Genomic DNA, 72,089 nt, shown 5'->3' on the forward strand with positions numbered 1-72,089 from the left:
TTTCAAGTAGTCATCTTCATTCATATTGATTTCCTTTAAGAATGTTTCAAAAGTCATAGATATGTCATAGTTTTCACATTGTAGAAGCTTTGATATTTTAGTAGCATTATTAGATATGGTTTCGTTGGTAGGTATAATTGGCTCAAGTATGGTTGTTTTTCTCATTGGTGGTAATGGAAAATTATATCTACATTGTGATTTTCTTATTTTTCTACAGCTTCTTATGTGGTAGTGTCAATGCATTTTGTGAAGTGTATCATTTAGTGGTTGTGTGTTGCATGTAATGACCTTGTCAACAAACTCTTATATTTCTATATTTTTTTATTTTCTATATATTGGTACATTTTGAATCCATACTAAAGCATGGTCATGTTCATTTTCTCTATTTTGAAATTTTGTAATGAAGAAGAAATTATTGATATGTCCTAGAATTGTATCATCATGAACCATTATTTTTTTTAGGTAGTTCATTTTATGTCTATAATATCATGTACAAGTGACCAGATTGTTTTGAATGATGTAGTCAATATCGAGGTCCTTTTGTTCAATCAGTTTGTTTTTGTGTTGTCTTTTCTTGTGTAGCACTAGTAAAGCTAATAATAGTGGTTGCCATATATGTTTTGTACTTGAGAAGGTCAAGAAAAATGTTGGAGGACCTAGTTGTCTTATCATTGCAAATACATTCTTCTTTGTTTGTAATAGATAATTTGGAAAAATATGTATATGCTTGAAATCCATGTATCCAATATCTGATTTCAATATCTTTTCTAGATTTGGTTTGTATTTGACATCTTTTGCAAGTAAGATTTACCCTTTTAATTGGCCTTTTCTAATTCTTATTGATATACTAGAAATTATTTTCTCAATGATGATACACATTGCTTTAAAGAACAAGTTAGTTGTATGAGTTGCAAAATCATGACTACTGTGTAGTATTTCCCATTGCGCTATTTTTTGGTAAGTGTAATTGTGGGTTATGTCAAGATCTTGTGGCTCACCAAAAAATGAAGTTAGAAAGTTTAACTCTTCTGCAAATTTATCTTTAAAAATTCCCAGTGGTTGATTTCTTTTAGCAGGTGCAATTTCAAGTATTTTATTGTGTAAGTCATATATGGTTTGAGACTTCAAGAAACCATGTACAAGTGTATCTGTGCATGTTTCTACATTTTCATAGTTTCCTTCTTCTTGAGAACTCGAATCAATATTATCATTTTCATTTTTGGTGTTTGTGTTGGCATAATAAATTTTTTTTTAATTCGTTTTCTAAGTTTTGTCTATTGTGATGTTTTCTTGTTTGTATAATTTTCTTTTGCATAATTTTTGTAATAATTTTACTATTAGTTGTGGGTTAACCATTCCAGTATGATATGAATTTTTTATATTGCAATTTCCTTTTTAAAGCAACTGCAATTGTCACTGTCTCATTTATGGAACGTGAAAGCAATGTTTAAATAATGTTCATATTTGTAGGCACATTAATTATAGAACTAGTTAGTCATATTTGAGACCTTTTGTGCCCCCATTGTCTAATTTGTGCAAAAGCAATTCATGGTGATATAAGTCGTTCCTCTAGTTCTAATATACATGAGAATATTAGAATTGATTTATTTCATCTATTGCATTGTGGTGTAGCAAAGACTAGGAGTTTCCTATTATTTATCATTCTCTTACAATGTATGCAAGCATTTGTTATGTATTTTTCTACTATTACAGTACTAAGCTTGTTATACATTTGTTGATCTTTTTTGCTAAGTGAATATATATTTTGAGAAAATTGCAATCACTTACAAATATAGCATTCATATTGAGGTATATATTGAATTGTTTTTAAATATATTTGTGTTTGATTTTTTTAAATGTCTTTATGTTTTTTATGACAATGGTTTTGTTGTTTTCTATTATTATTATACAATAGTTTTTTTAATTTATGGAGAGATTTAAATTTTAGTCCAATAGTTATGTTATTAGCTATTGTATGTTTATTTTCTGTACAATTTTTTTCTAGTTCTATATATGTGTCATTTTTTTTGTTTTTTTTGGAATATAAAGTTGTCAAACTATTTTTTGAATGATATTGTTCAATAATAGGGTAAGTGCAAGAAGTTGGGTCTCACTTTCGAGCAAAAAGTGGAAGTTTTTTTCCTAGTTTTGAAATTTATTGTCAATTGATGTCAAAATTTGAGGCATTTAGATATTGAATATAAAAAAAAATTTAGAAATAAAAAAATTTGTGTTCGAAATCTAGTTTTTGAATATGTAATTTATTTGTATACCCATATGATATATTTTGTTTTTGGTATGGATCTTTAAAAACCACTTTTTCAAAATGTTTGTTTTAGGACCATACCACACTCGTGTACAGACACCATAATTTGACACAAATAAATGAATTTTCATAAATCCTTTTAAAGGGAGTTACCTAATACACCTAATATTGATGATAATATTTTATTTTTATTTTTTATTGAATATTTTTTTTTATTAATTATTAATTGGCTATAAAAGTAAATTTTAAAACCTCTCGTGTACGGACACCATAATTTGATCAAAAATTCACTTTTTTCAAAAAAATCTTTTTTTTTTAACCTCAAAAGAATTGTATGTAGATTGATGACATGTAGATTAATTTAAGAAAAAATATAAAATAAAAAAGTTATTAAAGTTTTAGTGAACTTCACTATTTTACATTTAGGTACCACCTTTTATTAAAAAATAATGCAAAAATAGTAAATAAAATCATAGCACTATAAAATTTATATTTCTGAAATCAGGACAGTGAGAGCTCTAATGAGTTTTTGTTTCATAAAAAAAATTGATCGGGAAGACCCTTTAAAAATTATGGCAAGGCATAAATTTGTTAGTTCAATGCCTTAGCCAAATCTTGAGAGGTCAAGGCATAGGCTTGGTCTCACCAAGCCTATCCCAAACCAAAAGCCAAGGTAGGAGAAAAAAATCTTGCCCAATGTTGTAAGAAATGGGTGCCCATTATTTAAATTCAAAAAATGGGTACCTATTTTGAAAAAGTCAAATCGGCAAACAAAATTCCCCCCAAAAAATAAAATTTTAAATTTTTAGAAATGAGTACCCATTTGTTAAAAGTAAAAAACAGGTACCCATTTCTAAAAAATATAATTTTTTATGTTTTCAAAAACAGATACCCCTTTTTTGAAAATTAAAAACGAATACCCGATTTTTTTTTAAAATGGGTGCCTGTTTTTTAAATTTCGAATCGGGCGCCCGAGTCTAAAATGGGTACCCATTTTTTAAAAATGTGTACCTGTTTCTAAAAGAGCATGATCTCAATCCGCGGACTTCTGCGAAATTGAGACCCAACTCCTTGCTTCTACCCAATATTTGAATTAGTATCATGCTTTTTTTTCTTTGAAGATTGCTCATGTTGATATGTATTAGTATTACACATTTCTTTTTCAAATTTATGAAATGAGATTGTTTTCCTATCTATTTTTTTGTCAACATGTATTGTATTATAGTTTGGTGCTTGTATTCCTGTAGTTTTTTCAAGTAGTTTTGAGTTATTGGACATATATAGTGGCTCATAATGTATGTGTAGTATTTGTTTGAAACAATATTATGTTATATACTTTGTTTGATATCCCTAGATTTTTAAATATATGTACAATTTATTGAGTTGTTGAGGACCATACATAAATAGTTGCTTTAAATATTATTGCCAACCATTGTAAACAAAAAAGGCCTCCTTTGATTCAACCTTGTGAATAAGGCATTGCCATGTTGATAATATAGTCTTCCCAATTTGCAATACAGGGTATTGTTTGCAACATAGCTGTTGTTAGGTAGTGTTGTATGTAATAATTCACATTTTCAAAACTCCTCTTTTTTGCATTGCAAATTGATTGTGCAATATATAGTCTTAAAGAGTGTATATCAAACTCCCCATCCATTAAAGATGAAATCGAATGGAAGAGGCTATCACCACAATTATTTGTCGGAATTGCATTCATCATGACTCCTTGATTGCGCATTTTAGATGTAATTTGTTGCCAATTGCTTTGTAATGTAGAACAAAAGTTTGAGAGGTAAATTGATGATGTATGATTGTAAGGTATGTATATTTTTCTAGATATGAGGGGCTCATAGTGACCACCAATAGGGTTTTTGTCATGAAATAAAATACTATATGTATGTTTTGTAGTGTTATTATTGAAATGCAAATATCTTTGTTTAGTTGTTGTTGACCATATTGCAATTGTTATATTTAGCCATTTCAAGACCCATCAAATACAAAATGTATCACCCCAAAGTCCATGTTTTCCATTTTGGGTAGTTGATGTGGACAACCTCATTCTTTCTAAGTACGTAGGCACATCTCTAACAGAGTGCATTTCATTCAAAAGATCTAGATGTAGCTCGCATTTAAATGCTTGCATTGCATCTAAGTCATTCTTTGACACAGATTCCAAAAAATGATCTACTAACCCATTGTGTATTTCAATTGAAGTATAATGAAAATGTCCCAAAACTTCTAGAGAGTCAAATAAACAATCTCCTACAATGTAATGAAAAGACTCTAGTCTAAATAAGTTTTCAGTGTCTAATGCAATATCAATTGTAGGTGGAACTGGCTTACAATTTTTTTTATAACTATCGACATCAACAAAAGTATTCATTTTTTATTATCTAATAAATTTAACTTGAATTGAACTCATAATTTTTATAATAGTACAATAAATAGAAAACATATAAAAATGTTAAGATTCATGTTACATAACTGATTTTGCACGACAAAGTATCTATAGTATTGCTTCAATATGACAAGTACAAACCTAATTTTAGTTTGATGAAATAGTATATCAATATAATAATAATTAACATAAACAAACATATCAATATGACAAGTACAGACTTAATTTTAGTTTGATGTTATGAATCATTCACTATTCTTAATGGTACCAAAAAATTAAAAATTAAGTTGCATTATACTCTTCAAATAGTGAGATAGAGACTACTCTATAAATAGACTTCATTTTCATCAAGAAAATTACATTACAAGATAAGAAGATAACAAAATAAAATAATAACTAAAATAATAAATGATGATTTTTTAAAAATAGAAACAAAAATTTATATAAAAATAAAATACATATTATATTTGACACGGATTCCAAAAAATGATCTACTAACCCATTTCGTATTTCAATTGAAGCATAATGAAAATGTAGCAAAACTTCTAGAGAGTCAACTAAATAGTCTCCTAGAATGTAATGAAAATACTTTAGTCTAAATAAGTTTTCAGTGTCCAACGCAATATCAATTGTAGGTGGAATTGGCTTACAATTTCTTTTATAACTATCGACATCAACAAAAGTATTCATTTTTTATTATCTAATAAATTTTACTTGAATTGAACTTGTAATTTTTATAATAGTACAATAGATAGAAAACATATAAAAATGTTAAGATTCATGTTACATACCTAATTTTGCATGACAAGGTATCTATAGTGTTGATTCAATATGACAAGTAGAAACCTAATTTTAGTTTGATGAAATAGTATATCAGTATAATAATAATTAACATAAACAAACATATCAATATGACAAGTACATACCTAATTTTAGTTTGATGTTATGAATCATTCACTATCCTTAATGGTACCAAAAAATTAAAAAGTAAGTTATAAATAGACTTCCTTTTCATCAACAAAACTACATTACAAGATAAGAACATAACAAACTAAAATAATAAATGATGATTTTTTAAAAATAGAAACAAAAATTTATATAAAAATAAAATACATATTATCTTTTGCATATTAAAGTAATATAAAATATTACTTAAAGTAGAAGTGGATGATAAAATTATGTTAAAATTTTCATTTTCATACATGTTTGTGTAATAAATAAACATAAATAAACAATATGAAGTTAAAAAAATAATAAGTACATAAATAATTTGATTTCATTTTTTATCTATATAGTTGTTTATATTTGTATATATGAAATAATGTATAAATAATACTATTATTGAAAACATGGTATAATGATATATTAAATATAAAGAAATGTATCACAATCATTCTATTTAAACCAAATTAAATATATCTACATTTACCAATTAAAATAAAATATTCAAATACAATTAAAAAATTTAAAAAATTATATATACCTTTCACATAACTAAAATATCTAAATATATCTATATACATCTCCAACATAACTAAAATGTGAAAAAGAATTGATATCTATATATACTTATATCCATACAACATACTTAGAAAAAATACTCAAAGATAACAAAAAGATCAATTCAACATCACATCATCTTCATATCATTTCATGTATACTCTTTATCTTTTTAACATCTGTATTTAGATTCACAAATTCCATCTATAGGAATTTAACTAAGAACTCCCAACCTAATTGAAGTTGATAAAAAACAATGCCTCAGATAAACATAAGAGGAAGTAGTATTAACAAGAATAAAATTAGTTTTTAAAAGAAATATCACAAACAGATGCCACTTTCCATATTAATATAACTTCCTGAGAGTGCATATTGCTCCAATATTCAGCAAAACAACTTAAAAGCATGAGGCACCTTATACAATTAAAGAGAAAAAAGACCAAAAACAAATTTATTGAAAATAAAAAGAGTCGCATGTAGCAAGAGTCCCACCATTTGCTAAAACTGATAGAGTTTTGTCCCACCATTTGCTAAAAAATAATAGGGTTTTGCTGCTACAATTCCAAATGCCTCTTTGTTATTCATGACTACTTCTTAGGCGAGTCTAATGGAATATAATTAGTCCATTTTCTTTTCTAGTCTCTGAAAAAAATATTGAATATTTAATGCTCTGAAAATCCATATATCTATTCACTAGCATATGTATGAATACTTCTTAATTTATGAGTTGTATAGAGGTCAAGAAATTAAAATGGGATTGGACAATTTCTATGCTTGCTCTTTTCTACTACTTAATGATATTGCATGGGCATAATCTTGAAAGAAGAGGGGTCATGGGTAAACCCACGAGGGTGCATGTAGAAGGAGGTTAGTTCAGATACAAGCCGGGGGATAGGGACAGGTGGAATGAAATATATATGGATACACTCAACCAGGTTCCTGATTCCGGGTTGTGGAGCGCTATCATAGTTTTTAAATTATCTTATCTAGTAGTGCCAAAATGAGTTAAAAAAAAGTCTATTTGATGGACTATTACAAATAATCTGCCTAGAGTAAACTGAATTATGGTGTACATGGAGAGTTATACAATGAAATCAGTAAAATATGACATTTATAGATAGCAAAAAGTCCAAACATGCACACTAAAATAAGCATGCACTAATCCCAAAGCCCATAGATAAGTTGTAGCATCTTATTATTAGATTATCTCACAATCCAAAATAGTTATAACTATGTGTAAGAAACCAAAGGAGACTATGTTACCTCATGTAGATGTAAATTAAAGCAAACAAGATGAAGCATACTCATAGTAAATATATTGTAATGACATAAATATTGGCTGGGAAGTATAGTCAGTAATCTCACATTAGGGGCAAATTGAAGACCACACAAATATAATAGACAAATTAATTATGACAAAATTCAGATAGATTCACCTCTTGAGGCAAGAATAAATACTTGATCGTTAATCTTGTACTCCATTAACACAGGTAAACATTAATATAGAGTACTGAGATTATTTCTCACTAGAACGACCACATGCAACCTGACATAAGCATAAGTTACATCGAAATAAAACCGTAATAATTTTGTGGCAATAGTATTCATACATTATATAATTCATCATTAGCCAAAATATGAAAATAAAAAATAAGAAAGTGAAAAATTCACATACATTATAATGGCAGGTGTGGAAAAAAAAAGGGGGGGGGGGGGAATTCTTTAAGGTTTCTATGAAAGAATTAATGACTCCAATACAACATTTAGATTCTATGTATAAAATATTGCAAAAAGACGTCCAGAAGCGTCGCCTCTAATGTACCCCACCAGAACAAAAACAAAAATCTCAGAGTAAATGTAATCTCAATCCAAACAATTCTCAATCCCACACAATTAGAATTCCTCACAATAAAACCCTAAAACAACAATCCTCCTTAAAATCACCTTCTACAATATTTTCAAGTGAAATGAAAAACGATTACCTTCTATATGTAAAATACAGACATTAGATCTATGGTATTACTCTAATAGATAGTCTCAAGACCACTTTTAATCCTAGAGAGAATTGAAGGGAAAAAGTCATAAAAACTAATTTGAAACTATGAAAGAGTATTTGGGCTCACTACCTTCTCTCAATGTTTCATATAGTAATTTTTTATAGTGTTATAAAGATAAACCTTGATGATATCTTCAAGAAAAAAAATGAGGTTGCTAAAATTGTTTCAGAAGAAATTGAAATGGTTGCTATGTTTAGCAATTTCATTTTACTAATGGTTGCCACTTGTCAAATTGTTGAAATACGAACCTTATTTTTGGCAAATTTTACAAGCTGAAATGTAAAAAGACCACTGGGGAAAATGCTCTAAGCCAACAGGAAAAAGCATTTGGAAATAACAATGCACTAAAAAAAGACATGGTACAACAGTCGATATCGTTGGTGGAAAGAAAAATATAGTCATCGGTGAAGATCTAATTCGCGTCCTAAAAGGAGTAGAGTTTTTTAGCTCAGCCTAGCAAAGTGTAGCAATTTAAAATATTGATCTCAACACCAAATCATGCCTTAATTTATAATTATGAAATTTAAAAACAACATCTGCCTGGTGCAATCAGTGCTCCATCTCTCTTCTTGCTTGCTTTCAAAATCATTTTCCAATCTATCAGTTTGTTTCTCCAAAATCTCCTTGATCTCAAAGTCTATGTTTGCTTCTCAACCATAACCGTTATTTTATCTGTAATGCCCCACCAAGGGATCCAAAAAATTTTACTAAGTTTGCCAAACAATTTTTTTTTTTTTAAACATGAAAGATAAAACCATTCATAACATTTGCAGAAGCAATAGCAACAATTAAAATAAAAATAAACATAACATATATACATAACAGGCTACATTCTTTAAAGATCCCTTAACGTTGTATCACATCTAAATTAACTATTCATCTAACATCCCATCCTTATGAAATAACAATGATACATCCAATGTACTTAAACAATATACAAGTGTCCTTTTGTAATTATATTTTAGTTTAGCTCAATCATCCACTGTACATATCACAGGGTATGAAAAGCTTAAAAGAATAAACATCCAAGTAAATAAAGTACATCATCATCATCTAATATTAATCCATGATGCAATAACATAAATGAAACCACATAGCATACATGATACATCATCACAAAAGATAACCATATATCACAAACATAAATAACTAAGTGCACGGTTCCTCCCAACCGTAAATAGCATCATTAGACCATCGTGGATCCTAGCCATCCCTCCGTTCGTAACATTCCAAAGCACCGAAGAGATCATCGGTATTAACATAGTAGGAATGTCACTCCTAAAACATCCTACTAACATGCAAAGTAAAGCATAATAAATCATCAACTAACATATGCAAAGTAAAGCAAATCATCAATATAAGAAACATACCAAGAAATACATCCATCATAAGGTATATTATCTATCATAATGCTCCAAGAACATAATGAAGAATAAATACCAACCAAGGATACTCCAGCCACAGTATCTCAGACGAATCTCAAATGATAAGAGTGAAAATACACTACCACCCGACCGTGTGGAACCTAAGTGGTCCACTCCCACCGTGCTGAGGAGATAATCTCAAGTCCCAAACAGGCTATCCATAACACATAGCACAAATTTTTAGAAGTCTAGGAATCTTAAAAGTATACTAACTCAAAGGTTTCCATCACACACAAAACTGACATCTAATTCCCAGAGGCACACAAATACATGTAGGAAACCTACTCTGCAAGCGGGAAAGTGTCATCGCAATTATCATGTACAAGTTACCCTGGCAGTTAGTTAAACTCCACGGGTCCATACTGATCTCATGCAGCCACTAGTATCCTCTCATACTGACGAGGCATACTACAGAATGCACGGTCACAACCATGCGTTCTCACTACTCCCATCCTAGCCTGTACAAGCGCTCAAGGCATGGGCGAGAACCAAAACAATTATCTTTTTAGGTTCATTTAATCCTCATTTAGTGTGTAAATGTTATCACTTATTAACCAAACTTACAATGAGTTACCCTGGCAGCCACTTAGGGCCCCGGCCCCCATTGCAAGCCACTTTCCGACACTACAAGTAGATTACCTACCCTAAGCTCATGGAATCATAAATCTCAAAATCATAAAAGATAATCCATAATAAAATCATCAAATATGCATAAAAGCATCAAATATCCATAATAAGAATCACCAAATCTCCAAGATACGAATCATCAAATCTCCATGAGCATCTGAAAAAGCATCCATAGAAAATCATGACCACAACAGTCCTCTATTGGCAACTGAAGGCATCACTAATAATCATAATAATCATTGGTTCTCAATAACCACAATATATCTCAAGATAAATCACAATATCCATTGGTTCTCAACAAGCAACCAAGAATATCTCAAAATCATACTGATCGAAGACTCCAAAATGGTTGAGTCAAACATGTCACAATATGACATCATCAAAAAATAAATCCACATTTCAGTCCCTTCATGGCGACTAGAAAGTAATCCAAGGATAACTGATCAATGACTCAAAAATGATTAGCTCAAACATCTCAGATATATATACATCTCAGCTTCACACATGAAGGCTGAAGAACAAATACAAACATTTCATAGAGCATACGATCACATAACCATGGTTGGGCTTCTAAAGATCAAGACCAAATAAGATCAACATGCCATCACATCTCATAACCCCCGAGCCTCTGGTAACATCCTAGGACTGGTCAACATTAGTCAACCCAAAACCCAAAATAAGAAGCATATAGAATACACGATGCAAACACATGTTTTGATTTACTAAATTCACATAGTTGAATAATGTGTAGGGGTTTCCAATTTTTTGTTTGCAAGTATACTTCAAGTGTTTTAAGTTTCATCATTTGACCTACAAGTCAACCCAATTTCCCCAATAGCATTATCCTTCCATTATTAAGAAGTACATTCTAAGAATAACTTAAGGATAAATATTCACTAAACTGATCATCATTGACATTTAATTAAATTGTTTTATATTTAACCATGATTCATATTCTAATTGATTAACCTTTTAACTTTTCTAGGATCATTATTCGTTATAAATTATAAGAGAGCCAATTATCAATCTTTGAACAAGAAGATTATAACTTATTAAAATAATCAATTAACATCGATTCACAATCCTTGACCTTTTATTACTCTAATAATTCTCAATTATATATTACTAAGTCTTCACCATTAAAATATCTAAAGTCATTATTCAAGTCATCAGATTAAGACCTATCAACTTGATATCAATACTTTTAAAATCTCATTAAAAAAATTATATCAATTAAATCTCTATTACATAACTTAATTATTAATTAAATCTAATTAACTCTCATTAATTGATTTAATTAATAATTGCATAACCATAGCAACGTTCCAATTAATATCAGTTTACTAATAACTAACTAGAATTCTGTAAGATAAAAGTCAACTATAATTCAATACTCAAATGTTCATATTAATAATTCAATAATAATAACTTGTCAATATTTATTAGCAAGCTATATTGAGAATAAATCTATAATGACCTCATTCGTCTTTTTCAAAGAATATCAACATTCCCTTGACAAATTCGTATTATCATTAATCTTTTCAAATAAGACTCTATCGCACAACTGAATTATTAATATCATAGTTATAATATCAACTCAATGAATATCAATTGATTAAAAATCAATTATAATCCAACTCCAAAAATTATTATCTTTTACCAAACTTCAATCAATAAATAATCTCCACTAGATTAACTCTAATCAAATTTGTTGATATCTATTTAAACTATTATTTATTAATAGTTTGCTAGTCCTTACAAACATTAATAAATAATAAACTTCTCAAACTATACATACTCGATCTATAGAATCCTTCCATAAACTCATTAATTAATATTTGGCTAACTCTTAACTCCATTAAGGTATTCAAACGTATTAACCAATAATATAATAATTCAGTCTTAATCCAATATCATTCAGAGTTTCTAAATTTAAATTATCACCTTACAATTATTTAATCAATATTAAAATCAACCATTAGACTCATTTTCTAATTGTTCTAATAATATTTTGTCTATATAAATGTTGTTTGAAAGAGATCCCTATCACAAACCAATAAGACTCATTGCAGATTTTAACATGAATAATCTCCAAATTCTTAACATTATCATCTTCATTAAACAACTCTAAAATTGTTTAATATATATTAAATAGTATTCAATATACATTATAAAAAGTCCACTATATAAACTATATTAAAATCTCTCTCTTTTTAATTTTCTCTCATTTAAAAATTCATTTACTTAGATTGACTAATAATTAATTACACTTCTTCTACTATTAACTAATCTTAATTAAATTTGATTTAATTAGATTAGATAATAAACCATATAAAACTAATGCATTTTAATAAGATTCTAATAAAGAAAGATTTCAATAATATCTTTAATTCATTCTATGCTTTGATATATTATTTTGTGAAGTTTAAGCATAAAGAATTCTTGGTTATGGGAAATGGAGAAATATCTGTCTTCGAATAAAACAGTTTCAGTACGACGGTCATATCTCCCTAATGAACCGTTGGATCAGGCTGAAATTTAAATATGCTGGAGAGGGCCAAGTTGTGCCAATTCTGACCGGAGCGATTGAATAAATTTGATCTCGATAAAAATTTATGAATGACTGAGTTCGGGTCTATCCTAGGGGCAGCGACAGGACAATTTGTGATGAATTAAGAATTTCCTCTTAAAATAATTTTTCTCTAAATTTAACCATAAAAGGGTTTGTTCATACGCATCTAAAAATATAATTGATAGAAAGATTACATCTAATCATTCGAATTTTCACCATAAAATTTTTATTTTAATTCCAAATCTTGTCTTCCTAATTTAATATAAATTCGAACCCAAACCCGATTAAAATCTAATTTCTTTCTCATTTGGAACTAGGGTTTTTCTATTGTTTTCTTCTCAACCAAATAAAATATCTAGATTCCAATTTCAAATAGTAGATTCAATCACAGAGAGTATTCAGACACATAAAACAGATATGATGAAGACAGGAAGAGAAAGAGTGCAAAGGGAATATGAGAATATCACGAGTGCACCTGGACACTGATGCTAATTTTTCATGCCTAAAAAGTCCATAGAAAAACTCTTCTTTCTCCATCATTCGCAATTCTTCCAAGAATCCAAGCCGATCGAATTCTCCAAGTGATTAGAAATGCTATAAGGAGCATAGAAGCAAGTAGAAAATATATGAGCATATGAATCTTCTCCCATGCATGTAAGCTTTGAAGCTTCTATATTTTTTAGCTTGTAGCTCGTGGCTTCCCTTAAGCTTGTAGCTTCCATTAAGCTTTTCATTTAAGCTTCTATGAATGCCTGAATATCAAGAGCTCTCAAGAAACCTTTGGATTGCTTCTTGAAACCGCTGAAAAGTGTCACCCACTAAGCATGGGTCTTTTTCAATTCTTTTTGATGAGTCATAGAATTGTAGACACCTTGTGCTTAATTGATGCACTAACCCCCGTGTTGTTGACACATGTTAATTCCCATGCAAGCTTGTAACTCCAATTTACTTTGCTCTTTCTAATTTTATTTATTTATTTATTAAGTCTCATGCACTAACTTTAATATCTCCACTTTTCAATCTTAATATATTTATATTTTAATCATATGAGATTTAGAATCTTTTAATAATTTAAAATATATTTTCCACTTTTAAATTTCATTTTCCAAAACTTTATTGCTAAAATATTTATTAGCTTTAATAATATTATTATTTAGTCATTTATTTAAAAATGAGTTCCAAATATATTATAAATATTGTCACATTCCAAATTTAATATTATAACTTTTATCTTCTAATTTAATTATTTTATTTTCAAATTTAATTATTCTATTTAATTAATTTTTCAATTAATTAAATAAAATTAATATTAAAATATCATATTAATTTTTTTATTTAATTAAACCATTAATTAAATCTTTTGATTAGGCTTAATTAATAGAAAATACTCCAAAGACTCACAAAGGTAAAAATACGAAAAACCCATCATAGCCAAAATACATACAAAATCAAACCAAGGGTTTAAATCACGAATTACGTCATCCAACGTATTCGGAGGGTACTCAACTCAGATACTGGTCCTAATTTTTCAATTAGAACAAATGGCTTAAAGGGTTGGGATTTGGACTTGAGAATTTACCTCCCCTCTCTTATCATTGAGATAATGTGATAGGGTACGCTCATCCTGACAATTCAGGAAAGTTGATACCTGGTACCTGCAACCTACATAAAAACCATGCATGTACAAACACAATATATACTAAACTAAACAGACAATGGTAGGAAGTGGTGCATCGTGTAGATCCCGACTAGCAGGTGACTACGACTCCCTTCCTTAACCACATCAAACACGCCATACAAAAGCAAACACGCAAAACAAGCACGCACACCATACACATGCAAGTATGGGGTAAGTATCCATAAGAAAGCACATATGATAATAAATCATCTTACTAATCATCATTAATAATTGAAAGCAATGTAATAATCATCATCAATAATTGTGAACACTAAAAATAATCATCATACATACATGAAATGTAGAGTCTAAGTAATCTCATCACATAATAAACTGAATCCATAGCACAATATCTGATAATCTCAAAAGAATGCTGCTAACCAACAACATAAAACTAGTTCTAAAAGAGTTCAGCAATGATAACAAAATGTGAACTAGGGGCAGGCACTACATTATCTTTTGTTCGGTGTATAACTAACCCAATCTTATCTATTGAAACTAATTCTTTTATCAAAACAAAATGTATGTTTTAGTGTAAACTTTATTAACTACAAGTTTACCATAAAGAGATCATAAAGATTATGGTATGGACATTTAATAAACATTAAGAATTTTACAATCTATGTTAAATTCTGAAGTACTTAAATACTAATTATTCACAATCACAAAAAATAATAACCATCCTTCACTAATATGAGATAAACATGCACATGACAATAATACAAAGTGAAAGAAATTTTTTTAAAGACGTGTGAAAATGTATTATCAAAGTCAATGATAGTTGCATTTATGCCATGAAACCATTGTGATTAGAGAATTTATGACAAGGCTGTCAAATATTACATGCTCTGACCACCTCAAACAAACGAAAAAAAATTAAATTCGTGACCAAAAAATAAATTGCAATTTTAAGATTTGTTGTTGAAATTGAAAAAACCATACAGATATAGATATTATGTATAACATTGGAATCACGTTGTAGAATGACTCTCTCATATTTTTGTAAGTATTTGTTTTTCATTTGCATAATAGTTCATTAGTGTTGGTTTTGATAATTATAAACTTTAAAATGTACTAAAATGTAGGTGAGAATTACGCAATATGGAGGTTGTTTCGAGAAAAGTGTCCCTATAACACCATTTTTGGTAGGCCAATCATATTTGAAATAAATCATATTTTTATGACACAAAATTTAAAAATAAGAATTACAACTCTGGAAAACAGTATTCATTTTTAGAAAGAGAAAAATAAAGTAGTTTGATTAGTTCATGTTAATTGAAGTAGCTTGCAAACTGAATGCAATAGTATTGCCTACGACAAGTACAATAAGTGAATTCAAATATATTTATTTTACTTGTGTTTAATAATAATAATACAGATTACATCTCATATATCTTCATCTAAGATTGATTTTTTATTTCATATGATTTTAGAAAATTAATTTTTTTAATTCATCTATTAAAGTGAAAATATAAATATAAATATAATTTTAAATTATAATTATTAATTAAATATTTTATCATGTTTAAATATTTTGATTGAACATTTGAAATCATTATTTTTAAACTATTATTTCTAGAATGACATGATTTCAAGCTACAATTTACAACTTTAAGAATTACAATGCAATCAAAAGATTATTGATATTAAACTTGTCTTTTCAAAAGTATATATTAAAGTCAATAATAAGATAAAATTTCTAATAAGGAAAAATATGATACCCTCATTTTACTCACCCACACATCAATTATTCACATGATTTTGTTATCAAATTTTGAATTTAGTTTATTAATTAATGATAATTAAAAAGACATTAAATCATTTTAAAATTTAATTATTAAAATATTTATTAATTATGTTAAAATTTATATAATTTAAAAATTACGATTGTATACGATTTAATTCTACATGAAGCAATTCAAATTTTAAGTTATTAAGTTATTAGATTATTCCCCTCACACTATCCTCTACAATATTGTTTCATTTGAATTTTAATACTTTGATTTTTATATATATTTTTGCATTTGTAATTATATATTTTACACTAATAGTTATATATTCATATTATTATGTTTGTATGAAAAAATGGAAAACAATAAAAGGACATCACAAAAAATGAATGTTCCGACGAAAATCTTGTTGAAAATAATGCAATATGGAGGAAGTCCAAATAAAGCGTCCCTATAACACAAATTGGTTTGAACCAATCAAAATGCAAATAAATAGTTTTTTTATTTCATATATATATATATATATATATCTATTGTAAAAACTATTGTTATTTAAAAAGTAAAAAATAAAAATAAAGTGTTGTGATTGGTTAAACTTAATTGAACTTTATCAAATTAATGCAATAGTATTGTCTATGACAAGTTAAATTAAACATGTTTATTCAATACATTATATTATATAGTTTTAGAAATCAAGATTTCCATACAATCAAGAGAACATTCAGTTACAACTATAAAAAAATAAAAAATAAAGTATTTCTGTACTTGTCTCATTTAATAAACTGTGCAGCATATGCTACTATCAGCGTACACACTGAAATGCAAGTGCTAGTATTTATTAATATAAAAGCTGGTTCAAGAATTCTATGGAGAAAGAAAGAGCTAAAAGAAAGAACTAGGAGGAAGAAGATCCCAATCTTCCAAAGTCTTAAGAGTTCAGATTTTGGCTTCTTCATCGCTTAAAAAGGGCAAAATGATGAGTAAAAACTCTTCATTCAGAGCACTTAAAATAAAATCTGTGAGTATAAACCCCATCCGTGAAGATTGGCCACACGGGGGTTTCCCGCAGCTGCTCTGGGATCCACATGAAAAGCTTCCAGAATATGCAACATGTCAATTGCTTCCATGAACTAACATTGACATCTGCATCATGATGTGCCATACTTGAAATTGCTGGTTTGTCCAAAAATCGTGCTTCCCATATAGCAACTGATCCAAAGGCATAACATGGAATGAGACATTGGCTCCAGAGGACTGCACTTCAGATCCACGACACTACCTTTGTGACTGAAATCATGCAAGGAAGCCTAGCTTACAGTTTGCTTAGACTTTCAAGTTATATGAGGCTCAGACAGGATGTGCTAGTTTCTTGGAAATATTTTAAAGGCATAACGACCTTTAATCGAGGGAGTTCCACCGTATAAAGGTACTTTACGTTGAGTTCGTTTATGGGCAACATAAGTCCTGCTCGGCAGTCTCCACAGCTTAAATGGAAATTTAACAAAGATGCTTGAATATCTTATTACTTCTTCTGTGGTTTTTTATTACCTCATCAAACATAAGGTCTACAGAAAAATGGAGTATTATAGTAGTAAGATTTTGTAAAAGCATTTTGTCCATCTGAATTTTTATCAATGTTTTAGATAATTCTTAACGTCATGATCAAGAGATACAGAGTGTGATTCAAATTAGAAGTACACAAGTTTTCCTAGAAGCTGAGTACTCTAACTCGTGGACCGTGATAACCGAATGTGAATTGATAAAGTAAGGGTTAAAGGACTTCCGTTACCCGCAGCCATTTTCCAACATTATATTTGAAGAGTTATTTACCTAGCTTAGGACAGGATGTTTTATTGAACACCAAGCCCTTAGTTACAGAATTCACCATCTTCTTGTAAAAGATGACAGTTTCTAGTAATTTCAACATCTATGATTTTCATCACCTCTATTATACAATTAAACGTTCCATCCCGTGTGGTAAAGCCCTTGTAGGAATTTTTCCTTTGACAGGAAGGCCAAAAATATATATAGTGCACACAAACTTTTTCACAAAGTGGCTAATGAAATTGTAATTGCTTGAAATGCAATGGTTGTTAAATATGCATATATTTGTTGCAGCCGCGCATACAACCTCAAGAGTAAAACCCTGTTGTCGGGAAACTTGGTTCTTGGAGTTTCAACCTTAGTTCCCTTGCTCCCGATGTAAATCGTGTCGATGACTACTTTGCCTTTTGTAATTTGCAGGTACTTCAAAAGAAACAATTTAAGATTTGTTAATTTCTTTTAATAGAGATCCTCCATAATCATTTTGTTTATAGTTTTAATCATTCAAAAATTGAAAAAATTATAAATTTTTAGTGGCAATACAAGAATTAAACAAAAGTTTCAATGGCTTTTGAATATTTTAGTTGAGTTCAAGTAAGTTTAGTGGTGGACATTGACTTTGAACTTTGAAGTACTTAAATGAATTTCTGATTTCTAATTAGATAGACACTTATATAAGAAATAATATTTCCATTGTAAAATATAGTGATTATGATATTGCTATTACGTTAATAATGTAGTATTCAAGTCAAATTCATTGATCCTTGTTTCATGTTTAGTGTTTCACAAGAATCTTTTTCTTATGAGAATGAATGGTATATGTACCAATCATTGCATCTATGTGAAGCTCACAGAGATAGTATTCAAGTCAAATTCATTGATCCTTGTTTCATGTTTAGTGTTTCACAAGAATCTTTTTCTTATGAGAATGAATGGTATATGTACCAATCATTGCATCTATGTGATGCTCACAGAGATGAGACGGACCTTCAGCTCCAAAACACTTAACCTAGCTTGCCACTCCATTAAAGATAGCTTAACAATCGATAAATAGGAGATGTTTTCCACAGCAATTCATCTTATGATAATGCTATATTCTGATGAGTATTATAATTTGACTTACTGTGAAAAATATTATAGTATGATTTAGTATGAAAAATATCTCTAATATAAATGCTTACTTTTATTTTATTTTATTTCTTTTTACTAAAAGAGGGGTAAAATTTTTATTGAATATCAAAGAGAGTCGAACAACACAAGAAACAAAAAGAACTACATAGCTTTATTCTGGTCCACAAATTGATCTAGTATTTGAGATAAATCAAGGGGAAGCATCCTAGGATCAAGAATGTTCCAAGTCAGCCCCTACTCAAAGGCCCATTTAGCCAGGCAATCAACCAAACCGTTCCACTCACGAGGGATATGCATAAAGGACACAGAATCCAGAGAATTGCATAACTGAATGATCTGCTGAATAACCAGAGCCAAATGCCAATCCACATGCACAAGGTTCCTATTATGCAATAAGTTCACAACCACCTGCGAGTCAGTCTCACAGATGATTCTTTTCCAGCCACGTAGACAACACTGTTCCACTGCAACCAAGATAGCCAGGGCTTCCATGAGGTTATTAGTATGGTAACCCTTGTATATAGAAAACAGAAACTAGATATCACCAGAACTATCACGCCCAACTCCCCCAATACTAGCCGGACTAGGATTTCCCCAAGAAGAACCATCAGTGTTGATTTTAAGAGTGCCCACCTCAGGAGGAGACCAACATCCCTGACGATTAACTCGCTGAGGGTGTTGCTTAGCTCTATTCCCAGAGCGGGTGTGGGGGATCGAGGGAGAGCAACCCTGAAGAGGAAAGGAGAGGCGAGAGTAAATACCAGCATCAATAGGATCCAAACCCCCACCGATGTCACATTTAGCAAGGAGTGTTTCCTAAAGAGAATTAACAATTTCCCTGTACCTGCACTATCAAACTGAGCATTTCCTTTTCCACTAACATTTGGACCATTCCCCTTTCCATCATTAGCCATCCTTGGGCCAGATAACCCAACAGGGGTACCATTGCCTTTGGAGGCTTGAGGGCATTGATGCTGTAAATGACCATACACATGACAAAGGCGGCAACGAAAGGGAATAGATTCATAGTCTAGTTGTTGGATCCAAGAAGAAGAGCTAAAACAAATTTCTAGAGAATTTGGCAAAGGATTATTTAAATCAATTTCAACACAAATACAGGCATAGGAAATAACCTTTTTGTCCAGAGATTGGTGGGCTATAGCAATCGGCTTTCCAAGCACAGCGGCAATCTGTCACAAGATATCCTCATGCCAGAACTCCAAAGGAAGTCGTGGCAAGCGAACCCAAACAGGAACTCTCGAAGGAAGATCCTCAGCGGAATTGAACCCCAGATGCCAGGGTTTGATAAAAAGACCTACTCTGTCATAAAAATATGGGCCTCCCTCAAAGACCCAGTTTCGATCTGACGTGAAAGAGAAATTCACCAAAAAATAGCTATTCCAAGCCAACATAATGTCCATATCACCTTCCACCTGCCATGAACGGCGAATCCAAGCTTCCAGAGCTGCTAGGAAAATCCGAATACCAAGAAACTTGCATATCAATGCATGTGTGGCCAAATAGTCCACATCCTCCATTACCGCTTCTAGAGGAATAACTAGCACAGGCCGATCCTGGCTACGCGGAAAACAACCATTAACTTTATTTAACTTTTGGTGCTCGCTAACATAATGATAAAATGGCTCCTTCTCCTGTGACCACACCCCAGGAGAAGATCCATCACAACCAGAGGCTCCAGCAAGAATGAGACTTGTGGAAACCCCACTCGCAGCCATAATAGCCAGGCAGGAAACTTTGAAAAAAAGCTCTTAAAATTGGTTTTCCATAATAAACGCAAACCCTGCACAACAATAATCATTCAATATTGAAGCTACAAAAGGTCTCACCAGATAGAAGAGAAATGGGGCGCTCTCCCTATGCGTGCACAGCCCAGCGGCAGCAAAACAAGCTTCTGAAACCCTCACACACAGCCGCTTCCAGTTCCTATCCTCCCTTCATCCTTCCAGATTCACCCAACTCGATCCTTACTTTTTTTTATGTATTATATAACCAAAATGGATTTATCTAATAAGCTTTGAAATACTTAATTTACAATAAAATTCTCTCTGAATAGTTAAAATTGGCACTTATAATAATCGGCTGATATGACACTGATGTCTGCTGGTTGTGAAATCGACATGATACCTTCCATTTTGTATCTGTTGTCTTTTCTGTCAATTTTGTCATAGTGTCGTCAGTCGTGATCTATAATTGCAACAGATCAAGAGTATGAACTTTCTATCAGATCAAAGTTGGGTCTGGGACGAAGGGCCCGGCTGGAAGGTGAAGGTTTGCCTTTATTAGCCTCTTGAAGGCCCGGTTTGGACTTCTTTAGCCCTTGGCAGGGCTGGAAGCCATAGAAAGGAAATGCAACTATAGGGGAAGGAGGTAGTCAGTGTTAATACATTTTTCTGAAATCTCTTGGGCAAACTGCTGTTAAAAAACCTCAGGTTTGGTACTCTCAAGGGTGCATCGGTTGTGAATTTACTAGTTTGATTTGGTAGATGTGTTTTCCTAAGCATCTCGTTAAAAATTGATGTGAATATGTTAATATGCTTTATTTCTGTAGTTTGTATCGGTTGCAAATTTTACCTTTTTGATGTAGTGGGGACATTTTTTTATATTGGTCAATTAAGGTTTATTGGCTCCTTAGCCCATAGGAAAAACGCAGGGTCTGGTCCATGGGCACACATGCCATGCACTTTCCATATGCTGCATGATGCAACGAGAGCTTGTCCTGCAGCCGCCCAAGGGAAGTGAGTCAAAATCTTCATTCTAGTTTGGGGGATCTATTTTTTTAATGGGTTTCGATGGGTAAAGGAGAACTAACAGTGGTGGAAATTTTCGATTTATACCACGCTACGTTGAAATTATAAATAATGATTCAAACATAATATTTCTCATAATTAAAACTCGTGTCCAAATTACACATACAGTACAGTACCAATCAGCGAAAAAATTGCATTTAATTATGCAACTGCTAGTTATAAGTTGCCAATTTAATGTGCTCCACTAAAAGAAGATTTTGATAATGTTGAAACTTACCATTTTATATCAATAAATCCTCGCTTTTGTATAACACCCACCCTACACCATTTTAAAATGGCGAAAGCTTGTGAAATTGTGAATAAATTGGGCATAATGCATCATAGTCCGTGGATTGTGGTAAAGGATATTATTCTCCGAGTATTATTGTTTACACTTAATCTTTAGTATCAAAGTGGAAGCCTTTTCTGTCTAATTTGTTCAAATTCTCTCTTTACTTAGAACACTATGTAGGAGTCACGTAGTGTTTTTTAACCTTCAAGAACTGGTATGAAAACAGTATAAATTAGCTGCCTAGATAACAAAGTGAAGTCCAACAACAAAATTATTAATTTCAATGAATAAGCCCCTGCCAAAGTTGATTCTCTCAAACTTGAAATTGATGGAAAAGTTATACATCCAAAAGCATGGACCATGTTTTATTGCTATCAAATAATTTAATGACGTGGTAAGGTTAAAAACTGGAAGGGAAATGGAAATGTCAAAACTCTACCTTGTGAAGCGGAATGCTCTCAACAAATACAGGCAAAATGGAATATTACTTAGCCTAATGAATTCGCTCTATGCCCAACAAATATAACCTCTGGACGGGATAATTTTGAGATAGATACGCTGTGGCTAAACGCATTAGCTTGGCAATATTTACTAGGCTAGATCAAATGCATCCTCCTCCATTTAACTTTGTCCGATATTGCTTCTGTCACACACAATTGCGTTGTTCAGAAATCTCCCCAGCTTATGAACGAGGATTGACACCTACCCAATGTGGTTGACTTTTGTCAAACAGTGTATGCTTGTTGAATGGCATTGATGTTTAATCCCTTCAATCGAACCACTGATTCCACGTGTCCTTTCAATGTATGCACTTCTCTCAACCTGCAAATACACACAATCATCACATTTTCTTAAATTTCCATGATCACAATATAAATCCCTGCAATTTGGATACTCTTCAATATGTAACAGGATAGAAGAAATGCGAGATTTTTTTTTCAATTTCTAGATTTTACTGTCATTTCTTTATATATACCCCTGTTTCAGGTTTGTCTTCAAGAATGCTGTTCAGGGCTTAGGTTTAACAGATTTACCTTGATAATGTAAAGAAATGACATAGTTAAATCCAAAAAGAAATGAAATTACAAATGAGACGGATTTCTGTAAAAAATGTACCAACAATCCTAGGATTTTTAGGATAGGCGCAAAAAGTTGACATATAGAGAAGTGATGGTGAATCCTACAGAAAAGTAAAAGAATGATACAGATATCTAAAATTTATAAAACATAATTGCAAGAAAAGTATCTTTGGGCTGCTATTAAAGTTAAGGTGAGGTTGTTAGTGGTACAATTGAGGACAGGATCTCATCACCTCAGTTGTGAGATGGGTAGATGGAAGAGGCCCAAAGAGGCTTGGGAGGAGAGGGTTTGCATGTTTTGTAGGACGGGAGCTATTGAAACGGAATGACATTTTCTCTTGGAATGCACAGCTTATGCCAACATCCAAACTTATTACGATGCTCTCTTAAAGGTGGACAACATGCATAGCTTATTTGAAGTAGACAAAATTAAGAAAACTACAGAATTCTTGGTTAAGATCTATATCAGAAGATTGAAAATAGAAAGAAATATGGAAATTGCTTCGAGCTGCAATCATTTGATCCCTTGACTGCTTTGGTCTCATAGACTTCATTAATATCATTCATTCATTCATTATATAAAGTAGAAGTAGATCTGATGAGCTATTTTTGTTTTTCTTATGAAATGAGGCTAGTATAAATTTTGTACCTTGCAATCTCTGCACGCCTTCTGGCCTGCTCCGCAATCATTGATGATCGTCTGCCATAAGTATGAGTTTCAGGATTGACGAGTCCATGTAGAGTTCTCTGAGCAATTGCCCATTTGGCTTCTCTATCCTCTCTTCCGTAGTCTTTCTTTGTGGTGAATGCGGTCTGCATAATTTCCCAGTTACACAAATCAAAAGTTGTTATCTATCTATTACTGAATAATCATTAATCCAAAGAGACTTTGAATACTTATAGCATGTCCCTAAATACCATCTAGAAGAGAGGTGGAATGGAACTGACCTTCCTCTCAAATACCAATGCCCAAGCTTCTCCGCTGAGGCTGTAACGGACTGCAAACTTTATGACATCCAGAGGTACGTAAAAAACCACACTGTAAAGCCAAATTATTCCAGCCCATCCCCACCCTGCACCTTCAATGGAAGCAAATGCCCAATGTGCATACACTGCTATCAATGTTGCAACCTAATATCAACACAGAAAGTAAAACGTGATGCCCAATGGTTCTCCCTATGTTAGATTAAAATGGTAATGGACATATTACTGCAACTATTAACATTTCAGCTAGGTTACGATCCTGGGCACTTACTAGCCAATACAGAAACAATTAGTTCCTTTAGCTTTCTGTATGTGAGAATAATTGTAGGAATCTTTTGAAGTAACTTACCAGTTGAGCTACCACAAAAGCACACATAAGTAGAGTGCCAGGACGTTCCATGAAGGACCAGCCTTGAGAACGTGTGACAAAAATAAGGGCTTGGCTAATTATGCTGACTTGTAAATAAATAGCAGCAGTAACCTGTTCGTCATTACTACTTATTGATTTGACGTGGAAATGTGTCTGTAACGGAGAAGCAATTGAAAGCTCAGTAAAAGAAATGGAATGCAAATTGCCAACTTCCTAGACAGATTTTCGGATTTAAGATTATATTTATGATGCAAGCAATGCTTATAAAGTAAAGTTGGGGAAGAGTGAGGAAAGAGATTTAGTACCTCAAAGAATGTTGTGTTTGTTACAGTCCAGTAAAACAGGACAGTTATAAGTGCAAGGTAAGTGCCAATTACTACTCCCGTTGCAAATATTTCATTTAGTTTCCAGCTGTCAGGCCCTGGTGATGGTTTCACTCTATCTTGTGAGATTGTCATTATGGTACCTGTCAAATAGAAATGTAATAATCTGGTCAACATCATGTTTTCTAATGGATTGTCCTAAAAGGGAAAAAATCTTCTTCATGTAGACCAATTCAGGATGACAAAAATGTGAATAAGAAAATGGTTATGGGGAGCGAAAATATATACTAACCGTCATTAAGAATGGCTATGATCAAGACCATGAAAGGAGGAAAATCATATTCCCATATGAGGGCCAGTAGCATGAAACCAAGCTGCAATTTATTTATTATAAGCATCAACAAATCGTGTAGTCGTGCATATGATCATTTGAAGAAAAATTTGAGTCTATTCCAACTTACCACAATACGAATAGTAATGGAGACTGCATAAATCTGCACAAATATTCATTTGGAAAATGTTTTTCAGTCAACTGAAAAAGCATAGTTAGGATACCAAACCAAATAGAGAAACTATATCCATGTTAGTGTACAAATGCGGTCCTTACCGTATAATTCTTCATCCTTTGGAATATAGCACGGCTTGTAAGTACAGCACTGACAATGACACTCAGTCCAGGTTCCGTTAAAACAATGTCAGCTGCACCCCTGGCAGCATCGGTGGCATCTGCCACTGCAATTCCAATATCTGCCTTTTTCAAGGCGGGAGCATCATTCACTCCATCACCTGTCATCCCACATATATGTTTTCTCTCTTGAAGTTTTTTCACGATTTCGTATTTGTGTTCTGTTTCAATAAGCACATGGATCACGATCCACTTAGTGTTGTTCAAGTGAATAAATAACAAATTGTTCATAAGATCAAAGTCATCTTTAGATGTTACATGTTTTATGATTCTCAGTTACGATTTTGTAGACGAAGTCATGTAATTTGAAGCATACCGGGGAAGACACCAGCAAACCCATCAGCTTTTTCGATCAGCTCCTCCACGGGCAGTCCTTCCGTAACTTCATCTTTAACATGGCCCAACAATGACGATGATGGGTACATATTTGTTCCCATTCCAAGACGCCTACCAGTCTCTTTAGCTATAGCTAGTTGATCTCCTGCACTTATACCACTTGTCAATTTCTCATATAGACCCAGATTCATTATATAATGTTCTTGAGAAGCACTTCAACATAAGTCTTGCCTTCTAATTCACCCACTGTATTCATACAAATCATAATATAGCACTGATTTCTCCTCTTGAGAATACTGCTAAGCATATCATCGTGAGGTGATAGATTTATGACTTGCTTCATAAGGACCAAACTGTTCCAAGATCTTGACAGAAATTTCAAGCAGCAGATACATTCTTTTTTTATTTGAAATCTAGAGCATACCCGTAATCATTTTCACACAGACACCAAGCTTAAGAGCCCTGCGGATTGTTTCAGCGCTATCATGTCGGGGAGGATCAAATAGTGGCAATAATCCACAAAACTTCCAAGGATCTCCAGGGCTTTCTTTGTTTTGCTCAGGTACAGTCTGCAGGAGACATTTATTAGAATTTTTTTGGTGTGCAAGTAAATGAAGTGTGCACAAATGCATCTTCCTTTTTTGGATACCTGAATTGCAACAGCTAAGGAGCGCAATCCTCGCTCAGCAAACTTGTCAATTATTGAATGTACCCTGTCGGCAATCTCACCTTTCTCCACACACAAATCAAGAATCTGCCCACACAAAAAGTTTGAATAGGAAATTAGTCGATATCTTCTGTAATGTAGATTAATTAGCATTATATTGTTATACAATGGTACATCATAAGATTCTTTACCGATGTCTAGAAATTTATAATGAACTGGGGAAGATTTGGGGGCACCTGCTCTGGAGCTCCTTTGCTGGCACGATACCATGTTCCATCAGGTTCAATATAGGTAATGGCTGTTCGTTTGTCAACAGGATTAAAAGGGAAAAAATGAACTTCGGTGATATTTGCTCGTGCCTGCAATCATAAACTTCAATTAAGTGTTCTTCAAATATGACATTGTTGCTTGAAAATATGAATCATGTTGGGATTAATTTTGCAGTAAAATTAAATAGAGAATGAATTGTTTTACCTCTCTAGGATCCGCAAGCATATTGACAATGGCAGCATCAATAGCATCTTGATTCTCAACTCTAGATGCTCTTGCTGCAAGCAAGACCACCGTATCCTTATCCATGTCTTTGTGGAATACCTAAAAAGCAACATTTCATTCACATGATTTCTTTTTCCTTATTTAAGACATTTCTGAAACAACTTCACTGCAAGTTTGAGTACCATGTACCTCAATAAGATTCTTGTCCACAGTCAGACGATTAAGAGTAAGAGTTCCAGTTTTGTCACTGCAAAGAACATCCATTCCAGCCATTTCTTCAATTGCTGTCATTCTCTTTGTAATTGCACCCTGTTCAAATTTTGATTTGCAGCTTCGTCAGAATTGTTTTCAGCTTTCTTTTTTTGAATCCACTTTAAAATCGGGATAGTTAAAATAATTTCAATCCCTGTATAGTGGAAGACTAGCGTTCTGGAATTTGGAGATGACCTAAATCATGATAAGGACAATAACTACAATCCACTGCTAGTATAGCTGAACCTTTTAACTATAATTTTTCATGTAGGGATTTTTAAGAGCATGTTTTGCTGAATTGTTCATTTCAAACATAAGAAAATTTGATGTTTGTTTGCTACCTGTTGAGAGAGACGGTGAGAACCTATTGCCAAAGTGACCGATAGAACAGTTGGCATGGCAATGGGAATTCCACCAATTAGCAGAACCAGGAGATTGTTGATTCCACTTCTGTAAGAGCGGTGCTGGATAGGATACATTACTATGATCTCCAAAATCATACCAATAGCTATCGAACAAATGCAGAAATTCCCGATTGCTGTAAGGACCTGCGGTGGGAGAGAGGTTCACAGGATTAGATTTTACATGTTTTCTCATCAACATTTTCAGTAAGTTTTCAATAACAAGATTGCAACATTGAATTGATGAAAAACACTAATCATGTTTTAACTTCTAACTATCAATAGGAAAAAGAGGAAAAGCACAATATTTCCTTTTAAAATATTCTTTAGTACATCAATTTTTCTAAATTTGTACTTTATTTTCTTTTTACTATAGATTTTATAACGCAACCATCTGACCTGTTACATCATCCATGCCGGCATGACCAAGTGGGACGTGGTCATGTTCTAACATAAAAATTCTTCATTACTATAAAGTATTGAGAATTCTAGAATTTATTTCAAGACAGATAGATCATTTGACCTTTTGAAAATGTCCAACAACTTCTGTTGAATCAACAAGATGGGCAGCTTTTCCAAAGAATGTATGGACACCAGTCGCGATTACAATCGCCTCAAGTTCTCCTTGTTTACATGTTGAGCCAGAGAAGACTTCATCCCCTGTCTTCTTTGTTACTGGAAGAGATTCGCCAGTCAGTGCTGACTGCATGACCAAAAGATAGCATTATTGGATTAGTCCTTGAAGAAACATTTAACAAATACTTTACATTTAACAATTGCATTCATTACTTTTACATAAGGTAGAAATCTAAGTACAGCATCATAAGAAATATATGAATTTATGAATACACAGTACACACATCATACGATGCATATAGACGTGGGAATGAAACTGATGTTCAATAGTCCTATTTTGCTACAAGAAGGCGCACACATTGTCTCACCTGATCGATTTTTAAAGGGTCACCTTCAAGTAAACGAGCGTCTGCAGGAACAATATCTCCAAGCTTAATGCTTATAACATCTCCTGGAACCAAAATTGCAGCATCCCGTTCTTGCCATTGCCCATCTCTAATAACCTGAACAAAATCAAACAATTACAAATTAAACAGAAATGAAGATGAAATATATCACTCTGTATTCAGTTTTTGTGCTTTTTAAAACTGACATTTACTGGCATTGCCAATCCCCGCATAATTGATTTCCACTTCCAATACTCTTTTTAGTCTCTTTTCTTTCCTGATTTGGCTAATTTAGTTCTTGGAAAAAAGAAGTCAGACCTTGGTTTTTGGAGCTAAACTGGCCATGAGAGCAGCTGCTGCATTGCCGGCGTTGTTTTCCTCTACAAAACTGATTGTTGAATTTATTAACAACAGACAGATGATTCCAATAAAGTCTTGCCAGTCAGGAGGTTCGCCCTGAGTTAATTAGTTTTCCCAATTTGTGTAAGAATATAATTTAAAAAGTCAAGCAATCGAAAATGCAAGTAGTGTTATACAAGCTCATCCAAACTTACTCCACCATTAGCAAGAGCTATAGCCATGATTGCTGCGGCTTCCATCACCCATGACAGAGGGTTCCACATAAAACTAAGAAACTTCAAAAACTTGTTTTCCTGAAATTGAACAGTGTAGAGAAAAACTTAGCCATTTTCAATCAATGCTGGAAAGACCACATTCAACTCAAATATTAGTGAATATATCTTATGGTATATAATATTTTCTCTCCAGTCGATTTTGTTACTCTGCTTCTCCCTTGTAAATAAGGATTAGAGAATTATGCTTTCCACTGGTTCAGAACTAGCTCAATGTCTCTTTGTTAAGTGAAACATGGTTATCATTGCTGGTAGAGATTATAAAACACATCAACAAAATATAAATGGTTCTATGTTGTTTGATTATGGATTGCCTTGATCTGTATGTATTGGAACAAGCAACAATCATATGAGCTCTAATACTTATGGAATTCTTTTACAGATGGAAACAGTCAGGTTCTTACAGTTTTCTCCTCTAGCTTGTTGGGTCCAAAAATTTGCAGACGGGCATCTCCATCCTCGGATGTCAGTCCTGATCTGGAGCTTCTCAGTTGTTCAAATACTTCTTCCAAAGGCACTCGTGCCTGCAACGTATTCCCAATTTCTTCACACTTCTGAATTTTCAAATCTTTTAATCATTTCCAGTGCTTTTCATGTAAATAAATTCGTTAAAGCACTCACCAGATCAACCATATCTGTGTTGAAAGCCTCTGGAAGCAGAGGTTTTGTCTCATCGGACTCCATGCTTGTAAAAGAACAGCTTTGAGGATTCAAATTTAAATTTGTGCTTGATATCTGCATTACACGCCAGGTGATTATAGTCAGAACTTGACTTGCGAATTTGCAATTTTTGGGAACAATAATATGGGCAGAGTATGACAGAGTGCGAGCAATGAGAAATATATTCTGTTACATCTACTCTGCATTTTGTACAACAATTTTGCTTTATTTATGTGTCCCGGGAAGCATATCTCATGCTAAAATCACCCTTTTGAAAGACTATTTTGTAATTTCTCGATGACCTTTTAACTCAACTTGCATTGTCTTCAAGTTTATATATTCCAGATTAATTTTTGTTGCAAAGTAAAGATACACATCTTCCTAACAAGTGACTTTCTCTTGAGGCTAATCTCAAGTTTTGTTGCTCTATAGTACCTGCTAGACTGGGTGCTGGAGGCTGAAAATATACTTAAACAATGATAAATATTGCAAGAAGAATTCACAAGACAAGCTGTTTAAATTTAATCAGAAGAAGACTAGAACACTCCAAAAGCAGGTGCGCAATCGTACACTTCAAATTACCTTTAGGCAGTATCTTCAAAATACACTTATTCTAATGAGTTGGGATGCTTATTGGAGCAACTGTTCACAAGTGTTTTGCATAAACAGTTTCGATCATACTCAGTGTAAGTTTAATGGCATTAACATTTTAGAATGAGAGTGAATGAGAGTGATCTGAGCTGTTTCAGGAAACATATCAATTGATAGACACTAACTAGAAAAATCATGTCTAGCTATTCACATTATTTATTTCAGCAATATACTGATTTAAAATTTAAATCCTTCATAATTTTTATATTTTACAAACTTACGGTCATATTCAAAACCACACCAAGTCATCTATACTGACTTACCTAACTCGATGGTAGATCATAAAGCACGATCTAAACCAGTAATGATAAAAACTGTTCAGAATATCCCGAGCTAAAATCATGTCCTCTATAGTTTTAATAGTGCAAATCTCATGCATCACTGCACGGATCTCCATGGAACTAATGTGCAAATGCTTTGCAACGCTTGTTAAAAATTCTAATGCTAAAGGTTTTTCAAAGTCATGGTCCTATCTAGCTGGACATTCAAAATCAGTTTATTCACCACTTAAATCTTTTAAAAATGTGTTTGAACTTGAGATGGCCTAATCTGGGTTCATGCATGGCCAAAAATTGAGCCCAACTTACAGCAAAAGATTCAGAAACCTCGCCCGGAGAGCAATTGATGAAGCTCCCAGACACAATCCCTGTCCCTGGCCCTGCTGCTTCAAGCCATCAAAAACAATACAGTCATTTTTTTCAACTCGCATTAAATTTTAGTTTTAGAGTCTTGATCTTACAGGCTACTACGACTGACAAAGTAGTTTTCCATACCTTTTGGACTGTGAAGGCTTGAATTTCTGGGGATGGATCACAATTGGTCGCTTTCCCTTTGATTGCTCTTTAATTTGAGCTTCGTTATATTTAAGTGAGAGTGTGCATCGTTGACTGTTTGTTTGAGACTTCACCAAGCAGTCATGGAAGGTGTAGCAGATGCCACATACTTCCATTTCCCTGTCTTCTTCACACATATCTGCCATTCAAACAGAGATTTGAGAAATGTTTGATGAGGTTTTATTTTGGGTTGTTTTCCAGTTTTCTTGGGAGGATTTGATTCAAACAGACATTCCAACCAACCATTCTCAGCTTCATATTAAAGTAGTTGGAATTTGATTCATTAAGCAATTGTTATAATATGTAATTTGGTGTGAGCGAAGCAGGTACGGAGATTTGTTCGACTCATATCATAAATGAGTTTTAATGCGTGCACACTCCTGTTGTCTAATCGGCGTTCTAGATGCACGTTTTGACTGTTTTTATTAATTATTTGATTAGTTAAGCTTCAATTATTTATAAGTAAATAAATACGATCAAATCTGCGTTGTGCGTGCTCCAGACTATGTTTCTCCTCTCCCTACTTTATTAGATTTCTAAATCATGTTTTATGCTTACGAAGAGTGTGGGTCGTTTGTTATAGTTTAGTAGTGTTTCAAACAACTAACATGATTGGGAAAATAAATAAATCTTTAAATTATTTTATCTTAATTAATTTTAAGGTGGAGCAATACTTCTAGTATGAAGGTTTACACTATTATTGAATTGAGATAGATTATATTATTAATGTTTATTTAAATAAATACTAGTATAGAGATCTCAAATATATATAGTTAAATAAGTTTAAATTTTCATAAATATCAAGTATAGATATGTTTAAGAAATAGGAAAATATTTCAATTTATAAAATTATTTTATTTATTTATAAATTTTTATTTTACATGAAAATAATTTTATTTATTATATATAAGAGATATGTATTTTTTATTTTGTCTTAGGCATATCATGTTTAGTATTAAATATAAATATTTTGATTAGTAAATGGTTATCAATTTGTTTTTTTAAACACTCATGCTATTACACTTATTTATTTTGTCAATATAGATGTCTCTTTACATTAATAGAATTGATGCTTAACTAACTATTTGATGAAGATCTTGTTCATTAGTTTATCAAAGCTATTCACTAAAATTCAATTAAGCAATTATAGAATTGGACCTTGCAAACTAAATAATATTTATAAAAATCGATGCTTAAAATTTCAACTCAATTTTTTCAACCTTTGCCTAAATATTTTTACCTCATTTTTTTTCAATTTATGAATACAAAAGGGTCATGTGGACAAACATTGATTATGAGCTTGTTAAGCTAATATTCTTCTCATTTGGTCAAACCCTTGTTATTGATTTAGCGGTTTGGTGAAAATGGTTAAAAACTACAAGCAAGCATGTAATTTAATGTTGAACAAAGATCATGTAATGGTTATATTCTATGATGCTTATTAAGTAATCATGTGGGTCAGTATAGGTGCTATTAAATATCTCTCAGTGATTTGAAATGAATAAGGTTTACCCTTGAATGTAACACCCTAGTACACAAGTTAATGAATCATATGCTTATGTTGATGCATGAAAACTACATGGATGGAGTTGACTAGTGCCCAAAATTTAAAATTTAAGTTTTATGTTGAAACATGTCATTTGTACACTATTCATTTAATTATAAACATCCCAACCAAAATGAGCCTAGAGGCACAATTTTCATTTTAACATTTACTCTTCAAGATGACTTGTATGTGAAGTGATCTAGAAATACATGCAAAATAAACAAGAAGATTGGATGGTAAAATGTTTACTCATAAAAAGATGTATATATGGATATCATTTTGACCCATTCTCTTTGTAATGAGTGTTCCATCTTTAAAAAAATGTATAACATCTATTTAACATTTGAAATTAACACAAATTACAACTTGGTTAAATTCATTTATAAGCATTTTTTTTTCCAAAAAAGAGCTAAAGCAAGTTTTTCCTTAGAATAAGAATAAAACATTGTCTAGAGTTGAAAAAGTAGTGTTCACTGATAAAAAATGGAAGTGATCATGAGCTAGTGACTACAACCCTACCTATCAAAGGAACATCGGTAACATCATATCTCCTCCTTTTAATTGAATGCGTACAAAGGCTATAAGGAATTGCGAGAAAGATTTTAGAAACAAGGTGAAGTCACACAACATAAATATTATACACTATAAAACTATATATATAAATATTAGAGATCCAAATAGAAACATAGAGCTAGATTTCAACAATGTGAAATAAATGTAAATGCTCAAGAGATACAAGAAAATTGTTAGAGTAAATAATTAATAATTATTTATTTATTCTATTTACTTAAGCTTACTTAGGTTAATGCATTTATTTAATATTTAGTAGTTAATAGTTGTAGTGGTGAGTTGTTGACAACACAGGAGTTTGTTCCCTTCTAGCATGTTCCACCTTTTTGTGGAAGAGTGATTAGTTGTCAACCTTATCTTTTACCACTTTCCAGCTTGTTCTACAAGCTTCCATGAGGCCTTTATATTTGGGCTCTCATTGTATCTCACAACGCATTTTCATTGTAAATACATTTTATTGTTTTGCAATATGTTCTCTCTTTAGTCCATTTAGGGTTTTTCCAAGCTCCACTTCTTCCTTCTTTAGTTTCCCTTCGATAGGTTATTTGCATGCAGGTGATCTTGGTGAGCTGTGGAGTTGGATTTTATCAACTCCTACATGGTATCAGAGCCTCCCTAAGAATTTTTGAAGCCACGATTCAGAGACACAAACCCTAGTTTGTTTGTGCATTTTTCTTCAATTCGGGGGCAGAGCAATTTTTTGGAGCACTTTGGGCCTAAACGGATGTTGTCATTGGATCCGAAAGGTTGTTTGTAGTCAAGATTCATATAAAAAAAATTAGTTTTGGAGATAGAGCTTCGGGAGGCAAAAGAAATTTGCTTGCAGGCCCTACCGTATGGTCATACGAACGATTTAAAAAAAAATTTGCAGGCCACACCATTGCCCAACAGCCACCGCAAGGCTGCTTGCGCTCCGCTAGACGTTGGCGCGCTGCTCTTGCAACACCCGACCCCCACCTCAGCTGCACCCCTTGTTCTCTCTGCTACAATGCCGCCGTTTAGGCCACCTCCGCTGGTTCTACGCCTGCTTCCACCGCTTGTGCACCCCCTCTCTACATCGTGCCCAGTCACCCGCCCTCATGGCACATTTTGTAGCACTTGGTCGAATCCGAGGGTGACATGTGGTACTTTGCCATGTGGACCCTGCCATGTCACTCTCCACATCAACATCCTGCCATGTGGCATTTTTTTTGCTGTGATGGCTGCAAAGCTATCAAATTTAAGCTAGTATTGTGCTGACATCAGCATGACATCACTGCATCATTAGCCCTCTAGTACCTCTCCAAGGTCCTTTTTGACGTACAATCAGTTTTTTGGCCATATCTTAAGCATACAGAGGTATTTTTCCGATCCAAAAGAAGCGTCGAAAAGTTAGTTTTGAGACGAAGACATTAGTGTAGGTATTTTCAGGTTTTGATGCAATTTTTTTGCTCATTCTTTCAGTTGAAGTCTGAAGTTCTATTTTTGACTCTGACATGCATATCTTTTGTGTCCTATGTCCATTTTTTGAAAATGTTATATTTTTGGAAAGCTGGTTTTGTCACCTTTTCAGAAATGTTGTCATTTCTTTCTAATTCTAGCCAATGCTCTTTCTATCATGTTTTTGGCATTTTTGCTCTATCGTGGATATCTTGGGTGTTTTAGGTCTGAGTATCATTTTCCTGGCATGAAATCTTTTGTTTTGGGTTGTACTATCTTTTGTATCAGCTTTTTTCTTTTTCTAATCATTCTTGACATCATTTGTAACCATTTTTATGTATACACACTAAGATAAAGTGCCACTCTTGCATTTTGGGTTCATGAATGTTGTTTTGAGATAGTTGTACTTGCACTACTTTTATAAACCACCATGGGGGGGATAGATGTTTGTTGTTTTTGGCCTTCTTCCTTTTGTTTTCCCATGTAGTGTCGGTGTGACTATGTCTTTATAGATGTTTGTACCTCTTCCCCTCTCTCGTTGTTCTTGGTTCTATTTGCAAAGGATATTGGCCCACCTTCTTAGTTGCTTGTCATCTCACCCCATCTACATTAAGGGGGGGGGGGGGGGGGTTATTCTATTGTTCTAATGCATCCTTGGTTCGATGGTTTGATAGTGTGAGCTATGTATTTAGTGGTTGATCCTATATACGAGGTGATTGTAGTGGCTAGCTACCTATGCATTTCGGTGAGATGGATCATCTACCATATAGACACACTCGGTTCGTGCCTCCTTCCATGGAGGTTCTTCAGATCAGTAGTTTCTTTCTAATGACAGAATTTGTGGCTTCTTCATGCTTCAGTGATGCTCTTCATGATCATTCTTTGTTCCTGTTATTTGGAACATTCCTCTAGTTGGAGGTTTCTCCAGTCCTTCACTAGGTTACCTCTTTTTGGGGGAGGGTTTTTCCCATGTGGTTTTCTCTCTTTCCCCGTTTTCAAAGGTTGCATCTCTTTGCATTGTACATGGGTACCTAACATGGCCTCATTGCTAGGACCCATTCTACATTTCATCTTAGTTTTTGTGAGCTTAAGACATTCCCCTAAGCTGCACTTAAGGGGGGGGGTGCTAGAATAAATAATTAATAATTATTTATTTATTCTAACACCCCCCCTTAAGTGCAACTTAGGGGAATAATTAATTATTTATTCTATTTACTTAAGCTTACTTAGGTTAATGCATTTATTTAATATTTAGTAGTTAATAGTTGTAGTGGTGAGTTGTTGACAACACGGGAGTTTTTTCCTTCTAGTATGTTCCACCTTTTTTTGGAAGAGTGCCTAGTTGTCAACCTTATCTTCTACCACTTTACAACTTGTTCTACAAGCTTCCATGAGGCCTTTATATTCGGGCTCTCTCATTGTATCTCACAACGCATTTTCATTGTAAATACATTTTTTTGTTTTGTAATATGTTCTCTCTCAAGTCCATTTAGGGTTTTTCCAAGCTACACCTCTTCCTTCTTTGGTTTCCCTTCGATAGGTTATTTGCATGCAGGTGATCTTGGCGAGTTGCATGTGGAGTTGGATTTCATCAACTCGTTAAAAAATGTCATAAGGAAAGATAATAATGCATTATATCAATATACAAATACAAGTTATAAACAAAATTATCTCGTTGCTTGTGATGACATTTTTACTAATATTCATCTTAATTCATTAATTAATCTTTTTTAATTAATTAATTTATGTCATTCTTTCTAATTTGAATTCCAAATCCATTGTTCCCTCTAGTTACTATAATTGAATAATTTTAATTAATTAATTAATTAGTTAGTTTAGTTAATATTCCTTCTAGATTATGTTGGAAACTATAATCGGAACAATTGTTATGTTGTCATTAATGTCAAACCTTATTGGTAAGACATCTGCTACTTGAGTAGAGTGTCATATCAAGATGATTGATGAAGAAGAAGAGATAACAAGAAGACCAAGTGGAAAGGTTGACTTATATGGAATCACGGTGGGCACTTGATCAGTTGGACCTTGACAAGATAATGTGTTGTTTAATCATTACACTAAGTGGAGAAGATAGTTGAGTTGAATCCTACATGAGATGATCTATGAAGGACCAAATGCGTAGGCTAAACCAAGCAATAATGCAAAATATTAAGTAACTTATAGTTGAAGCTGAGCTTTGTGAGTGTTGATTGAGTAAATAATAGAAGCCAAGCAAATATAGTGTTGACCGAGCATCAGTAAAGACTGATTATTAGAAAAGTTAGATAAAGAAAAGACAATATAAGTCAAGTAAGACAGTTAGTACTGACCGAGTTATCTAGTGATGACCAAGGCCGAGGAACACAGTATTGGCTGAGTGTCAACATTTGATAGTTTGTGAAGGAATTGAGATTCCTAGTCAACACATTTGAATTTTTGGATTGATCAAAGCACATGAAGGATAAGTATTGATGAGCTGGAGCACTTAATGTTTGAGAAATCATGTTTCAACATTTTTAGGTATGGATTCTAAGAGAAGTTTTGAGAAGTATCTAAAAGGAGAAGGAAGAAACAAAATGATGAAAGGATTCAATGAATCTGACCTAACCCTAAGATCAACGGTGATGTTTAAGTGATAAAAGATCAAAGCTACCTATTTAAGGCAGCATAAGGATTAACCTAGAGAGGTTAGCAGTTGCTAATTTTTTTTATTGGCAAACTTGAGTAGAAAGATATGACAAAGGAGCAAAACAAAGGTGAAGAGTGATTGCTTGAAGGATTTTCCAATTATATCAAAGATTGGTGATGGAGATATGAATGTAGTCCAATCAATGAATTAGTAGATGAGATACACTATAATATGTACTTGCCAAGTGAATTGTATTTATTAGATCAACCTGATGTTACTTTCTAACCATTGTATCAGTTAAAATCCTTTAATCAAGGTTGACTTAACAACCATTGGTAAATCTTTTAATCAAGGTGACATTCTAATAGGATGTTCTTAAGCCCTCTAACAAGGCCACTCCTAATAGGGTGTTTAAATCCTTTAATAGAGTCATAGCTAACAATGTGTATTGTAACCTTTAACAGGCTTGGCTCTTAACCAAGCTCACTTCAAAAGAGTGAAAATTTTGGTAGCATATTACTAGTGTTTTTTCCCAAATTGGGCTTCCACGTTAAATCTTGATGTCATACTTGCGTGAATGCTATTTGAGATGTTTTACTGTTTAATGTTTTACATTCTACAAGTAGGTTACTATTAGGACTAAAAAATGCAATTTTATGTTACTGATAATTTGTTATAGAGACTGAGTGGACTAATGAATAAATCTGAGTTGTTTGAATTATTCAAAAGTTTAATTGGTACATCTAGACCTGAGGATAATTGATTCACCCCCCTCTCAATTATTCTAAATCATTCTAAAAATTGATATCAAAGCTTGTGGTGCTTATAATTTTTTTTAAAGGGACTTAAAGCTAAAGATCAAGATGTATAGAAAGGAGGTACCCAAGTTGAACAAGGAGAACTTCCCTGCATTGTAAAGTTTAATGAAGTTGCACATTGCTGGAATTGGAGATTCAATAGTATATTATTTGGAGCATAACTACAAAGCAATGTCATCACCTATGACAACCCATCAAATAATGGAGAAACAAGAACACAATCATGCAACACTGGAGATTGCATCTGCCCTAAGTTACTCAGAGTTTGATGATATAAAGGAATGCACCACTTCAAGAGAAATGTGGGACAAGTTGGCAAAGATCCATGGAGGAGACAAGAATGTACTAAGATCCAAATCAGAAAGCTTGAGAGAAAAGTTTGATGAGACGAAGATGAGAACATTGCTCAATATGTTGGAAGAATTAAAGAAGTGGTGAATGTCATCAGAGGAGGTATAGGAAAGATCAGTGATGAGAGTGTGATCAACAATTTACTGAGAGCATTACTTCCTATTTATGCTATTAGAGTTCCCACAATAAAAGAACTAAGATGTACTCCTGGTAATAATCTAACCTTGGATAGTCTAGTTGGTAGAATTATTGCTTTTGAAATGTCAAATTTTGATAATTTTACTACCCCTGCTATTGAATATGCTCTCAAGTCACAATTGGTTTACATAAGTCTAAGTAGAAGAAAGGAAATTATGAGGATAGTGAGTGAATCTTCTAATGATGATCTTGAGGATTTTGAAGCATTACTAGCTAGAAGGTTACCAAGAGGAAAAGGTAAACTTTTTGTAGTCTATTTTTCATGCAATAAAGTTGGTCATATTAGTGTAAGATGTCCTAACAGGGATGACAAGGATGAAAGAACAAGTAGTTCAAAGGAAGAAGAGATGGAAGAGACAACAAAGGATATAAATACTACAAGTGTAAACGTAAGAAATCTTGTTACATTGTTGAAGAAGAGACTGAAAGTGATTCTGCTAATCATGATGAAGAAGTTGTTTATGTTGCTATGAAAGATGATTCAGAGGATGAGAAAATTGCACTTATATCATATGTGAGTAAAGGTGATAGATGGATAATTGATAGTGGTTGCTCACATCACATGACTAGTGATAAAAGAAAGTTTGATTCTTAGAACATTATAAATGAACCTGTGTTAAATTTGGTAATGATGCACCATGTCTTATGAAAGGTAAAGGATCAATAAGATTGATTGAAAAGATCAAATGTGATAATTCTTCTTGGGTTGAAGGACTTAACTAGAACTTGTTGAGTGTAGCACAATTGAATAGTTTAGGCTACAAAGTTGAATTTTAGCACAAGAAGGCTAATATCTACAATGGTTCTACAAAACTGATTGGAAGTGGAGATCAAACAAGAGGTAGCTTGTTCTATCTAGACCCATCTAATAATACATGTTTGTTTGCATAGTGTGATGATATATATGGTTATGGCATAAGAGGCTATGTCATGTGAACTTTGACAATTTGGTAAGCATTAGTAAGATGAAAAGAGTGAGAGGTGTAGCAAGATTGAAGAAACTTGATAATGTGATGTGTAAACAATGTCAATTGGGAAAAATGACAAAGTCTAGTGTCAGGAGAAAGACCTGTACTTTTGATGATATTTTAGAGTTGGTTCATATTGACCTTTGTGGACCCATTGGAGTGCAAAGCTACTATGGTGACAAATATTTTATTCTATTTGTTGATGATTATTCTAGAATGATGACTATGATGTTTCTTAAAGAAAACTCTGATGCATTTCAAATATTTAAGTGGTATTTGGCTAGAGTTGAAAAGGAAATAGGTCAAGGTTTGAATTGTGTAAGATCTTACATAGGAGGTGAATTCACACCCAAGGAATTCAACACATTCTGCAATGATAAAGGAATCAAGAGATAGATGTTTGCACCTAGGACCCCTCCACATAATGGTATATTGAAAGGAGGAGCAAACCAATCATGGAATTTGCTAGGACATTGATGATGGAGAAGAATATTGCACCAAAGTACTAGAGAGAAGTTGTAAGTGTAATCACCTAAAAATGGTCATCTAGACTATTAGCCCCCTTTTCAACATTTTGGCTAAATTAATTTAATCACTTACCTAAGCCAAATTGCTAATAATCAATTTATTTGATTATAACCTATAGTTTGACTATGCTATCATAAGTTCATTATTTGATTAAAAGAACATGTCCCCTTTTAATTAAATAAAAGACCCCATTCTTCTAACCCACTTAAAGTGCACACATAAAGTCCTTTTTCTATTTTGCAATTAAAAGAAAAAGCTTTGTGACTTTTGTCTTATATGACAAGTCAACTTATATTCTATTGGTTGACTTGTGTGTGCACATGGATCACTCATCTTTTCGAATTCCACCATTGATCATCCACCATCTTCATCTTGATCTCCACCGTCCATACATCTTTAAAAGGGAGAGAGCTTTCCCCCTCAAATCCTCATTTTGAATATTGTTATGCTGCAGGTTTTCTAACAGGTTTCTTTGGAGCTTTGTGGAGAACTTCTATTTCTTGTCTACATTCTCTCATACTATAGCATTTTAGCTTAGATTCATGTTGCATGTTAGTTTAGCTTCTATTTTGAAATAATCTAATCTCACATAGCTTAATATTTGATTTTGTAATACTCTCATTCATGTTTAGAATAGCTGCACTTTGCATCTCATTCTAGCTTAATTTTCATTTGCATTGCATTCTTGAGGAACTCCTTGGGACATTTGCATTCTTGCATCTTGTCTTTGGAACCTCCCATTGCATGGTTTACTAGCAAGAAAAGTATCTTTAAGGCTCATCTGAGAGCCCTTGAACTTGAAATACACTCTCTTGCACTCCATGGATAGGGAGCTCTAAGCCGACATCCAAGCATTCTGAACTCATGGAATCGTTTGGATAGAAGGGTTTAGAGTGGGACACTTTCGAGTGTACATTTTTGGCGCCCACCGTGGGGCTTGAATCAAATTTTCAGCTCCATTTGCTTTCATTTCTTATCTCTGGTTTTTTACAGCAGCATATTGGGTCTAATCAAATGCTTTTGTAGAATTATCACTTTGGTTTTAAGGCCAAGCCATAAGTAAATTGGTTTGAAGGCCAAAAACTTAGTTGGTTTAAAGATTTGATCATATCTTTTAAATCGCTTGGAGTTTGGTTCTGAAATTTTTTTTGAAGGTTGGATATATGCTCAAAATGTCTCAGTCTGATTTGCAGAGCATTTTGACGTGATTTTCGGGAGTTATGAGTTTTTCTTTGTTTTTAATAAAAAGTCGTTTCTGATCGCAAATCAGCAATTTTTTTTAAAAAACTTACATTTTCAGAAAGGTTTTTCAATTCTAATGGGGGTTCTTTCTTTGTGTTTTGAATTTTGAGATCGTATTAAGGATCAAAAACTCGATTTGATGACAAAATCAATCTCTAGGGAGCAAATGAAGAGATTTTTTAAAATTTCTTGCATTTTTGGAAAGCTCTCTGATTTTTAATAGGGGTCTCTTCTTTTCATTTTCATTTTTGGATGCAAAATCATAGCAAACAAGTCCAATCTTGTTGACTAGGTCAAAACCAAAGAGTAAAAATGAGAGCATTTGTGATTAACTTGCACTTTCTTTGCATGTACTTGGTTGGAAGATAAATTGAATTTTTGAGGCAACTCACCACTTTTTATTGCAGATTTTTATGTTATTTCACACTAACTTGTGGTGCTAACAAGTTGTGATTACAGGTTGCCATCCTTATGAAAAAAAAAAAATTGAAACATTGCATAAAAAGAACGCATGTCAAAGCTTCAAATGCGCAAGGGCTACTAACATTGTTTGCAGGGCTGCCCAAAGCATAAAAACCCAAATTTCTTGCTTTTTTGTTTTCATGTGTGGCATTGAATAATTGTTCATTTTTCATAGGCACATTAAACTTGTGATTGGAGTCTTTTGGTAATAGGAGAGTATGCTCTTCACCCTTGTGGTGAATCAGAAATCTTGACTTGCCATTTGGTTTCAAAAGCAAGGGGTAACTGAATCTTCTTGGTGTGTTTGGGAGAAAATGATTGGAATAGGAGAGTATGCTCTTCACCCTTGTGGTGAACCAGAAATCTTGACTTCCAAAATTTGATCCACTTTGTGTAGTTAGAATCCTTTAGAGGGCCTGCTCTCGGACAACCTAAGAGGAACGACCCAAGTGGGAACAAGCCGATTACCTGGCTCTTCCAACCCACTATAAACTCAAGGCTATCAAGGACACAAAACCTTGGTAGACGTAGTGTTTATCTTCGTCTAGTGTGATCGCTTATGGGATTTCGACCATAGGGAGATCACTAGGCAAGAATGCTTAAGGTACTCTTGTGATCGCGAGATCGGTTACTCATCGCAAGGTGAGGTGTCCCGTAATTGGGAGCAAGAGGAACACTATGAACGGAAGCCTGATCTAAAAACTCTAAGTTAGTAACTACCTTTTTTTTAGCCGCTCAACTTCTTGGTGCAAGGATTGATCCTAGTGGACTACCCAGATCACCCCAAGATTTACACTCACCATATGTGTTCCCTTGGTTATGCTTATGGCATTTCCATGACAAAGCCAATATCTCTTGTGGGCAACCACTTGGTGTGAGGCAAAGGAGCATCAAGCGTGGGCCAAGTTGTTGAGTAATGAACCATGACTTCTAGGTAGATATTGCTAGATGTGTTCTTAAATGTGGTATACCAGTGAAAATCTTTTGAACATACACATGACGATAATTCTAGGGAATTCTTTTGAGACGTCACATATGCTTGTATCATGCAAGGTTGCTTTGTCCCTTGCTTTATTGTTTGAAGACTACTCTATGTGTCACTATCTTGCTTGGAAAGAAATTTCTTTTGAACATCAAACTTGTTATGCTATCAACTATTGTCAAACTTTGTCAACCAAGTCAAAACATCAAATGCAAACATTTTCTTGTGTTGCTTGCTAAGGGGAGTCTCATCATTTGACTTTGATTTGCTATGTCTCTAGTTTTTGAACATGCTTAAAGTGGTTCTTTGGTCTTAGTGCTCTTGGTCTTTCTATCTTCATGGTCTATGCATGCTTGCTAGTTATCCTTTTGCTAAAATGGTTACCTTGATTTCTTGACTACACTCTTGGGTTGGAGAGTTGTTCACTTGTCACCCTGCTTGCTCTATCTATTTGGCTATTTGGGCATCTTGCCTAGCTATTGACTTGAGTCATTCATGTCGTAAATTTCTTGGACATATTGTTTGACAAGTCGCTTTAATCTCTCTAATATCTTGGCAAGTGAACACTCTACCTCCTATAGTTTCAACATCAAGTTATTTTCTAGGCTATTTTATGCTTGGCTTTGCATCTAAAACTATGGGATCTAAAACTTGTGCTACCAAACTTCAACCAAATCTAGATGATCATGATATCCTCCATGTCACTAAAGAGTTTCAAGATCTATATGCACAATACAAAGAACTAGAAGAGACAAATGATTTTTCTTACCTTCATTTCTCTAAGCGCATGACAAAAATGAAGTCTAAAATTGAGAAAAGGTTAGAGGAGGAGATTGCATCATTACATGAATCTTCCTTAAGGTCTTTACATGCATGTGAGTCACCTTATTTGAGGTCATCCTCTTCTTCTAGGTCTACATGCTCTACTTCAAGACATCAAATGTCTTCATCTTCTAGATCTAAAGACCTCTTTAGAGGAAAAGCAAGTGATACCTACTTTGAGCCTATTCCAAAATTTCATGATGGACCTATCTTTGACCAAGATAATGATGAAGACATGAATGCATTCTATTCACTTGAGAAACAAGAAGAAGATCCTAGACATACTTCTAATAGAACTTTTACTCCCTTGGAACATTCTTATGATGACATTTTGCAAACACTTCTTGAAACTAAGCTCATCATGTTGCCTAAGTCTAGCTCCTATGGAAATCCATTCTTAGATACCTATTGTGCCTATCATCAATCTAATGACCATGCTACTTCTAATTGTATGGAGATGAAATATAAAATTCAAGATCTCATTGATGATGAGATTGTTGATCTTGGAACCTCTAGTGACTCATGTGGTGAAGATACTTCTCTTGAGCAAGATTACATTGATGAACCTATGTCTAGTAGTGGCTCCATTACATCTTCCACTTCTTCCAACACTCGTGCATCTCCCAAAACCTCAAAGCTTTCCAACATGCCTCCATCAAATAAAGAACCTAATGCTTTCCACATTGACTACATGTATCCTAAAGGGCTACCTCTAAAAGAAACTCAAGCTAACCTTCACTTGGCTGCAAACCTTTTCCATGCTACTAATCCTAAACATCCTCAACCTTCATGCAGTACTATACCTAATCCATGCACTACTCCATTCACTCTTCATTCTCCCTTGTCCTTAGAAGTGGCTCCATGTCAAGAGGACTCTCAAAAAGAAAAAGCTATAAATGTCAAGAAAGATCAAGATCAAGCACCCTTTCATCTCTTTCAAGATTTTTCCCCTCCATATCCTATAACTTGTCCACCTCCTAAGTATGATGAAGATAGCACTTCCATTATCTCCCTTGAGCTTACTGAAAATTATGAGAAAAGTTCTCTTCATATGCTATCCAAAGCTACTTGTCAAGATCAAAGGATCCCCTCATGTTCTACTTCTCCACATCCACTTCAAAATTGTGCTCAAGCTTCAAGTTCTTCTATTAAAAATGGTGTTCCTATCAAAGGTACTCATGAGTCTATTGATGGCTTTGACCATGTTTCTCACTCTAAAGATATTGATATCCCTTCCCACTATCCCTTTGCATCTTCTAAATCTATCCTTGGTCCTTATCCATCTAAGCTAAAGCATTCAAACCTTCCATCCATATTGGGGCCTTATGTTCCTCCATCTCCTACATTAACTCCTAGCTCATTCCCTAGCTCTTCCATCATACCTCAAGATCAACAAAGACACTCATCCTTGATGAGTTTTCACCCATCTATCCATCTAAACCAGTCATATCAATCTTATTCATCCACAAATCCCAAGTCCTTTGGAAGTGAGAATAAACATAAGAATCCATTGAAAAAGAAAGATCACTATGTCCCATCTAATCGACATGTGAATGCTAAGAAGGAGAATGCACAAAAGAGACTGCAAAGGTCCACTATTAAAAAAGCTAAATCAAAGAAAATATGGGTTCCTAAACCCATTATTGAAGAAATGTGTTTTGAAGTATCCAAAGGAAAATCTAAAGCTATATGGATTCCCAAGTCTCTTTTAAAAGACTTGAAGATTGAAAATATTTCAAAGTTGACATTCAAGCTTCCAAAGGCTTCCATTCCATCTTCTTCCAAAAATCTTCCTAAAATTATTCCAAAACCTTCCACTCCACTTTTTTCCAAATCTCTTCTACCACCTCATACATCTAAACCTCAAGCTACTTCATCCATGATTCCTCCATCATTCCAATACCCTTCAAGGTGTGTGTCAATGTTGATCTTGTCCAATATTCTAGCTACCCTCATGAAATCCTCTAAAACTTACACTTACTTTCTATATATGCACTCTTATCCTCCATATATTCTTCCTACTACCATTTCCCTTTCATCACCCTATCAACATCTTTGAGCATACCTTTCTATGGTCTTGGCTTATCATGGCTTATCTTTCCTATATGAGCACTATCTAAATTCAAACAGCTTGAGCTCTTTCTAAAAATTCAAAAAAAAAAAAAAAAAAATGAAAATGTGCCTTGGTGAAAACCACTTTTTGTGGCACCTTGGTAGCAAAAGTAAAGAGAAATAAATGCATCCTATGGTGAAAACTACATCTTGTGGTACCTTGGATAAGTACCATGATGAAAACTTGGCAAACAGGCATCATGCGTAATTCTTCCATCATCCATCTATCCCCTCTTCTCTCTTTGATCTTGAAAATGTTGAGCTATCTTTGCATATTGGCTATCTTATCCATCAGATTTTCTATTGTGCTCTCTCATTCACTCATAGCCTCTATCTTGAGCTTTATTCTTATTGCTCTATCCCATTGCTATACTATCTAGTTGACCCCTTGGTCTTGATCATAATAAATGAAACATGGTTCTCATAGGTCTCTTGACATGGCTACTCTTTTGGACTATACACTTCATGCTATCTCACTTGTTGGCTTCATTGCTTATCCTACATGCTATCTTTCTCATTACTTCCATTGCTTATCCAAAATATGCTGCATATGACTATTTCACCTCTTTCCCTAGCTTGGGTACTCTTGAGGAGTTAGTCCTTGAGGATCACTTTCACTTGCTTCATACTCTTTTTTCATCCATCTTTGCTTATCCACTGACTCGTTGCTCCATCGTGTCCTATACCTTGCTAGACATTGTGAGAAAATGACGTGATCTTGCTTGAGAACTAGTGATCTCTAAAACCTTCTAAAAAATCCAAAAAATCATATATGATGCTGAAAAAATCCTAAAAATCAGAAAATGTCCTGAAAAAATGATCATCTTAGTGAAAACCTAGCAATAAGCACTTTGATGTATCACCAAAAAAATCAAAAATAAAAAAATACAAAAAGTTTAAAAAGTCCTGAAAAAAAATTTGTCAAGTGGTGAAAACTTGGAAACAGGCACTACTTGAAACCCTTGCACCTATGTCTATCAATCTCAATCATCCACTTTGCTACACATTTCCTAGCTTGGAATTGTTTCTTGTCCTCATCTTGAGGGCATAGCTACTTAGCCTATTGAGGTATTCTTGTGGATTAGGGTTTCTTTGACAACTCACAACATAGTGTTTCTTAACACTTCCCCCACCTTGACATCAAGTGTTTTTCAACACTTTACAGATAGTTTACCTACGGTCTCCAATGTCGTGATATTTCTCACTATCAGAATCAAGTCTGCAAGAAATGGCCAAGTGACTTACACACACGCACTTTAACACCTAAATGACTGAGCTATGCTGATTTTTATCTACTTTGTGTGTTGTCTATGACAATTTCTTTGCCATGTGTTCCCTCCCTAATAGTCTTTTAAGGATGTCATTGACTAGAAGACTGGGGGCATGGGGCATATTTTCTTGATTTCTGCTTGTGGGTATACTTTTGTTTTTCTATAGTGTTGTAAGCATTTATGCTGGTCCTATTCAACACGTTGACTTACAAATGTATCATCCTTGACTATTTTGCAATATTGCACTTGGGGTTTATCCTAGCGCTTATGCCTTGATATAGGTGTAATCTTGCTAAATTAAACTTAGGGAATCTAATCATGTAGTTATCTTGACTTACATGTCTCTGATGCTTAGATTGGATTTCCACATACCTATCTAATATCGATCATATTCATATCCTCATAGTTATACTAGTGATGGTTGTATGATCTCGTGATGTCCCTAATAAATGCTCAATGATGAAAGTAAGAGTCTAAATGTTATGCACTTCTTGCTGGTAAACCACTTTGCATGTAAGCTTGCATTTTAGGTTCATTTTCTAGCTTAGTCTTGCATTCTTGCATATGGGGAGAGCTCTCTCTTCATCTCACTGTGGACATATCAGCTAACTCCTTTCATATATTTCTTTACTTTCTTCTTGTTCATGTCTTTTCACCTTCTTAATCTTTCGCTTCATCTCTTTTCTATCTTATCATCTTATTATATAAATTTTTGACCTCTTAAATAATTTCAACATCTTGGATTCATTTTCGGGATCGAAATCCAAATTCGAGTTCATCTTGATGGTCAAAATTGTCTTTTAAAATTCTACTTTCTTCTGAGCAGTTAGCTGACCTTTTGAGGTCTAATCTCCGAATCATCACTGGGGCATCTTCATTTCTTCATGTCTTCATCATTTCCATACTTCATATCTACTTCAATTCACTATTTCATGTCTAAAATCACCTTTCTACTCATTTTGACCTAATTTTTATGATTTATCTTTCAAGGTCAACTCTAGTCAAACTGGGGCATTTTATCAATTTTTTTATATAGTCATTCTTGGGTTCTAATCATCTATCTGTCATCTTGGACATTGCTATATTCTAATTTTTTCATTTCTAGCCAGTTTTTGCATCCCCTTACCTCATTTCAATTTCGATCCCGAGGGGGCAGAAATACTCTATCACTGCTTAGGAGCATTTGTTTGATCTTCTCACTTGCTCTCACTCTATCTGCTTTTCTAAGTGTTAGTATTCTTCTTGAATTATAACATCATCTCTTCCTAGTGTTCAGTACTACTGCTATCAGGCTGTGCATTCAGGACTTGCTATCTATTTCTGCATTTCACTCTTCAGAATTAGATATCTATATCTATCACCGCCTACTTGGCTTTCTATTTTCTTTGACATAATGTGTTCCCAGATCGATCACGCATTAGTCAAAGAGGGGCAAATGTAATCACCTAAAAATGGTCATCTAGACTATTAGCCCCCTTTTCAACATTTTGGCTAAATTAATTTAATCACTTACCTAAGCCAAATTGCTAATAATCAATTTATTTGATTATAACCTATAGTTTGACTATGCTATCATAAGTTCATTATTTGATTAAAAGAACATGTCCCCTTTTAATTAAATAAAAGACCCCATTCTTCTAACCCACTTAAAGTGCACACATAAAGTCCTTTTTCTATTTTGCAATTAAAAGAAAAAGCTTTGTGACTTTTGTCTTATATGACAAGTCAACTTATATTCTATTGGTTGACTTGTGTGTGCACATGGATCACTCATCTTTTCGAATTCCACCGTTGATCATCCACCATCTTCATCTTGATCTCCACCGTCCATACATCTTTAAAAGGGAGAGAGCTTTCCCCCTCAAATCCTCATTTTGAATATTGTTATGCTGCAGGTTTTCTAACAGGTTTCTTTGGAGCTTTGTGGAGAACTTCTATTTCTTGTCTACATTCTCTCATACTATAGCATTTTAGCTTAGATTCATGTTGCATGTTAGTTTAGCTTCTATTTTGAAATAATCTAATCTCACATAGCTTAATATTTGATTTTGTAATACTCTCATTCATGTTTAGAATAGCTGCACTTTGCATCTCATTCTAGCTTAATTTTCATTTGCATTGCATTCTTGAGGAACTCCTTGGGACATTTGCATTCTTGCATCTTGTCTTTGGAACCTCCCATTGCATGGTTTACTAGCAAGAAAAGTATCTTTAAGGCTCATCTGAGAGCCCTTGAACTTGAAATACACTCTCTTGCACTCCATGGATAGGGAGCTCTAAGCCGACATCCAAGCATTCCGAACTCATGGAATCGTTTGGATAGAAGGGTTTAGAGTGGGACACTTTCGAGTGTACAGTAAGTACTATAATTTATACATTGAATAGGGTATAAGTCAAGAAAGGTACAAATATCACACCCTTTCAATTATGACATGGATATGCACTTAATGTGAAATATTTTAAAGTTTTTCAAAGAAAATGTTATCTACTAAAAGACAATAGACATGGAAAACTTGATGAAAAAAGTGATGAAGGTATATTCCTAGGATATTCCACTAAGAGAAAAGCATACAAGTGTTTGAATTCTAACATTAACAAAGTTATGGAAAGTGCAAATGTGAAAGTTGACGAATATGCATAAAAGAATGAAGTTGAATGTAAGAAGGAACCTGAAGATTATAGAGATTTCATATACATTAATGAAGGAAAGTCCAACACTTTACTTGAACGCGAGAAGAAAGTTGTCGAGAAAAAGTAACTAGTGAATGCTAAGTTACAATAGCAATTCACTAAGCATCAACAAGTGATTTCTGAACAACTAGAAGAAGAAGGCGAGATACATGAATTGCTACCTAAAGTGACTGTAGAAGATGAACTTGAAGATAAACAACAAAAAGAAGATAAGAACCTGTGTTAGAAAAATATGTGAGAAGATATCATGCATCATATCAAATCATTGAAGATAAAGAGTCATGAGTTATGACAAGAAAATTACTAAGAAGTGATACATGGTTATTGTGTGAATTTAAGCCCAAGTCATTAAAGGATGCACTTGATGTTAGAAATGAGAAATACTGAGAGAAGGGTGGTGGAGGGTGAATCAGTATTTCAAAAACTTTTGCCCAAAACTAGATGTATTTAATAACTTTATAACTTTCATAAGAAAGTAAACTAACTATGTTGAATAGTCAACATAACCATGCAATAAAGTAACTCATAACACCTTATTTTGTTAACTATGGAAACCCTAGCCAAGGGAAAACCTTGATGGGGATGGTACCCACGAAATGATCCATTAATTAAAATTATTTGGCTAAAGATATTGAAACTATTAGGAGTTGTTATATACAATTACAAAATATATGCAAGATGAGCCCATCGCCCAAACATGCAATGCACAATAAATTTCTTCAATACAAAGAGATAGATACAAAAACCTCTATACTGCTTATGATATCTTCAATATCTGATATTGCCTTTGCTACTCTTCACAAAAACTTATCACAATTTGCATTCCTTTAATCATACATTAGAGTCCACATCTCATAAACATTGCATCAATATCACATAACTTCACATTTAACAATCTTCCTTTATACCTTGCTAATTAACAAATATATGCTATGTCAACCTTCATGCCTTTATACACTTCATCAAAATACAAAATTTACTTTTTCCTACTTAGGGTTAGCATCTAAGATGTCTTCCCTAATTATTTAAGTAATTATTTTGTAAATAAAATAATTCCTTTAACTTAAAATACCCATTTCCTTATCATGCTATGTTCTACCTATATACTACTACAACTAGTAAATTCATCATTACTTTGTCTGTATTGACCATATTGTCCTGCAAACTTGTACACATTGTCATCATAGCCTTAGATGGTTGTACCTAACTATGTACATGTCCATTATATGCCTATGAAGCTCACCAATCAAAACTCAAACTTTCTACCAGATAAACTGTATAACACTTAGACAATTTTCTAAGTCTAACTATCATAACTTCATCTTCATGCTCTGCTCACTTCATGTGACTGATATGTTGCCATAAATGATAATATCAAAATGTTCAACCTAGCCAAATTGTCAACAATCTCCCCCTTTGGAATTTATGGCAACATATGGGAAAATTGGCTAGGTCCCAAAACAAGACTTCTCAAAACTTCAAAATTTACAAAACTTGTGGCCTTCACAAAATGTCAAAACTTTAAAACCGAGGATCATCACATATACCATCTTTTTCTTATATCTCCTAGTTACATTATAACTCCCCCTTTGATTATAACTCTTCATTCTTATTACAATTTCTACACTGCTCCCCCTTATATAAATACATTCAATTTTCCTTATCTCTCCCCCTTTGACATCAATGAAAATGATGTCAAAAAAGAACTATATACATGTCAAAATTGCATTACCTTCCTAGATGCTAAGTGGATATTCGCGAGATACATTCAACAAATTTTGTCTTCAAAAAACAAACTCAATATCCCATTTATCCTTCATTGTGTCCAAAATGCTAAGCATTGTGCATAATGAATATGAAGCAATCTCTAATTCTTTTAGATTTATATAGGAAAACTTCTCATAAGATGCCTTAACTAATAGGCATTCTTCCAATTGTCTCTATACAAGATCAATTTTCAGAGTAATGTGTTCCATTAACAACGAAAATATCTTCAATATCATCTCCCTCTATAGCTCCAAAATCCAAATTTCATCATTTATTTTTCTTATTCTCCTTTTTAGATCTATAATCTGAATTGAGGGATTATGCACTTCATTCACAAGTGCCTCTAACTCTTTTAGCTTAGTGCTCGACTCGTGTGAAATGTCTTTAAAAAATGTGTGTGCTAGAACACACTTCCCATACACAATCTTTCCTTTTGTCAAACATTTTCTTAACTCATTGATCTTTTCATCAAGAGTCTTTAAATATCCCTTAATGTTAGACTTTCCTAAACATTTACGCATCATCTAAGGCTTGAGCTTTGGTGGTTGTCACTTTTGATAAAGTGCATGAATCCAATGTCAAAAGCTTTGATCAATGCTTTAGCTCTGTCCTGGGGTTCAATTTCAGTAACCTTCTTAGATATTATACTTTGCAACTTCTCTGTGACTTTTGTGATAGAATTATGTAAATTTTTTACCTTTTTTTTCTTTTCAAACAAATTGCTGAGTGATAATATTAGTTCAACTTGATCACCATCATCAAACTTAAACTGCTAATGTAGACTCAAGTGGTGACCTAGAGGAATTAGGTTCACTTGTCTTTATCTTCTTGGCTTCCTCTTCCTTTTTCTTCTCCTCTTTTTCTCTTCTTCCTTCCTCTTTCTCTCCTCTTCCAACTTTCTCTTCTCTTCTTCCAACTTTCTCTTCTCTTCTTCCAACTTTCTCTCTTCTTCCATCTTCTTTTCCACAATTTTCATTTTTCTATCTTTCTTGCTCTAACTTATTTTTATTTTCTTCTTCTAACTTCTTATCTTGTTCTCTTTACTTCCTTTTCCTTTTCTATTTCTACTTTCTCCTCTTCTCCTTCTTTCTCATCTTCCGAGTTGACATAACTTACCAAATTATCAATATTTTCTCCAAAATTCTTAAAAAGATTCTTTGATGTCTAAATTGTGACATTAGTGCTATCAATTTTCACTGTATCTACACCTATTGCTTCCTGTGGAATTGTTGCTTCTATAGGTACTATTGTTCTATGAGGGTTGGACTATTTGAAATTCTTCATCATCTTTACTATGGCTTCTTGAGTTTCCTCTCTTATCTCCTAATAGCTACCTCCCATAATCAAAATTTCTCTTGTCTTATTCCTTCAATAAGGTTCAAGACTCTACAATAAACTCTTCAAGTGCTCCTCACTTTCTAGTGTGCATAACTTTCTAATCATGTTTTCTCTAATTTGTTTGTCCTCTTCTTTTACTCTCTTCTTTCTATTCACTAATATTTCATATAGATCATTGGAGATCCGTTGCTTTATGTCCTCAAATTTCTTGTTAAGAATCATATACCTTATTGTTGCATTCTCTAATTGAAGTTTGTCCAAATTATTGTACAAGTCATATGATTTATTCAATTGAACAAAATTACCTTCATTGATTATTGCACTGTTCAACTTCTCTACCTTAGGTTTCCAAGGTTTTGTCTCTTTGACTACACTTTCTGATTTTTTTTTCCCTTCTTTTGTTTGCTTTTTTTTCTTAGGTGTCTCTACCTAACCTCACATCTTATTTCCTTCATAAGTCATTAAGACATTTTGTCCCTCTCCTGACCCAACTTCCATCTTCTTCAATCTCTTCTTCTTGTGAGTCTCTGCTAGTTCTTGTTTAATCTCTGCCAATCTAGCATATTTCTTTTTTGCTTCAATAATTCTCACTTCTTCTTCTTATTCACTAGATTCCATTGATGGAATTATGGGTGTTGTTTGAGGTTGTTCTTGTGACATAGTTGCATATGGTATAACCGGTGTTATTGCTTGAGGGTTAGCAACTATTATGCCTTGTGTCAAGGGGTTTGTTGGAAAAGGTCCTGCTACTACAAGTGGGGTTACAAACATAATTTCTTCTTGTCCACTCCTTCTCATTCATGCCACTATTTGTCTCACAACTAATGCTTCTTGTGGAGTCATTTGTGCTTCTTCCATGATCCTCTCCATGATTCTCTTAACCTTTTTCTTAGCCAACTTCTCAAGCTAAGATTGATAAGTCATCTACATCATCTCTTCAAAAGTTCCAAATCTATTGAACTCTTCATCTCTATTAGAATTAAGAATCATTTCTAAATATCCTTAAACTTGTTCTTTAGAAACTTCATATTGAAGTGGCTCAACATATGTGATTCTAAGTTCTACTACTTCCATGTAGGTAAAGTTAGTATCAACCATACAACATATATCATTTCTAAATTTTTTTACTATTGATGGTAGAATTCTATGCCTCTGCTTCATCTCAATTTGGAATTTTTATTAGATATACACTTCTCTTTATTTTATCAATAGGATATTTCCTATATAAGTTAGTTATCTTTTCCAAGGTACACTTATCACTATTGAGTACCTTGGTTATAGACATGAAAGAAAATCTTTTAACGACATGGAAAAGCATATAGGTTATCAATGACTTGAATCTGAATTGACTATTTTTTACCTTCTTTATTCTTTCTATATTCTCAACCAATTACGCTCAAAGTATCTCACACATGTTCACCTTTACTTTCTCAACAAACATTTTGTAGGTTACATGAATAAAGCCTACTGCCATATGATCTTCTCTTGAACTAGAACGAATCTTGGATGCCATGATTCTGCATATGAATCTTACATCATGTTGTTTAATCTTTCTTATCACAATTCCTCTCCCATTGTACTTAGACTTAGTATTTTCCAACACAAGTTTCTTCAATTTCTTTCCATTTATGCTATTGAACCTTCATTACATAGACTAGTCACTTCATGAATGAGGTTTGCTGATATATCTATCACATTTTCTCCTAACCAAAATTTTCCATCATGAATTCTACTCAATATTATCTTTACCCAATCTGATTCTCAAATTCATGGGAAAATAAGTACTTAATTTGTCCATTCTTCTCTAGATGTTCATAACCACTCTTGACACTCATATCCTAATTATATATAAGGTCAATTTTTTTTTGTTATATTCCCTTCTCCCATAGTTTCAAAATTTCACTTAATGTAACTTCCAATATTTTCCAAATACAAAACTCTATCTGAAATTATTGAAAATGCTATTGAAGGATCATCTTCTAGGGGTTTGATAGGGTTTATCTTCATCTTGGGTTTAACTACATCCTCAACATTGTGAATTAAAGATATATCCATTTCTACTACAAATACTTAACTCAATTTCACAACTTTAACTTTCAAAATCTGTAAAATACCTTAGCTTCAAAAAAATAGGGTTTACTAACGAGTTTATTCCAAGGTTGCATTGATAGCCTTTTATTTACTCTTAATTTTTTCTTTAACTCTTTACACCTTCAAATGATACTCAAAATCTTGATTCAGATCCTTAAATCCTTTTAGTTTACCTACTCCATTAATTGTGCAAGTATGCAATCCATAAAAATATGTTCTTTCTTTATTAATAACCTTGTTTTACTTCATGTATCCATGTACAAACTCCAAATCATCTGTGCACTTAACCATAACTTCTACACATCATGTTCTACCTCATACTAGCTATGCATACCTTAATTCTTCCTTTGACACTTCTGCTACCTTTCTGATGCTAATTCTTTTATAAAAGTGCTCAATTTAAGTAGGATGAATCAAATATCACTGCTAACTTTAATCTTCTTTCAAGTACTTCATTTGATTTTTCTTCCAACCCCACATATGAACTAGATGGATCTTTGGCTTTGACAAATACTTCTTTAATTTTTTTTGCATCTTCTTTCATGTTATCTTTCTGGTTGTCACTGTTTCTATCATTCCTTCTGACATCCCTATTCATGTTCCTTCTAAAGTTTGGATTCCTTGTGTCCATTCTATAGAATCTTGTTATATGATCAAAATTGTTACATAACTAGCATACTAGTGAATTATTTCCAAATCTAGGTCCAAGCTTGTTAATAGATTCTCTTATATTTCTAGCAATATGTCAAAAGTTGTTGCACTTATAACACACAATGTTGCTTCTCATTCCATTGTTTCCTTCATTAGATCTTCTTCCTATAGAGTTAGTATCTCTAAACATTCTACTATTCCTATTACTATTATCAAATTTAGGCTTCTTAAAATTAACTTCTCTAGAACCAAAACTATGACAATTATAACTAGGATGTTTTTTAGTGTTGAATATTCATAATTTTGCAAATTTTAGAAATTCTTCACTAGTAATTTGGCTAATAATTTAAGATTTAATGCAACCCAAATTGCCACATTTTAATTAAATTTATTTCTAAAATATTTAAAATCACTCAATAATTTATTTTATTAAAAAAATTAAACTCAAAGATTCGCCACAATATTCGATACATGATTAGATTTGATTCACCTAAATATTATATATTATCCAAGAAATTAAAATTAATTCACTAATAATTATCATAATTATTAGTTACTTTAGGGATATATTACCAATATTTAGTTTTCACTATTTAATTAAAATATAATGTAATTATCCTCATAATTTCCATAAGATTAAACATGTTTAATTTTGATATGTAATATTTCATATTCCATGACGATTAGCGAACTTCCTATTATTATTGAGATTCGCCAATATTTTCTACTCAAAAATTATGATTCCAAAATAGTCGCCAATAATAATATTTAAAATAAAAAATTGAGTGATTCACCAATAAAAATAATTTGGTTTTTCAAAATAATGAAAGATTCGCCAATAATTTATGTCTTTTTTTTGGAGGGAGGTTTCTTAAAGTTTACCTTGATTATAATAATAACAATCAATAACATGTTTAAATGATTTAACTGTATAGTCCTTTTTCATATGACCAATTTCATTACTTGCATAACATCTTCCTTTGAATTCATATCTCACTTCTTTAGGTGATTCAATTTGCTCAGGTTGTTTGGGTTTATCAACTTCCTTAGGTTATTTAGCTTACTCAATTTTCTTAGATGCGTCATTTGATTGAATTGACTCAATTTTGTTAAGATATGTTTTTTCTTGCATAGGTTGATGATTTTTAGAATATAGTTCCTTCCTTGCTTCAGACTTCTTAGCTAACTTTTCTTCAATGAAATATATAAGATTAGTCTTATCATAAGAGGGTTTGCATATACATATTTTCTCATCAAGATTCTCACTACTAGAATACAATTTCTCAAGTTGTTTCTTAGGCTGAGTTAACTCTCCCTTGACAATAAAGTTGACTTTTTAAATTCTGTATACTACAACTTGGTAGACTCAAGCTCATATGTCACTTTGGTAAGGTTGGATCTCAAATTGGCATTCTCAAACTTCAAATATGATTCAACTTTGCTGGTATCATCCTTCGAGCTTAACTTTAGATTTGTAATCTTAACTTCATGCTTCAAGATCTCATTTTCTTTCTCTAGTCTTGAAAATGCATCACTGTCCTTGATATGATCTTTAGGCTCTTTATTATTCTTAAGATGATCTATCTTATCTTTTAGCTTTCCAATGCAGTCTTTAGCATCTTCATATTTTCTTTCAAAGCATCTCTTTTTTCAGTAAGTGTAAGAATATGGTATAGCTCTAATACCATGTAAGAATTTTCCTCAAGCTTTCATACCATGTAATAATTTATCTAAGGCAAGAATGAAATGCCAAGATCTAGAAGCTCAAGAGATAGCACAAGAGAGACAAGATATGATCAAATGAGAATGGATTAATCAGATAATTGGATGAATACATAATAGCAGTGTCTTTTATATAAAGGCAATCGAGATGACTAGGAGTCATGCAAAGAGATAGGCAATTGTTAGATTGTGGTGACTGATCAGGAAAGTACTGTACATACTTCATAATTAGTGGGGTTCGGGACATCGCCCTGAATTTTTTTTTGGGTACAATTCACCATCGTAGATTCGCCACTAAAGTTATGGCTAATTTATGGCCGACATGTTATAACCCTAAAGCAGTTTAATACTTGTATAAAAGGGTTTAGGGTTGGGTATTTTCATGATGTTGTGATGCAAAATTGCTTCTTGCAGCGGTATTGAGCTGTAAGGGATTATGGATTGTAATCAGGTTCTAATCACTGTATTGTAATAAGATCAGACTTTTTGTTTGGTGGACGTAGCCCAGGGATTGGGTGAACCACGTTAAATCTTGGTGCCTTGTGTTCATTTCTGTGTGATCTATTATTTTCTGTTATTGGTTATATTTGCATGTAGTTTTTATTTCTGTCCGTGGTTTATCCTAACAGCAACAACTAAGAACATGTGTACCAAGAGTGGGTTATCCTCCATTGTACATGAATGTACATGCAACAATGAGAGGATAAGAATACAAAAGTGTATCTTGTTAAGAGATGTAGTAGACAACGTGGGCTCAATTGGTGTGCAAACTACTATATTGTCTACATGAAAATTCATATGAATATGCAAACTCCTAGGTGTCTACAAGATAACTATATGAAAAAGCATTAATCTAAGTAAACTTAAGTAAAGTGTAAATAGTAAATACTTAGTTAAAACAACACCCCCCCTTAAGTGCAAGTTAGGGGAATGTACTTAAGCTCACAAATGCTAGATAATAATGCAAGATAGGTCCTAAGTACTAGGCCACATTAGGTACCCATGTACAAACTACAAGTGCTAAAAAAGATGCAATTCAATCTCTCATAAAGTGGAGAAAGAGGGAAAACCACATGGGAAAAGCCCTCCACCAGAAAGAGAGAAGAAAAATAAAGCAAGATGCATGTATGGATGGAGTAATCAAGACCCCCCTATTATGATATACATCTTTATATACAATAGAGAATCCCTCCATTAGAAGGAAATAAGGAGAAATACAACCCCCCCATAGTGAGTGACCTCCTGCAAGTATGGAAAGTGCTTGAAGAAAAAAGATAATCCAATTTCTACAAATTACATTTCTCCCCTTAGGAAGAAGATACACCAAATACAAATGCAAGAAGGCTTCCCATTTTCGATAGGAAGATGAAAGGGGAATCCATATGAAGTATGTTGTCTTCAAAGTCTAAAGATGTGTCACCATGTCCTTGAATAATGAAGATGCCACGAACCAATCAAGATCAAGACCAATAGTAGAAGGTGATAAGAAAGGAACCAATGGTAATTGTACCATGTAAGAATTTAGCTCAAACTCCAAAGAAAAGTATGTCTCCACAAAAGAAGAAGGAAGAGAAGCAAAGAAGCCTCCCCTCAATGTAGAATGTACACCCATGAAAGATGCTCTTGGATCAATGTAGAAGCTACACCATGAAAATTGAAAGATGTTCCTCCCATTAGGAAGAAATGATGTCATAGGTGTACCAAATAATTGATGAGGCTAATTATTACCTCTATTTTATGATAATTTTAATACTCTATTTTAATATCACCAAGACATTTGTAAACTTATGTTTGCCTGAGCTGATGATTAAAATCTAGAATAGAACCATTAACCTATGGGTAGATAGTATGTCATATTTTGCCAATATTATATATATAATGTAGTATTTCATATAACCATCAGAATGTGTGTTCTAATATTTGGATTTAATTTGATTACGCTTATTTGAAAATATCTTTGCATTATAACTAACTTGTTAGCAAGGGAAGCTGAGGATGGTCGAAAGCATTCAAGAGGAACATTGAAGATGGCCAATGATATTCAAGGAGAAAATGTTAAGGTTTAGCCGCAGTGGAGTGGAAGAAGTCATAATGGTACCAAGAGACACAACTTCTACCAAGGAGGAGCTATGTGTAATTGCTATATTTTCTCTGCATTCACTATTGTGTCAAATAGGTTGCCCAGACTTTATCACTCATACCATGACCATTTCATTCTTTCTCTCTGATGGATTTGTAGTTAGTTAGTTTGCTTTCCTTTTTTTGAATGAGTGTCAATCCTCTATTTATAGGGATCAGATCAATGGTGTTAAGAGGTTAGAAGGAAGTTTATGAAAAGAAACTATTGACTCTTGCAGTGAGTTGTTTTTACAGTTTTATGTATCATTCTCATGTAAATAATTTTTAAAACATAATGAAATAGCTCTTGGTTTACACTCTATGTTAGTAGATTAGCAGAAGCCGACCAAGGGGGCCCACTTGGGAGGTGGATTAGATTAGAGTAGTATAGATTTGTTTTTAGTATTTCTAGTATTGTAGGTAGAAGTTAAAAGTTCCTTCCTGTAGCATCATACTTTGTGAGTGTTCTTGCAACATTTGTAAGAACAATTATAGTAGATGAATTGAGTTGGAATATTAGTATTTAATTGTATTCTCCATCATTCATTTTAGTGAAGAGCTAAGTGTGTTAGTTTCTTGTAGCACTAGTGTAGGTTCTTTCCTTGCATTTTACTTTCCTGCAACATAAGCATAATGACTCATTAAGAAACCTAGTGCACTTATCGTGCCGACCATTTCAAGTATATGTCCCTAGGTTGACAAATTAAATGCACTTCATGGTGGGGAAAATAGTCCTTAGATTGAATATACTATTCCTAAGTAAGGCCTTAGACATGATTATTATACACCTATTGTGAGAAGGATCATTTTTGGCACTGTTGTCGGGGATGGTGTCAAGCTAGGGGCATTTTTGAGTCATAGTTCTTAGTTCAGTTATTTTTTAGAAATTTGCAGTCCTAAAACTTTCTTAGGCTTTTCCTTTTCACATACATATAGATGCTTTTGACTATGCCATAGGTGCAGTTCTAGGACAAAAATCCCAACATCTAGAAAATGCAATCTACTATATTGGCAAGAGCCTTCATGGACTAGAATTAAACTACATAGTGACTAAAAAAGAATTGTTAGCAGTAGTTTATGCTCTGAACAAATTTTGACATTACATAACTAGCTATCCCATATTTGTTCATACTGATCATGTAGCTATTAAATACCTCATGAACAAACTTGCTATTATAGACAGGTTAGCAAGATGGCTACTATTGTTGCATGAATTTGATATCACCATCATTGATAAGCCTAGGAGAGCCAATTTGGTAGCTGATTATCTATCAAGAATCCACCATGATGAGAATGACACTACTCTGATATATGATGCATTTTCAGATAAGCATTTATTTCATATTTCTGTCCAAACTCCATGGTATGCAAACATTGCTAACTACATTATAGCTAATAAAATTCTAGCACATTTCTCTTACAAGGAAAAGAAGCTACTTATAGAGAAAAGTTTCAATTTCTCTTGGATTGATAATATCTTATTTTATACTGGACCTGATCAAGTTATGAGGAGATGTGTGAGAGAGGATGAGACATATGACATTCTACATGCATGTCATAATGAACCATGTGGAAGACACTTTGTAGCAAAAAGAACAACAATGAAAATTTTAACAACTAGTTACTATTGGCCTATGCTTCACAAAGATGCAACTAACTATACATGGAAGTGTGATAATTGTCAAAGGATGGACAGACCAACAAGAACAGATGAAATGCCTCTCAATACACAACTGGTGTTAACAACATTTGATAAATGGGGCATGGATTTCATTGGTCCAATTGATCCTCCATCCAATGGGAAATCATATATCTTGGTGTGCACTGACTACCTTACAAAATGGGTTGAAGTCAAAGCAATGAAGCATGCTCGTGACCAAAAAGTTGTAAAATTCTATATGACGAAATCTTTACTCGCTATGGTATACCCAAAGAACTTGTCACTAACCAAGGTGTTCAATTCACTTGTAATCTGATCACAGAACTTATGAAACAATATAATATTAGACACTAGAAATCAAGGCCATATCACCCTCAAGCTAATGGACAAGAAGAAGTGACAAATCAGGAGATAGAGGCCATCTTAACAAAAATAGTTCATTTGCACCAAAGAGATTGGAATAATAGACTACTAGAAGCTATTTGGACCTACAGAACAACATGGAAGACTACTATAGGGTTCACACCATTTGAGCTACTATATGGGAAAGTAGAAATGCTCCCCATTGAATTTGAACATAAAACTTTAAGAACAACATTGGAGTCGAACATTGAATTTCCTACAGCACAGAGAGAATGTCTTCTGCATTTTAATTTTTTGGATGAAATGCACAAGGCTACTCTAGAACACACTGAAATCATATAGAAGCAAAGGAAACAATGGCCTGACTCTCACATTAAGAATAAAAAATTTCAAATTGGTGACTAGGCATTGATGTATGATTCCAGATTTAAAGACATGCTAGGCAAGCTGCAGACATGATGGTTGGGTCCCTATGAAATAAACCATGTATTTGCAAATGGAGCCATCTAGATAAGTACCATTGATCTAGTGCCTTTTACATTCTTAGTCAATGTCTATAGACTCAAGTTATATAAACAACCCCCAAAAAAAGAGGACTTCTTGCAACAATTTCAATAGCCAACTTCAAATGAACAATAGGTAACCCTTCTTGTAGCAGAAGGTGTTGACCTCCTACCTGTAACTCTTCAATTCTAATTTCTTTAAGCATGCCCATAATAAAAAATTTATGTTTACATAAAGTTCAAAATTCTCCATTCACTTTCTAATTTTTTCTTTTCCAACTCATCTCATTTCTTTACCTACCACCCACCCACCTTCTGCATCATCATTTTACAACACTTTCAATAAATACCACTAGTTTGCTAACATATGTTGTCATTGCTGATGTATTTTCTGCCACCTTTTGGTATGATCAACTAGTAGGTATAAGCTTTTCAAATCTTTATTCATTTATAGTACATAGATTTCATTGCTTATATCTAGTACTGCATTATTTATATTATTGTGGTGGTATGCCAGTTCCATACCCCATGTTAAGTATGAAAAGCGTGGAAACTTGTCCATGTTTCGTAGGGGGCAGGGAAGGTTACTAAAACCCAATGACATTCCTATTTATTCATTAAGATTTTTTAAATCTTTACACTCCCTTTATTTATTAAAACTCAATTGCTAAAAGTATGTAAGTGTCTAGGCATTGTACCCTTATTCCTGAATGATTCCTTACTATCAGGCAATGATGTGACCTAAATTTAATTTTCAAGTGATCTGAATTCAATTCTTGAATGATTTCCACATATTTATGGTTTACTCTCATTAAACTACATTATTACTACTCATAATGAATTGTTATGACATTAATTAGCTAAAAAGAGTGTGAAATGTGAAAATGGGTCTATAAACAAAAACAAAAGAAAGCCTGAATTCATAGGAGGGAAGAGGAAAATAGTGCAAGTAGAGAAAAGAGTGAAATTGTCAAGTAGAAATGGGTGGACAATTATAGCGATGAGAACTAGTGGAGCATACTATTTTACTCTCAGACATAAAGGTAGTGAGAAGAGTAATGCATGTGGCTAGTTAGGGTATTTCTTAAGTCTAACAACATTTGATGAAGAAGTAGCCACAAAATTTACAAGATCATTTAATGAGGGAGAAGATATTGTATGGGGATTGATGATTTTTGCTATAGAAGAATGAATAGTAGAAGTAACTGGGTTACCAATAGTAGGAGAACATTACCCTCATATGCGTGATGCAAGATTAGCCAGGGCTTAGTTTATCACACCAACTAATCCTCAGCAGGATATAACCAAGCAGGGTTGTAAAAGGACATCTCTTTTGCCGGCATACAACGAGTTGGTTATGCACATTATCAAGTACCTTACCTATGAAGGAATATTTTCATATTTGCATGCACATCATTTTAAATTGCTTAGTTACATAAGGCACAATTATCCATTAAATGTTCCCAATTTCTTGTATAACATGTTATGCATTAGTGTTGAAGAAACCCAAAAGGAGAAGGACAACTCTGTCAGCCATCATGCCCAAATCAAATTTCTCATAGAGAGATCACTTAGGGATGCCTCTTCCATGTCATGGGCAAAATTTGTCCAAGCTAAAACTCTACAACCCCAGGCTATCCTTAATAAACAACCCAGTGAGGAAAATGTAGCTCCCATTGATGAACCTACTAAGCAAAGTACTCAAGATGCTGAAGCTAACAATGTGCAAGAGAATGTGCAAGAGAATGTACCCTTACCTATTAAAGAGACTAAAATACCTACATTTTCCCAAGCAAAGAGAAAAATAAAATTACAAGAAGAGACCTTAGCTCCGATCGTAGAAAAACCAAACCCTATAGTTGCAAAGAAAAAGAAAACTAAGATGAGCCTTGTAGCAGTCACTCTTGTAGCAGAGATATTGAAAGGAAGTAGTAGGAGGAAGGTTTTGATACCTAAGGAGGCCCCTATGAGAAGAAGTCCTAGAATGAGGGGATAGACTTCTAAAGTGTTAGTAGAAGCTTAGTCTACTTCATCCAAACCATCCACTGAAAAATCCCCAGTACAAATTTTTCTAGATGACTCTCCTCCTCACCTTATAACTTCAAACATTCCTAAAAACTCTAATAAGGAATGTAGAGTTGAAGTAAATGAAAATCAAAATGATTCCCCAACAGGCCAACAAGGTACTCCAAGCTGTAAAGACACTAGCCTAGTTCCCTACAAGCACACATGGCTTGCAAATTTCTTAGAGCAATCGTGGAGGGAACAGAGGAAAAAGAAAAATAACTATGAAGAGGATAGTGGTCCCATTATCTTGCAAAATCTTCTTTTCCATTTGTATGGAAAACATATGCTTGTTGTAGCCCTATGGGAAGAGGAGAGGAAGAAGATGAAGAAAGTCATAGTGTCCCAAGGTGAGGAAATTATAGATTTGAAAGAGCAATTGGCAAACCAAAAACAAAGGATGAATCATGCCCTCAAATTGGTTGATCAAGCACTTGGTTGTAGATCACCACCTTGAATTTATGTTGTGTGTTTAAAGGAACAATTTATTTTATTCCAACTTATGTTAACCCTCAAGAACATAAATGCAGAAATCAAATCAGCTCAAGAATTCTATGGTTTATACTAGACTCTACCATCCTGGCAATATAACTTGCTTTGTGAGTTATATGTGCACAATTTTATCATTCCAATAGAAACTCAATGGAATCCTTTACTCTACATAGGGGATATACATCTAAGGGCTTTGATGTCTTGGATGCATAATGAAGCTAATTATGATAGACAATTGAATAATTATAGAGATGAGGAAAGAACAGAGCCCCTATTATTGAGAGCTAACAATAGTAAACCAAAAGAAATTCTTAGGGACTGGTTTAGATTGACTTATGGGGATAAGAGCAAGGGGATAAGGGATAAAATATTCATTGCTAGAACCAAAGTCTATGTAGAATATGAGAACCTACCTTACTTTACCTTTCAGAGAGCCATGGTTGGTGCTAAAAGTAGGTGGGGTAGATTACTCGAGACACTCAAAAGATTAGAGCCATATAGTCCTATTAATTTAGAGGCTTCCCTTCGTTGAGTTCCAAAGTATATATAGTTGTGGAAACAAGCTTGGCCAGAACTGTAGTGCCCACTTGCAATGCAACCTCCAATGCTCATGTGGCCCCTGTATGATATTAATGCTAACAAACTTGACAAGCTATAGGAGGACAATAGAAGGGAAGTTTGGGAGAGAACACGAGGATTCTACTACACCTTCAAAGGTAGCAGGAGAGGGAGGATTGATGTTGGAGAATTCAAATCACTGACTAGGAAATGCAATGCTTGAGGACAAGCATTAGTTTACAAGGGGGTAGATGATGAGGCTATTTATTGCCTCTATTTATGATAAATTTTAATACTCTATTTTAATACCACCAAGACATTTGGAAACTTATGTTTACTTGAACTGATGATTAAAATCCAGAATAGAACCATTAACCTATGGGTAGATAGTATGTTTCACCCAACACATCAGCACTTTCAATCACTTCATTAGGCAAAACAAAACTGTTATCATCACTTTCATAGTGCATATAAAAACTAGACATATTTTCTTCATCTTGCTCACTATGAAAATATGAACTAGCATGATCATAACTACTGATATCAAACTAAAATTGATCATCATTAACTGATTCATGGACACCTTCAATTGGAAACAAAAAAGTTTAATATTCCACTTCATTCAACAAGTTACATGAATCAATTTTTAACTCACCTTGTGCATCCAGATATGAAGGGAATGAAAAATTTGATTTCTCCTTGTGTGTAATATTAGTACTCCATAAATTAGATTGAACATTCACTGCAACCTCTTCACATTCCAACAAATGATTAGATACCAAATCACAAGAATCATCATGAAATTGCCTTCTCACAATATTCTAATCCATATCAATGTTTTCCTCAAATAACTCACTAGAATAAATCACTTCATTAGTATTACTTTCCTCCTTACATGAGAAATCTGAATGTATCTTGACCTCATTAAAATAAGAAGACAATGAACCAACAACAAACCTTATCTCTACATTTTCTTTCTCAACATAGAAGTCGTCATGTGCATTGATATACGGATTACCATCACATACACCTCCCAAACTTGACAGAGCATATTCTGAAATTATATCTTCTTCAACATCAAATTTAGGGGAAATGACTTCACTATATGAAATTGCAAAATGTGGCAAAGCACAAGCATCCTCGAATAGATTAGCATACCTTTCAAAATCATGAGCCAACAAATCTAAAATCTCATCAACACTTAACAAGACTTCATTACTAGTTTCTTTTCCTTGGCTGTGATTATTATCTAGATAGCTTGACACATTTATAACAGTAGACTTGTTAGTAATACATTGTGAAAAATCAAAACTCTGATCATCACATACATCTTCTTCTTTAGACAACACCTCAACAACTAGTATCTTAGCATATTCACATTCATCACTAGAAGAAAAATTCTTACTACTATTACACTCTTCCTCTTCTTTACAATCATCATAACAAGATGAATCCACATTATGCATGTCATCAAATTTTTTATTATTGTCCTCTGATTCATAAAACTAAGACTCTTCATATTCAATATCACTTTCAACGGACTCATTGCATTCACTATCATTTGTAGCATATTTATTTCTACTATCATTAGATTCATTAGTATTCAAAGCACTTTCAATCTCCATGATCAAATCTTGGATTTCACAAATCTTATCTAATCTTGAATTTGCTGACCAATTAATCGAATGTGGCATAAAAAATTCTAAGAGTACCATTGGCAATGAAGACTCCTTAGGTTTGAAAAACTCATCAAGATTCATAACTACTCATTTAAACTTCATGTAAATTTGAAATCCACTAAGACCCTTCATATCACCAATTGTATTTCTTATCATTATGATGGTCTTATTATGAATCTTTCTTTTTAATTGAGTAATATTTGCACAAACACTTTCAAGAGTTGGCACATTACTTTCAGACCTAGACTCTGATTCCATCTTTTAAACTATTAAACTCCTACCTCTTTTTCTTAGTGCTGAAAACACTAGATGGAGGCAACCATTTTTATCATTCAACTTTCATGAAAGACAAATACACAAAAGTTAGAAATACCTTTATGTGTTGTTGCATTAAACCTCAAATCTGTTGATTGGCATTGTGTAAACATGAAAACCTTCACACCATAGATAAAATCATTTGTAGAGCTGCCACCTCCTTGAAGAGGAAAATGAAATCATAGTAGTGATTCACTTTTTGAAATCAATTACTTTAGCAGATACAAACAACCACATAAACCATTAATCAAGAACTTTATACTTCCTCTTTCCCAACAAATAAGATCTACCCACAAATACTGAAAGCCTTTGATATTAAAATAAACCATGCACTAGCACAAAGATTTATACTAGAGTCGCCACTCACAATTAGTGAGAAAAGATTTTGAAACAATTTACCATTTGTAAATTCTGAACCAGACTTTCAATATGAAAAACTTGTAAATCATTTACACCTTGAAAAGAGAAAACACTTCATAAATCAATTCTTGACTCTGAAATTTTCTCAATAGCATATGCAAAAACTAAATTGACTGAAGATAGACTTATAACAGTCATAAAACATAATTTACATCCAATTCTCACAACATACTACTATTCATGAATAAAACTTAACTAGGGATGCAAAAAATCAGAAAGGATATGAAAAGAATACCATAATCCCTCACTGCTGCACTACTTTCCTTGTGTTTATCTTGTTGTATTGAATCTCCTCTTTTAAATTCTCAAGGTTTGTCTACCATTTCGATTCAATACAATCCCCAATAGAGTTTCCATTTTTTGGGTGTTTTGAAATGCTATAGGTTTCAAATTACCCGGATGAGAATATGACACATCTAGAGGCAGCTAACTCCCATCGTTAACATATCATTTCAGACACCAGGCCAACTATAAGGCTTGACCCTTCTTCTACTTTAGACTCTGCAAAACCTAGGTGGGTGGACTTTAGATTCAATTAATATGGTACCAGTGCAAAAACATATTCCTGAATCTATTAAGAAGATAACAACCCTTATATATATCCTAATAGCTCATGTAATAACATAGATCTATGGTAGCTAAATACAAATCTATGAAATTTACAAGCTGAGTGAGGGCATTCTATTATAGCTCTTCAACATAAAATATAAAGATGATTTGAATTTTATTTGATTTTATGTGGGTCGGGAAAGTGGATGAAAACCAAGTATAAACAACAAGCTAATGATCTTGTAGCTAATTAGTGCCTGATCCATTGGGCAAATTCATAAATCTCTCTTATGCATTTTGGATATCCTAGACACGTATCCTATGCCAAGACTCTAGATCTATCCATTTACCTTGTAAATTATATATCAATGTTCAATCTAAATCTCATTCTTACCTAATATCCTCCTCAATAAACCTACAACCCTGTTGATTTCCTTGAAGCATTTACACAATTTCTTGAATTACAAGCAACAATGAAACAACATACAACCTTAAGGGATTGCAACTATGATCTAGGCTCTTTGTTCAAAGATCATAAAACATTACACATCATTGAGAAATGAGACAAGATTTAACATGAAACTCAACACTTGTTTTTCTTTGTATTGATTTCCTTGAAATAATACATGAAAATGCATAAAATTGACTCACAAGATACCTAATAAACTAGGTTTTACAATACAATATGTTGTCATACAAGAGAGAAAATGGTTGAAATGAGAAAGTGATGGGATGGGAAGGGGGTATCATAGCCAAAGAAAAGCTTCATGGTCTAGAACTGACACATCCTAGATCTGTCCATTCAGACTTCATCAATTTTAGAGCCAATTCTGCTAAATGTTTTCATTCCAAAATTTTCAAAATTTTCCAACAACTACAATGGATGAGAAAGAAGAAGATATAGACAAGGAGTGAATTCTCAAATCTGATCTCAAGATGACATGTGTCCACTTGAAATTCCATCTCCTAGTAGTTGCAAAACCTCTTTCATCTTTTTACCCATCTAATCTAATATGGTTTTCATCATTATTCTATAACAAACTTGTAAATATCTTTGCTAAATGATGAAAACCATTGAATCATGACTCCAACTACAATTCCCAAAATTCATCACATCTAAAAACATAATATTCTCAAAACTAAAAATTGGAGCCAAATTATACTAGAATGGCATAATATCCTCAAAACTATCCCAATAGACCTTTTACCCTATGTTTTTACCATCCATGTAATTGTGTTTTCAATTTTAGCCCATTTCACTGAGAAGGCCCCAAAATTAAAAATCTACCTATAGCTGCTTCTGGTTAACACCTACACAGAATCTGACTACAAAAATGGACAGTTCATTTCTTGCTGGTTCTAACGGTATATTATACTACATATTTTTCATAAAAGTTATGCCCCTAAGACCAATTTGAAATTTTGGCTCCCTGACCATGAAAGAGCATAAGATTGAAAAATTTAATAAATCTATATAGTTGAACTATATAAAACTTTAAAACTCATTTAAATTTTTCAACTTTGAAAATTCTAGTGTGTTCAAATTAGAAAAATATGATTTAAAACTTTATTTTGTCCCTTTCCATTTGCCCCCAAATTGAACAGTGCCACATGTCCATCCTCCATTGGTTGAAATGCTCAAGTGGCCCCACACCATACATGCATAACATATTTCAATTTTTTATCCCGTAGCGTCTTCCCTTATAAATTTTTCTTTTATGATCCTATGACAATTTGATGCTACGATGAGATCTTTCCCTGGTGTAACATCACAAGACTTCAAAATTTATGCCCTGATCCTAGGATGACCATATGAATCATAACATCTTATGCCTTGGATCTGAGCCCCCTAACAATACGATGTCATCATAACATTGCACACCCCCAGATTTCACCTTGTGACCTCATGACAACATTTCATTCTCCTTCCCGATCACATGACAACCGACTCGTCATAGCATCTTAAGGCTTTAAGCCTTATGATTAGACAATGACCACCTTAGCATAGGATCATAGGCCCTTAAACTTGATTTCCTAACCATATGACGTGGTCATAATATTGCACATCTCAAACTAAGCCTCCTGATCCTAAGATTACATTGTGGGATCGTAGACCTCCATCTTTCACTTCATGATTTGACGACAAGCCCTTAGTGTAAGATCATAGGCCTTCAATCTTTCCATTCCTAAACTCATGACCATTTCTTCTTTCTTTGATCACATGACAATGGGTTTGTCATAGCATTGGGGCCCTAAATTTATGCTTTTCAATCTCATGATTTCCCTATCTTACGATGAAATCATAACATCGTGCATCTTTAAAAACTAACTCCTAATCTCCTGACTGGCCTCATTTTACCCTCGCCACATGTCATCTTCTGATTGGCTCATTTATATGCTTTGTCATCTGTCCCTGCCACCTGGATGCTATGTGGCATCATTTGATTCATCCTCTATTTTTCCATGTCAGCATGCCATGTCATGATGCCACATCATGGTCGTTATGTCGTTATCCTAGTTGACATTTTGCCATGTCATCAATGACATAGTGACACATCACCTATCGCCACCTCAACACCTTAGGAATTGTGCCACATCTGAAGCCTCCACCATGTGTCACTGTCAGACTTGTCCACCTCACCACCACATTAGTGCCACATGTCAATCTTTGATTAGGTTTCCATGTTGCTATGTTAACTAGTGTGCAACTTTGTCTTGGTGACATGGTGACCACCATTAGATGTGCCACGTGTCACAATCTGATGCATTACTAAAATTTGGACCGCAACATCACTACCATTTCATCAGTCTAATCACTGGACTTCACACTTCCCTAGAATTTTTCTTTTCTGGGAGGTTGCTAGCCAAAATTTCTACTTTTTGGGAGGTTGCCATGTCACTGCTGGTGAGACCCTCCCATTTTTTAGTGGTGACATGGTGACCATTGAAAACTTCAACTTTTTTGACACCTTTTCTAACTTTTCTAACACCCCAATAATGTTGACATCATTCTCTTGGTCTACGTGTCTTCGTTCAAAACTTATTTTTTGGTCGCCTCTAGTTGGCTGTCCACCGTGGGTCCCTACATGTTGCATGCTTTACAAAAGGCCACTATCTTTTGAATAGTTGCTATGCGTGTGGAGGAGTATTTAAAAACATATGAAAGCCATTCCCTCCCCAATGTGGGATAAAACATGCCTGCACGTGGTCTCCATTTATGCTACAACCTTCCTCTCTACTATGGTCTTCCTACAAAAATGTGGGTTGCTACCTTAGATGTGAATGACTCTCCTTTGACTTGCAATAATGCATTTTCCCTATAGCCATGGACATGCCCTTCCTCTTTGCCTAGGATATAGCTCAAAACATGGGTGCTCTCTCACTTGTAGGTCGTTTCCAGCATAGGGCTTGATTTTTTCAAAAAAATTATTATGCGACTAAAAATTGACCATGCAATTTTTAGTCCCAACAGGTTCAGCTGTGGTGGAGTGGAAGAAGTCATAATAGTACCAAGAGACACGACCGCTACCAAGGAGCTATGAAGAATTGCTATATTT

At 33.4% G+C, this 72,089-nt stretch overlaps 1 protein-coding gene and 1 pseudogene across 2 annotated transcripts; both read right to left on the reverse strand.

The window, feature by feature from the left end:
* Positions 1–19,464: 19,464 nt before the first annotated feature.
* Positions 19,465–21,076, reverse strand: LOC149572958 (uncharacterized; annotated as a pseudogene).
* Positions 21,077–22,594: 1,518 nt separating this feature from the next.
* On the reverse strand, positions 22,595–31,640 carry LOC149572959 (plasma membrane ATPase 4-like). 2 transcript variants are annotated; one of them, XM_089814088.1, is made up of 23 exons: positions 31,577–31,640; positions 31,391–31,464; positions 30,114–30,227; positions 29,897–30,016; positions 29,415–29,513; positions 29,179–29,316; positions 28,843–28,977; positions 28,422–28,601; positions 27,839–28,045; positions 27,435–27,554; positions 27,225–27,344; positions 26,987–27,109; positions 26,733–26,837; positions 26,508–26,652; positions 26,064–26,228; positions 25,670–25,908; positions 25,524–25,556; positions 25,355–25,436; positions 25,045–25,205; positions 24,719–24,892; positions 24,334–24,516; positions 24,035–24,198; positions 22,595–23,128 (listed from the first exon to the last, which is right to left on the reverse strand). In XM_089814088.1, exons 3-23 carry the CDS (start codon positions 30,174–30,176, stop codon positions 23,032–23,034), a joined length of 2,853 nt encoding a protein of 950 aa, XP_089670214.1. In that variant the 5' UTR covers positions 30,177–30,227; positions 31,391–31,464; positions 31,577–31,640; the 3' UTR covers positions 22,595–23,031. The 2 variants fall into 2 exon arrangements, with proteins under 2 accessions (XP_089670214.1, XP_089670215.1); XM_089814089.1 differs by having other exon boundaries at positions 31,391–31,467.
* Between the last annotated feature and the right edge of the window lie 40,449 nt (positions 31,641–72,089).

Source organism: Cupressus sempervirens, chromosome 2 (assembly GCF_028749045.1).
Source record: "Cupressus sempervirens isolate cs-2001-9-10 chromosome 2, ASM2874904v1, whole genome shotgun sequence".
NCBI classification, from domain to species: Eukaryota; Viridiplantae; Streptophyta; class Pinopsida; order Cupressales; family Cupressaceae; genus Cupressus; species Cupressus sempervirens.

Coding starts and splice junctions, on each gene's coding strand:
- LOC149572959 (XM_089814088.1), bottom strand. CDS start 30,176: ATGGAGTCCGATGAGACAAAACCTCTGCTTCCAGAGGCTTTCAACACA. Junction 27,345..27,434: donor TGGACAAGAATCTTATTGAG/GTACATGGTACT, acceptor GTTGCTTTTTAG/GTATTCCACAAAGACATGGA. Junction 25,909..26,063: donor GTTTGCTGGTGTCTTCCCCG/GTATGCTTCAAA, acceptor TTATTGAAACAG/AACACAAATACGAAATCGTG.